The sequence below is a fragment of the Nicotiana sylvestris genome, chromosome 8 (genome assembly GCF_000393655.2).
Source record: "Nicotiana sylvestris chromosome 8, ASM39365v2, whole genome shotgun sequence".
NCBI lineage: Eukaryota > Viridiplantae > Streptophyta > Magnoliopsida > Solanales > Solanaceae > Nicotiana > Nicotiana sylvestris.
In genome coordinates, this window is record NC_091064.1 from 89158212 (window position 1) to 89230300 (window position 72089).

The 72089-nt window shown below is 40.3% G+C and overlaps 1 protein-coding gene across 2 annotated transcripts; it reads right to left on the minus strand.

Moving 5' to 3' along the window:
* Nucleotides 1-6222: 6222 nt before the first annotated feature.
* Nucleotides 6223-38385, minus strand: LOC104214991 (probable protein phosphatase 2C 60). Of its 2 annotated transcripts, XM_070155606.1 has the most exons (11): nucleotides 38263-38379; nucleotides 36041-36166; nucleotides 35036-35099; nucleotides 22444-22552; nucleotides 20735-20888; nucleotides 20151-20276; nucleotides 19765-19888; nucleotides 19227-19303; nucleotides 13479-13531; nucleotides 13295-13349; nucleotides 6223-6719 (listed from the first exon to the last, which is right to left on the minus strand). In XM_070155606.1, the coding sequence occupies exons 2-11, from the start codon at nucleotides 36155-36157 to the stop codon at nucleotides 6489-6491; spliced, it is 1110 nt and encodes a 369-aa protein (XP_070011707.1). In that variant the 5' UTR covers nucleotides 36158-36166; nucleotides 38263-38379; the 3' UTR covers nucleotides 6223-6488. The 2 variants fall into 2 exon arrangements, with proteins under 2 accessions (XP_070011707.1, XP_070011708.1); XM_070155607.1 differs by lacking the exon at nucleotides 35036-35099 and having other exon boundaries at nucleotides 38263-38385.
* Nucleotides 38386-72089: the final 33704 nt, after the last annotated feature.

Sequence of the window (72089 nt, forward strand, 5' to 3'; positions counted from 1 at the left end):
GTTCTGTTTTGAGACTTTAAAATAACTGGGCAAAATCCTTCTTCGCGTTCGCGATGAGTCAGGTCTGAAGACCTTCGCGTTCGCAACACTGGGCTCGCGTTCGCGATGCTTTAGCACCTCGAGCCCTCGCGTAGAACAAACTGGTGGTCCCTCCCCTGAACCCTATGCGTTCGCGAGTGGAAGGACGCGTTCGCGAAGGGTCTCCCCCCTGAGCTTCGCGTTCGCGTCTCAACCTCTGCGTTCACGAAGAAGAAACTGGGCACCTGGGATCTTTGCCTTACGTGTTCACGAGTGAGACCACGCGAACGCGAAGAACAAATCCCTGGGCACAACAGCAGAAAATCTGCAACACTTCTAAAGCCAAAAACCATTCTGAAACACCTCTGAAACACTCCCGAGCCCTCGGGGCTCCTAACCAAACACAAGCACTAACTCAACAATATCATATGAACTTATCTGTGCGATCAAATCGCCTAAATAACCTCAAAATCAAGAATGTTTCCTCAAACTTCATCAAGTTTCCAATTTAGAAATTTAAGTCCGAAACACATCAAACGATGTCCGATTTCAATCAAATTTTACAGGAAGAACTTAAAACATATATAAGACCTGTACCGTATACCGAAACAAAAATACGGGCCCGATACCATCGCTTTCTAATCAGATTTCATTTCTAATTTCCTTAAACATTTTCAGAAAATAATTTTACTTAAAAATTCATTTCTCGGGCTTGAGACCTCGGAATTCGATTCTGGACGCCCACGTCCCATATTTTTCTACGGACCCTCCGGGACCGTCAAATCATGGGTTCAGGTTCGTTTGCCCAAAATGTTGACCAAAGTCAAACTTATTCATTTTAACATCAAAACTTAGCATTTTTCACAACAATATTTAAGCTTTCCGGCTACGCGCTCGGACTGTGCACGCAAATCGAGGCAACTCTAAATGAGGTTTTCAAGGCCTTGGATACACAAAATTCAATTAAAAGCAAGTGATGACCCTTTGGGTCATCACAACTTATGAAGAGGACTTCAAAGATCAGATAAAGAATATGGGTCAAGTAGATGATGATGGAAAGGAAGTTGTGGAGGATTTGTTGAAGTATCCACCAAAATGTTGGAGTAGGGCATTCTTTAATACTGTTTGCAAGAACCAGTCTGTAGATAACAACTTGACTGAGTCATTCAATGCTTGGATCTTGCAAGCAAGGCAAAAGCCAACCATTAAGATGCTTGAGGATATTAGAATCAAGGTGATGAATATGATTACTGAACATTAAGCTGAGGTGATGTCTTGGGGAAATGAATACATTCCTAAAATCATGAAGTTGTACAACCAATTCACGAAGATTGCATTGAAGTGTCATGTTAATGGCAGTGCAGACCATGGATATGAGGTGACTGAAAGTAGTGACAAGCACATTGTGAATTTGAGATTAAAGAAATGTACCTGTAAGGCATGGGATCTTTGTGGCATTCCATGTCCTCATGCAATATGTGCATTATTGCACAAGAAAGTGGACCCTCTAAGTCAGATTCATTGGTACCTTACCAAAGAGATTTATCTCTAAATTTATTCACATAAGTTACAACCAGTAAGAGGAGAAAAGTTCTAGAAAATTGAACCTTCACAGTACATGGCTCCACCACCTTTGGTAAAGATGACTGGGAGATCAAAGGTTAAGAGAACAAGAGAAAAAAATGAGGAACTTAATAGGCAAGGACAATGGGCTCAATCAAGGAAAGGGAGGGTAATGACATGTAACAATTGTGGTGAACCTGGACACAATGCTAGAGGGTGTGCAAAGGTAATCAAAACCATAACTTTTTCTATCATTCTTTCTGTTTCAACAACTAACCAAAACTCTCTGTCTTACTAACAACATTCTTAAGGAAAGCAGTCCATTGGAGGAAAGAAGAAGGGAAAGCAAACAAAGAGGAAGAGAACTTTACTTGATGAAGCTAATGATGAACATCCCAGATCTCCCTCTGTTGCACCAGTGCCACAAGAAGCCAATGATAAGGAAATTCCTTTGTCCGCCCCTCAGCCAAGTCAGCCTACTCAAACAAGTCAATCTAGCAACATGGTGTTCATGCCAACCCCTTCAGTGAAGAGGAAAGAACCAAGCTACAGTGCTTTTCCAGACTTTGACCCTGAGCCTGAGCCTGAAATAGCTATAAGGCCAAGAAATATCTCTGAGGAAAAGACTAGGCTACAATTGAGGCAACTACAAAGTACAGCAATTGGAACAAGGACAATCAGATTTGTTGGTGATGCTAGTGGTGTGAGTGAGCCATCAAACCTACCATTCTCACCAAAGAAGCTGCAAATACTAGTAACCAGCTTAACAAACAAAAATTGGCCAAGTTGAAAGCAAAGAAGGGTAATGGGAAGAAGCAGACTTAAAGACCAGTTGTTCTGGTGTTCTAGAATGTAGATCAACTAAACTCTATTATGGTTGTATATTTTGGTTGTGATGTAATTACTATTAGCCAAGTAAACTTGTTAAACTTGTGTGGTTGTTTAGTTAGTGACATGTTCACTCGGATGTCATGTTATCACCTAATTGTGAAAGTTTTTGGGGTGATAATGTGACATCCCCTTGTTTATGGTTTAATGTAGTTTGAATGTTTAGGTTGAGAAACTTGATGTCATGTTGTCACTTGTTTATGTAGGTTTTAGGGGTGATAATGTGACATCCCCTTGTGATGAATGAAACTAGAGTTTATGAATTGTTTAAGTGTTAATTTATGAGTTATAGATGTTGTCAAGGTTTTATTAACAAGTTGTTTTGTGAAACTGTCCAGATTTTGGCATAACATGTGTAGTGAAAATGTCCAGATTTTGGACTAAAATGTTGTCAAACTGTCCAGATTTTGGCACAAAAAGGCCTTTGTGAAACTGTCCAAATTTTGGACCAAAATGGAGTTATGAAATTGTCCATACTTTTTGACATAACTGCTATGTTCATCAACCCATAACATCAACTAATAATACAGGAAATTCATCACAAAAGAACTGACAACTTCTAAGATTACATTAACTAATATAAGCTCTAATGTAAACGGTTACAAGCTCATAACTTGGAATTACATTAACTAATTCTTGACAACTAATATATTGGGATTACATTAACTAAGATTACAAGGTCTAATGTAAAAGGTTCAAAACAACATACATAACACCTTCTCATCCAATTTCAAACGACAATAAAATTGACAACAAAACATATTCATTAGCATCATCAACAAGATTCATCAACTTTCACTTCATCATCGACGCCGCAACAAATCCAACAAAAAGTGCCCATGAGATCATAAGCATCATCCTCGTCTTCAAAATCTTCTCTTCCAATTTCATTACTTTTGCAGCTTCAGCTTTGTGTAGAGCCTTCAGGGCAATTAATTCTTCTTTAAATTTATCTCTATCATTTTTAATAGCTTCCCAAGATGATGTTACATCTTTAGTTGTAACTAAATCACTGTTCAACGAGATTTCTACCTTTCCATTCAAACTAACCACAAGAACGATTCTGTCGAAAACAAAAAAATCAGAGAAGAAACTAAGATCGTTAATATTAGACTATAATTTAGAGCAAACAGTTACTAATTTAGATCTTTTGTTACACAATCACTAACATTAGGCTTCGGACATTTAAAAAATCGCCTTCCAGGGTTTAATGGAGTCGTTGAAGTAAAGTGGTTTGCAAAGATGCTACAACGACACCTAATTTGGGAAGAACAACTTCCTTGAGACATTGAAGATGAAGGAAAAGGATTGGGGTCGTCTGAGCCCTAATTCTTGGTGGGAGACGGATAGTAAATGGGTGTTGTGGGGTTTTAAATTGGTGGGCCCGCTGACATGGAAGCTGACTTGGATAAAATTCATGTGGTCAGCTGCCACAGTGTATAGACGTTAGGATTAGGGGTATTTATTCAAAGTTCATTAACGGTAGGGACGAGAATGGCCGAAAAGTATAACGGGCGGCACAAACAACCAATTGACAATAGTAGAGGGGCAATTTTAACCTTTTTCCCAAATATAAATGGTGATTTAAAAACTGATTTCGACTAAATTTTGTATCTATTGTTGTCTTTTGCCTCTCTTTTTCGCTTTTTTAGCTGGTCTTTTAATTTTTTTCAAGGGGTAGATGACTGACAATTTGCTCCGATTGTTGTTTTTCATCCTTTTGTAACGCATCATGCTTGTATTATATTATTTTGTGAATATAATGTTTAGATAGATTACTTGATTTTTTTTTTTTTTAATTGTATCATATTGTATAATAACTTATATGTTTAGTAAAAGCTGTTATAAAGTAGATTTTAAGCAACCTTTCTGAGTCTATCACAAATATCTATACTTCTGTGTTGATTATAAGGATTACTATGTAAAGTCGCGAGAAAAACCTTCTTTTCTACCTATGAAAATGAATAATTATATGATAGCGACACCGATTGCAGAACAAGATATTCCATAGTATAATATAACAAATTGGAGAAGATTTGCACAAGAATATAGATGCACATACAAGCTGTCAACTAATATAGTCATATCTAAAGAGAATTGTCCGTGACCAATCCGTTTCCATCAAAGCTAGTTCACTAATATTGAATTTTCGTTAATAATGTCCTCTATGTTTTATAATTTTAAATACCTGTGCATCACCTCAGCTTTAGCTTTCAGAATTGTGAATAACCGTATCTCACACTCAAATAACTTCAAAAATGAGCTTGGCTAAACAACATAAGATCCGAATTGCCACCAATATCAGACACCACAAAAACAACTAAATTAGTTCCTCTATGAGTGTGTAAGAGAGAGAGTGAGAGAGAGAGGCGCTCGTAGGAAAAATGGCGAAGCGAATATTTTCGCTTGGGGTAGCGAGGAGAGTTGTTGGTGAGAGAGCCACTGCAAGGCTACAACGCAAAACAGATATCTTCAGAGACTAATTGGATAAATACGCAGTCGTCAAGATTCGATGAAATATCAATTCATTTAGCCCACAGACTGGAAGAAAACAGCACACATTGAACAATGGGATCTTTACAGAAATAGCTTCCCAAATTTACTGTTTACTTTTCCTAGCCGCTATATATAAATTATACACTAATTTATATACGGTTATCCACATATTAAACAAGGATTATACATATTGTACATCCGTCGGTAAATCTGGGAGGCTATTTGTGTAAAGATATCTTTAAACGGTAAGTTAACCTAAATAGCCGCTCACCCAACTACTTAAACTTAAAATAGCCGATAGATATATATCATATAAATAATCCAGGTATATATGAATAATTATGTATACATCGGCCAAAAAATAATACTAATGAATATGAAAGGGGGGATCTTAACTCGCCAAAAATTTCATTTAAATACTTTAATCAGGCCATGACTTATCAGCCAGTGAATGTCTATGCAAATTGTGCCTATTAGACACGTTTACTGTGTCTCCCACCAGCAAAAATTGAGTTAGTATTGCCGAATGCATGCAGTTTCGCAGAAGAAATTGAACCAACCATTTATAGTGACTATTGTTTTTAGCCACTTTTTCTTTTTTAGCTCATCAAATCCAAACGCCATCCATACGTTATGTCCAGGCGCCCAAATTCAATAAAAGAATAGAAGAAACATGCACGAGAATAGTGGTCAGGGGACATCCATCAAAACTTTGGCACACTCGTCTTTCACAGAAGCAATAAACGCATCTACAAAGCTCAAAACCGCCATTGATGGCTTTATAGCCATACTTGCCATCTCCATTACCTTGTTACCATTCAACAAAATAGACCACTTGGAAATCTTCCCAGCTATAACAGTGGCGTTCATAGTTATTGATGTCAGTTACATTGACAGTGTCAGAGACCATTGAGGACCATTCCCAAGCATGTGTTCAAGAAGATGAAAATGGATTAATATCCACACGCTTTAGTTTGTTTGGAGCTGTCAAATATGTTTATCACATTTGTCAGCATCCAGTGGCCGATAAACGGACTCAGTTATAAAATTTTTGACAAGTTTATTCAGCCTTAAAAACTTATGTATCCAAACTAAAACCTCTAAGATGGCCCTTTTGTTTTGTTATTTATTTTTTAGTGGAGGGAGAGGGTGAGAGGAGGTAGTATATCTAAAATTGAAGCTCATAGTAAGAATGTAGGATAAGTTCTGCTGTAGAAGTGCTCCCTCGCCCCAACCAATGCAACCCCAGAGAGGACCTTGAGGAAAGGTCTCTTTGATACAATTTGTTTCCTTTGTTTCAGAGGCGGGAAAAGGAAACCCCTTTAAGTAACTTGAATAAACAGTTACATGAAAGGATCAAACCTGTGGTCAAGTTACCTATACAAGCCATCCCACTGGTTATAATACAATACCAGTAGCAAGGAAAACAAAATATATATGTGCAGTAGAGATCCACTCGGCACAAAATAATCATGTACAATTGCATACTCAGAAGTATCAGATCAAAACCGGAGAGCTCAGGACTACGAACTCGATTCGCACTCTGCTGGTTTTGTTTCAGTGTTAGCCTCGCCGGAAGCAGGGAGTGTCTCGCTAGAAGCTGGGAGTTTTTCAACTGCAGAAGCCCCAGACTGAAAAGGTTTCTTGAATTGCACCAAAATCATGGTCATGTTGTCACATCCTTCACCTCCAGCAGTAGAAGGTGCCAAACACCTATCGAGAACTCTTTCACAAACTGCAGAAAGCTTGTTTTCCTACAAATCAAACCTCCTCGGTCAGTCTGTATTTTAGTGTATACAGAAGAAGTCTTCACGTATAATTAAAGCCCCAGACTATGCCACGAGAAAGCCAGATCAAACAATCATATCCCCCCCCCCAAAACCCCCACCCCACCCCACCACCCGCCAAGTGCAAAATGGACAAAAGTCTCAAACGGAGAGAAACAGCACACTGATTGAAAAAATTATCATAGACGATGAGATGTCTGCTCATGTATCTGAAATGAAGATGCCACATGATCCAAATGGACTAGGGACTATTTAGCAGGTCTTGGTCTTTGCTGCATCCAGTAATCCAGAACAGACACTATAGTAATTTATAATAGCCCATTGAAGCAGACGAGTAACCAAATACCAGAAATGTCTACTAACAACGAAATTAATGTTCCTTATCCATTCCAAGAATATTGATGATTCAGTTTTGCTTATTACCAGGTAATCACTTGAAAGCAATTGCAACCACTGAGCTCCATCAGTTGGGCGATAAAATATACCAGAATGCATCTCAAAAAAGCAATTAATTCACTCCTACTGAAAATACCATTTCGAAGAAGTGCATGCATGTTTTATTTTGTTGTTTTTATTTGCCATAGGTCTCAAACAAATTATAGTACATCAACACACAAAAAGTTCTGCTACATGGACCTGTACATAAACATAAACATAAGAATAAGTATATAAGCACATTAAATCAGAAGCTTTTGTTCTTTGATCACTATAACAACAACAAAAAAAACCAGTGTAATCCCACAAAGTAAGGTCTGGGTGGGGAGGAAGAGGTAAAGTGTACGCAGACCTTACCCAACACGTAGTAATATCAACAAGATAAGGTGATAGGGAGAAGGGTGATAGAATAATCGAAGCGAAAGGATCAAGATAAGGTAAAAGAAACCTACGGATATGAAGGTATGAAAATAAAAGATTAATACTAATGCTACTGAACATGAAATTGAGACACTCCCGCCTAACTACTAACCTTCTATCTTAATTCCCATTTTACACTCTCCTGTCAACGGTCATGTCCTCAGTAAGCCGAAGGAGCGCCATGTCATGCCTAATCACTCTCCCCAATACTTCCTAGGCATACCTCTATCTCTCCTCAGCCCCACCATGGCCAACCTCTCGCTCCTCCTCACCGGGACATCTACAGGTCCCTTCATTAAGGGATTACTTGCAAATGACTTTTTCCCATTATACACATAGTTCGACTAGTCGCAGCCTTTTGCCACTTTTTATAGCAGAAACTTTATCATGTAAAATGCAAATAACTTTCTCTCTGTTAAAGTTGCTCATTTTGAACTCAGCTAGCATGCATGGAAAACAAAACTATTCCTTTTTCAGGCTTCACTGGTAACAATGCCATTCTTATGTACACAAAGAACCTTCCGGAAATAGGTACCTTCAGACAGTTTTCTTTTAGCAATTTGTTAGTCTTTGGCCATTGATACCTTACAATTTGTTAGAATAGTTATGTAACCCTAATCCCATATGTATTAGGAGTAGGACATGTTATGTATATATATAGGGCCCATTGTATCATGTTTAACATATGAGAATAATATCAATCATATTTTCTCCCGTGCATTCTCACATGGTTTCAGAGCTTTAGTGAGAAACCTATCGTTGTGCATCATTCCAGCGACTTCCGGGAAGAAAGACCTCGTCGCCGTGCAATTTTCCGGCGACTTAGAAGGCTGCCCGTAATCACATCAATTTCTATTGGTGTGTGCAAAAAACCAACACCACCACAAGACTCCTCAGGCTCCGGCGACCAAACCCCAGTAAACCCCACCGGAAAACTCACGTACACGCGCCCTCACGCGCCAGAAACTTCCCGACGAGATCTGACCCACGCGCCCCATGCGTCGGCGCGTTAGCACTGTTCCGGGCATTTTTTGAAAAACTTCCAGTAGGTCAGTCGGATCGCCTAGTAATTCCGAGTCTATCCATACCTTTTTCGTTTGATTCCGACCACTTTGAGTTTTTCCGGCGACTACACTGACTTTTTCCGGCAACTTTTCTGGCAAAACAGTGTTTCCTTCATCTGTTGCAGCGAGTTGTCAGTTGATTCTTTCTGTTATTTGGTGATAATCCAACGATGTCTTTGAGAGTCAATGCTTTCGGGTCTAAAAACCCGGGTTCTGGCAGTTCCGGTGTTATGATTACCTCAGAACCTTTAATGGAGGTTCAAACTACTTAGCTTGGGCTTCGTCTGTCGAGTTGTGGTGTAAAGGTCAAGGAGTTCAAGATCATTTAACAAAAAAGGCTAGCGAAGGTGATGAAAAGGCCAAAACACTTTAGGAGAAGGTCGATGCTCAGTTATGTAGTATCCTGTGGCGATCTATTGATTCCAAGTTGATGCCTTTGTTCCGTCCATTCTAGACATGTTATTTAGTTTGGGAAAAGACTCGTAATTTATACACTAATGACATATCTCGTTTCTATGATGTAATATCGCAAATGACAAACTTGAAGAAACAGGAATTGGACATGTCTACTTACTTGGGACAAGTACAGGCAGTCATGGAAGAATTTGAGACGTTGATGCCAGTTTCTGCTTATTGAAAAGCAACAAGAGCAACGACAGAAGATGTTTCTAGTTCTTACACTCGCTGGACTCCCTAATGACCTTGATTCAGTACGTGACCAGATTTTGGCTAGTCCGACTGTCCCCATAGTAGATGAATTATTCTCTCAATTACTTCGCCTTGCTGCAGCACCAAGTCACCCAGTGAGCTCATCACAGACACTTGACTCATCTGTCCTTGTATCCCAGTCAGTGGACAATCGGGCATCTCAAACTATGGAGAATAGACGAGGAGGAGGTCGTTTTGGAAGATCTAGGCCCAAGTGCTCTTATTGTCATAAACATGGACACACTCGTGACGTGTGTTATTCTTTACATGGTCGCCCACCAAAAATGCTTATGTTGCTCAGACCGAGACTACAGGTAATCAGGGATTTTCTTTATCTGAAGGGGAGTATAATGAGTTCCTTCAATATCGAGCAAGTAAGCAGACATCTCCACAAGTAGCCTTTGTTGCTCAGACTGATACTTCTGTTGCTGGTAATTCTTTTGCTTGTGTTTCCCAGTCTAGTACTCTCGGACAATGGGTTGTGGACTCAGCCGCTTCTGATCATATCTCTGGTAATAGATCACTTTTGTCAAATATTGCGTATTCACAGTCTCTTCCCATTGTTACTTTAGCCAATGAGTCTCAAACTAAAGCAAAAGGTGTTGGACAAGCGAATCCCCTACCCTCTGTCACTCTAGATTCCGTTCTTTGTCCTTGGCTGTCCTTTTACTCTTGCATCTGTTAGTCGTTTGACTCGTGCCCTCCATTGTGGTATATATTTTATTGATGATTCTTTTATTATGCAGGACCGCAGTACGGGACAGACGATTGGAACAGGACTTGAATCAGTAGGCCTTTACTACCTTAACTCACTCAATTCCTCCAAGGCATGTCTAGTTACAGATACTCCGGACCTAATTCACAGACGTTTAGGACACCCAAGTTTATCCAAGCTTCAGAAGATGGTGCCTAGTTTGTCTAGTTTATCTACATTAGAATGTGAGTCATGTCAGCTCGGGAAATATACCCGAGCCTCCTTTCCTCGTAGTATTGAGAGTCATGCAGAGTCTGTTTTTTCTTTAGTTCATTCTGATATATGGGGTCCTAGTAGAGTCAATTCAACCTTGGGATTTCGTTATTTTGTTAGTTTCATTGATGATCATTCAAGATGTACTTGGATTTTCTTAATGAAAGATCGTTCTGAGTTGTTTTCTATATTTCAGAATTTTTGTGCCGAAATTAAAAATTAGTTTGGTGTTTCCATTCGCACCTTTCGCAGTGATAATGCCTTAGAATATTTATCCTCTCAATTTCACCAGTTTATGACTTCTCAAGGAATTATTCATCAGACCTCTTGTCCTTATACCCCTCAGCAAAATGGGGTTGCAGAGAGAAAGAATATGCACATCATTGAGACTGCTCGCACACTTCTCATTGAATCTCATGTTCCGTTGCGTTTTTGGGGCGATGCAGTTCTCACAGCTTGTTATTTGGTTAATCGGATGCCTTCATCTCCCATCCAGAATCAGATTCCGTATGCAGTATTGTTTCCCTAGTCACCCTTATATTCTGTTCCCCCTCGTGTTTCTGGGAGCACTTGTTTCGTTCATAACTTAAGCCCTGGGAAAGATAAGTTAGCTCCTCGTGCTCTCAAGTGTGTCTTCCTTGGTTATTCTCGTGTTCAGAAGGGATATCGTTGTTACTCACCTGATCTTCGGAGGTACTTTATGTCCTCCGACATCACATTTTTTGAGTTAAACCTTTCTTTACCTCTTCTGACCATTCTGACCACCTTGATATATCTGAGGTTTTACTTATACCGACCTTTAAGGAGTCTACTATAGCTCCTCCTTCACCTTCCGCCACAGAAGTCTTACCCATTCCAACCGTTGGGGAGTTTAGTGTGGCTCCTCCTATACTCCCTGCCACAGGAACACCACTCTTGACATATCATCGTCGTCCGCACCCAGCATCAGGCCCAACTGATTCACGTCCTGCACCTGACCCTGCTTCTACTGCGGACTTGTCTCTTCCTAGTACACCGATTGCACTTCGGAAAGGTATACAGACCACCCTTAATCCTAATCCCCATTATGTCGGTTTAAGTTATCATCGTTTGTCATCACCCTATTATGCTTTTCTATCTTCTTTGTCCTCTGTTTCCATCCCTAAGTCTACAGGTGAAGCATTGTTTCATCCAGGATGGCGACAGGTTATGATTGATGAGATATCTGCTTTACATACGAGTGGTACTTGGGGGCTCGTCCCTCTTCCTTCAGGTAAATCTACTGTTGGTTGTCGTTGGGTGTATGCAGTCAAGGTTGGTCCGGATGGTAAGGTTGATCGTCTTAAGGCTCGTCTTGTTGCCAAGGGATATACTCAGATATTTGGGCTCGATTACAGTGATACCTTCTCTCCTGTGGCTAAGATAGCATCAGTCTGCCTTTTCCTATCCATGGCGACTGTTCCCCATTGGCCACTCTATCAACTGGGCATTAAGAATGCTTTTTTACACGGTGACCTTAAGGATAAGTTTATATGGAGCAACCACCTAGGTTTGTTGCTCAGGGGGAGTCTCGTGGCCTTGTATGTCGCTTGCGCCGGTTACTTTATGGTCTAAAGCAGTTTCCTCGAGCCTGGTTTGGTAAGTTCAGCACAAGTATCCAGGAATTTGGCATGACTCGGAGTGAAGCTGATCACTCTGTATTTTATCGGCATTCTGCTTCGAGTCTCTGTATTTATCTGGTGGTCTATGTTGACGACATTGTTATTACCGGCAATGACCAGGATGGTATTACTAAATTGAAGCAACATCTCTTTCAACACTTTCAGACTAAGGATCTGGGCAAACTAAAGTATTTTCTGGGTATTGAGGTCGCTCAGTCTAGCTCAGGTATTGTGATCTCACAACGGAAGTATGTCTTAGATATTCTTGAGGAGACAGGAATGACAGGTTGTAGACCTGTTGACACTCTGATGGATCCGAATTCTAAACTTCTGCCAGGACGGGGAGCCTCTTAGCGATCCTGCAAGATATAGGCGGTTGGTTGGTAAATTAAAATATCTTACAGTGACGAAACCTAACATTTCCTTTCCTGTGAGTGTTGTGAGTCAGTTTATGGATTCTCCGTGTGATAGTCATTGGGATGCAATTGTTCGCATTCTTCGGTATATAAAATCAGCTCCAGGCAAAGGTTTATTGTTTGAGGATCGAGGCCATGAGCAGATCGTTGGATACTCAGATGCTGATTGGGCAGGATCACCTTTTGATAGACGTTATACTTTTGGATATTGTGTCTTAGTCGGAGGAAATTTGGTATCTTGGAAGAGCAAGAAACAGAATGTGGTTGCTCGGTCTAGTGCAGAAGTAGAATATCGAGCAATGGCTATGGCGACATGTAAGCTAATTTGGATCAAACAGTTGCTCAAGGAGTTGAAATTTGGTGAGATTAGTCAGATGGGACTTGTGTGTGATAATCAAGCTGCTCTTCATATTGCGTCAAATCCAGTGTTCCATGAGAGAACTAAACACATTGAGATTGACTGTCACTTTGTCAGAGAAAAGATACTCTTAGGAGATTGCTACAAAATTTGTGAAGTCGAATGATCAGCTAGCAGATATTTTCACCAAGTCTCTCACTGGTCCTCGTATTAACTACATATGTAACAAGCTCAGTACATATGATTTATATGCACCAACTTGAGGGAGAGTGTTAGAATAGTTATGTAACCCTAATCCCATATATATTAGGAGTAGGACATGTTATGTATATATATAGGGCTCATTGTATCATGTTTAACATATGAGAATAATATCAATCATATTTTCTCCCGTGCATTCTCACAGAAATCATAAAGACAATGAACTTTATATGACTCAATTATTCCTCTGTTAATAGCTGACTTTCCACAGACAAGAGTTTCATCAAAAGTTAACACCAATGCAAATGATGCAGAAAATGTAGTCAGACTAACCGACTTCAGCTGCTCGTGTATAAAATCCACCAATTGCTGGCTGGACATACAGTCCCTGAGAGGAAACAACCACATGAAAATCAGATATGTGAAATATTTGTTACATATTATCTGAAAATAAGAACATCTAAAAATTCTGTCTTGAGACCTGCTTTCCAAATTAAAAAGAGTCTAGAATGCATACCATATACCATCACAGGCTAGCACAATAAAATTATCATCATCACACAGCTCAACCTAAACAGGGAACAAAGCAATATTAGAACATGTTATCTGAGGAGTATAGGAAAGAAAGGTGCCGAGTGGAATGGGTGGGGGTTGAAGGCAAGCAAGATTCAAGAAAGAAAGAAATCAATTAAGCGTCACTTCCAAAGTATTTGGGGTCGGCCATATGTATAAATCTATGTAGACTATAGACATTCTCCCTCTCTTATCTTAATCGCTCGTAATACCATTGGTTTCACAAAGCCAAAGTCTATTTGCTTTTTCGATTATCAATCTCGACCTCTGAACTTTTAGTATCGACTTCCTCCTTCTTTTAACAAATATAGAATTGCAATATTCCAAAGTTCCATAATATTTTCCAGTCTGCCATCGAGAGGTTTCACCCGTTATCACCAAAAAGTTTGTATCGTATTCAATGAATCCGAAGATACTTTTCAGGTCCTCCCTGATAGTAGCTTAATTTTATCATAGCAGAACATGATAGGATTAGTGGGAATTGAGGGGAATGGATACACTGTAGAAAGCGGTAAGGTCAACAAAACATATGGAGTCAATCTTTTTTCTCACCACTACCCAAAGAGTCTAACTGGATTGGCTTTTTACATGCATTGACCATATTAGTGCCTAATAGAAAGAAGAAGCATGTGATGAAAAGAAGGTACCAATATACAATATACAGAGTGGTGAGCTTTCCCAAAGATTAGGAAAAAGTTGGACAAATGCAAGGAGAATAAACACAGAAAGTCATTCAGCCAAATTTTTCGAATATGAAAAGAGAAAAGAGAGAATTTTTGCTGAATTACTTTATTTTGATGTACAAGAGGGATCCTTATATATAGAAAGTTTGAATTACGATAAAGTGCCGAGGGAGGTTCTCTGGAGATGTTTGGAGGCTAGAGGTGTTCCTGTTGCGTACATTAGGCTACATGTATGATGGAGCTAAAACTCGAGTGAGGATAGTGGGAGTAGGAACACTTCCCCAGTTATGATGGGGTTGCACCAGGGGTCGGCCCTCAGCCCATTTTTATTTGCCTTGGTGATTGACGCACTGACGCGCCACATTCAAGGGAATGTGCCGTGATGTATGTTATTTACATATGACATTGTACTGATTGACGAGATGCGAGGCGGTGTTAACGAGAGGTTAGAGGTTTGGAGGCAAACCCTGGAGTCTAAAGGTTTCAAGTTGAGTGGGACCAAGACAGAATACTTGGAGTGTAAGTTCAGTGGAGCGACTCAAGTAATGGACGAAAACGCGAGGCTTGATTCTCAAGTCATCCCTAAGAGAGAAAGTTTTAAATACCTTAGGCCAGTTATACAAGGGAATTGGGAGATCAACGAGGATGTTACTCACCGTATTGGGGCGGGGTGGATGAAATGGAGGCTAGTTTCCGATGTTTTGTGTGATAAGAATGTGCCACCAAAACTTAAAGGTAAGTTCTATAGAGCGGTAGTCATACCGACTATGTTGTATGGGGCGGAGTGTTAGCCAGTCAAGAACTCCCATGCCCAAAAGATGAAGGTGGCTGAAATGAGGATGTTGAGATGGATATGCGGGCATATCAGGTTAGATAGAATTAGAAATGAAGTTATTCGGGACAAGGTGGGTGTGACCCATGTGGAGGACAAGATGTAGGAGGCGAGACTTAGATGGTTTGGGCATGTGAAGAGGAGAGACATAGATGCTCCGGTGAGGAGGTGTGAGAGGTTGGCCCCGGAGGGTCTAAGAAAAGGTAGAGGCCGGCCGAAGAAGTATGGGGGAGAGGTGATTAGGCATGATATGGCGTTGCTCCAGCTTACCGAGGACATGACCATGGATAAGAAGGTATGAAAGTTGAGAATAAAGGTAAAGATTAGGTAGTCGAGCGTTGTACTTGTCTGTAACAACTTTAGTACATGACTTGGTGTCATTTGGGTATTCTTGTATTTCTTGACTTCTGTTATTACTTGTTGTTGCTTTCGTTTCAGCTTTATGATTGCAATACCTAGTGTTAATTTTGTATTTTTGCTTCGTTTATCTGATTGATGTGCTTGTTGTTGCGCTTCTTTTACCTTTCCTAAGCCGACGGTCTACCGAAAACAACCTCTCTGCCTTCTTGAAGGTAGGGGAAGCATGCATACACACTACCCTCTCCAGACCCCACTTGTGGGGTTACACTGGGTTTGTTGTTGTTGTTTTAATAGTAACGTAATCATTAAAGACAGAATACTTAGAGTGCAAGTTCAGTAGGGTGACTCAGGAAATGGACGGAGATACGAGGCTTGACGCACAAGTCATCCCTAGAAGAGGAAGTTTCAAGTACATTAGGGAATGTGGAGATTGACGAGGATGTCACACATCGTATTGGGGCGGGGTGGGTGAAATGGAGGCTCGCTTCCGATGATTGTGTATTAAGAATGTGCCACCAAAACTTAAAGGTAAGTTCTACAGAGCGGTGGTCAGACCGACTATGTTGTACGGGGTTGAGTGTTGGTCAGTCAAGAACTCCCATGTCCAAAAGATGAATGTAGTAGAAATGAGGAAGTTGAGATGGATGTGCGGAGATACCGTGTTGGGTAAAATTAGGAATAAAGATATTCAGGAAAATGTGGGCGTAACCCCTTTAGACTTGAGCATACGCCTTCTTCCTCTATGGATAGGGCGACGTGACACACAATGGATCGGTTAGAAAGGAGAACAAATTGATCGGACAAGATGTGGAAAGCGAGACTTAGATGGTTGGGGCATATAAAGAGGAGAGACATTGATACCCCAGTAAGGAGGAGTGAGAAATTAGCCTTGAAGGGTGTAAGGAGAGGTAGAGATAGGCCCAAAAAGGGAAGCACAAAAAAGCCTTGAAGGGTGTAAGGAGAGGTAGAGACATTGCTCCAACTCAGTGTTTTTGAGAGCGCGAAGCACAAAAAAGCGACAAGGGCTAGCCTCACTTCAAAAGCGAAGTGCAAAGCGAAGCGCACGCTTTATTAAAGTGAAGCGCAATTCTTAAAAAACATAATGTAAAATTATAAATAATTAAAAACTTCAATTTAAAAACTTAAAAGTAGGTACTAGGTACCACCAAATCATCCACAAACCATAGGACAAGCAAAATCAAAGCTACTAAATTATTAGAATCCACATCTTATTCGCCATATCGCCAAGCCAGGTCTTTCTTTTCGAACTTTGAGACATTTTAATATCCCTATTAAGATATAAGAAAAAACATAATCAATAAACTGAAAATACATATAATATATATAATAATTAATTATATAAACTGAAATACATTTAAAAAATCGCATAAACTGAAAATATAACATATATAATAATTAATTTTAATTACTGAAATATACACTAAAAAATCAAATAAACTGAAAAATATAAAATATATAAATTATAAATAATGACAGAAAGAAGTAAAAAAGAGAAGACAAAACTCAAAAGAAGAAAGAAGAAGGAAGAAAGAAGACAGAACTCCAGCGAGTCAGTGACGAAGCAAAAGAAGCAGAAAATAGAACAAGAAGAAGAAAGAAAGAAGAAGAAAATGAGAAAAAAGGAGAAGAAAATTTACCTGGACTGGTCGACTGGAGCTGCGGACTGGTGCTGGTCTGCTGCGATGAAGAAGAGAAAAGAAAGCAGAAACTTTCTGTCCCAAAACCTTAATTTTTTCGATGAAGAAGAGAAAATCGCAGCAATTGGCTTCCGTTATGTCGCGCAACAATTAGGGGTTTGTTTTGTATAAATTAAAAACAGACCTAATCTTTTTTTTTTTTTAAAAAGGCCCAGCTGCGATTTTTGAACAAAAGCGATCGATTCGTCACTTCACTCGCCTCGTCGCCTCGCCGATCTTTCCTCTGAAGCGTGCGCTTCAACTGTTCGCGTCACCTTAGGCACAGAAAAGCGATGCTCTGTCGCTTCGCGCTTTAAGCGACGAAGCGCGCTCTTTTCAAACACTGCTCCAACTATTCTCCACAAGATTAATAATATCTCTCTTTCTTCTCTCTAACTCGCTCGTTCTTACTGGCTCGAGGCCACTCTTAGCATTTATCAGTTACATACTTGTTCTTCATTTGTTGCTTGGTATTGGTCATAAATAGCCTTGTTAGATCATATCTCAACTGTTATCCCATTCCCGACTATCCCCGATAGCTCAAGCTCGAGCCGGATATCGACCCCGAGGCCCTTCATCGACCAGTCCGAAGCTCGGGCAGCAAGTCTCCCGGTTTGATTACTGCCCCGTCTTGGCTCCTCGTTAAACTTCATATTCTTAGCATCAACTGCTCTACAACTAGCATAAGAATAGATAACGTATTTTTAGAATCCCATTTACAAATTTAATTGTTGTTACCATTTTCACGGTAAACACATACCCTAAGATTTTTTACTCCAAGTCCACCCCACTTCTTTGGGGAAGCAACTGTCTGCCAATTCACTAGATGATACTTTCTAGTTCCATCCGCTGCATCCCAAAGAAAATTCCTTTGAAGTCGCTCCAGTTTTTCTGTGATGCTCACAGGAGCTTGCAACAGGGACAAGTAATAGGTGGGCATACTTGATAAAGCACTTTTAATGAGCACTTCCTTTCCGCCTTTTGACAAGTACCGTTACTGCTAGCCTGCTAATCTTTTTTCAACCCTTTTCACTGGATTCCAAACCGTAGTATCCTTATGCGAAGTGCCTAATGGGAAACGAAGGCAAGCAGTGGGAAGGGAGCCCACCTTACATCTGAGAACATAAGACAAAGCATGGATGTTAGCAACCTCACCCACCGGGAAAATCTCACACTTGCCGAGGTTGATTTTGAGACCTGATACTATCTGAAACCACTGCAGGACCCGCTTCAGTGACATTAAAAGAAGGGCAAAACACACCCGCATACAAGGACTATACCAAGAAGTAGATATATACACGATAGTCTTGATTATTCTAAACTAATATAATCATTAAGAATATTCTGTACAATATAATCAAGACAGATGCCTAGCCCTCCATGATAAATCTCCATAACCATTTGTTATCAGTAGGCTCAATTGAAGACCATTAAATCTCTTACCCACAATCCCCACCACCTTCTAGTTTCTCAAATAATATTTCCTTATCCCCTGTTGAGTCCCATAAGTTGGAGGGTCCAAGGAGAAGTAGGCTGCACAACATATTAACAAACTATCTAAACATTCTTAATGTTTGTTTTCTCCTTTTGAGCCTTACAACACCATTTATATTTACACTAATTACTTAACCAGGATATCAAGAACCGAAAGAAAACAATTGATATATAGAAGAATAAAGAAACTATATCTGATACTGGAATTTATAAACAAGAGGTTAGTATGTTAGAAACAGCCAGTGATTTTGTCACTTGTCATTTCAAACTTGCAAAAAATTGTGCAGAATGAATTACGGTTAAATCTTTCCGGTTGTGTCCATAAGTTAGGGATATTCGAACAGAAATGAGACAGAAACTTTACTTCATAAAACTGCACTTAAACATCCCAGAAAATGTACATTATGATTTTCAAGAGTATAATTAAAGGGATAACGGAAGGTAGCCTAGAGGCACATGTCAAGACAAAGCTGAAATTTAGTGGCTTGTTGCTTCTTGGCCCCAAAAAGAGTAAAATATGTTGCCAAACCAAACAAGAGAAATTGGATCTAGCTTTCTTGAAAAACAGCCATGTCTCAAAGTTATCATAAAACAAATTGCGTGATATATGAACTGAAGGAACATACAGTGTTTATATCTGGATTGGCAGTTACAATTTGCTTCTCAGCAGGCAAAAACTTGTTCTGCTTGAATTCCATGTCACCTGCAATTAAGTTCAAAGTTTGCTAATTATCTTATAAAACAGATGGTTCCTTCTTTGCCATCTATTCCAAGTAACCAAAACATTTCTAGTTTTGAAAATTGTATCAGTTATATTTCATCTTCCGTTACAGTCATCAATTAGTTATCAATAATTTTTTTTTTTATTACCGAGAAATGGATAATGTGCCAGCCCCTATACCCTTCTCCATTTATATACCATGATTTTGCTTACAGCAGGGTTCAAATCCGTGGCGTGCAGCTAATCCAACATCACGTTCTACAAGCTTATCACTAGACCAAAGCCCAAGGGGCTTACTTATAAAAATTCTTATTGCTTATTATTCAGTCCTAATAACAAACTAGCAATCTCTATATATTCCACTAGTGAAGTGTTAAATGCATTTGCATGACTACTAGCTTTTTAATAGATTATTAAAGGTCCACAGCAAACAGGAATAATACCTATAGCTCTTGCAAGGTTTAGACTACCATTCACACGTCCTGCATGAATAAAACCACCAGCTTTTAAAATTCTCTCTCTCTCAACCTCAAGATCAGGTTTATGATCCCTCGATAAATTGTATGCCTGCAAAGAAAAAGACGTATTGGATATCCATTCTTTAATTTCAGGCTAAGGTTTAAACAGAAAAATCTAACATAACATCCTCATGATAATATACGCATGCATATCGGGGGCCACGACACTATGGCCCAGCTATAGCAAGTCCAGAGACATAGCATGCCGGACCCCTAGTAAGAAAACAACTTTGGACACAAAAAAAAAAAAAAAAAAACACTGCCAAGGAGAAGAATCATTCTACCATATTATCTAAATGATGGCAAATTACCTGGCCCTTCCTTGAAATTACACAGCGAGAGTCACCAGCATTTGAAACAATGAGTTGGTTCTCTCTCATGATTGCAACACAAGCCGTACATCCAGAAGTAGGCCCAGAAAAATCAGAGTGAGGCCCCTGATATCAATATAACACACACTTAGACACAATCCAATTAAACAATGTCTACAACAACAGTAATGTGCAGGTGAGGCGAGGTGTCATACTAAAGGACAATATAAGTATGTATAATTTTGAAGGGAAAAATCTTTCTACAGCAGTTTTGCCCCATTTTAAAAAGCAGAAGTATTCAGTACAAGCATTCACTTATTAAACAGGATCAACTTTGATGCAAGGTTCCAACTTCTTAGTTTAACGTGAGTATTCATTGAGAAACTTCCTTTCCTTCTAAAAGCAAGAAGCACTGGTAAGAGTACAGAAGCCCGCGAAAGTTGGATTGGGAAGCTTTGTATATTCTCAATTAAATACCCCAATTTCCATTTCAAAATGGTTTTATCAACTGAAAAGACAAAAAAGAGACAACGGCATATTATTTTATCTCATTTTAACTCAATATTCTGAGGCACAGCAAGTACCTCCTCAAATGCCCAATCATCAACATGGTTGTTTCCATCACCATTTTTTGGAGACCAAATAAGACCCTCTATCATACCCGTGAACTTGTTCAATTTATCCCCTAGTGCAGCCAGCTCCCTCCATCCTCTCTGACCACGCATCATCTCGTCCATTCTGCAACAGGATCAGAACAAAACAAAGTCTCACAACGTACTTCAGAAGCACAAAAAGCAACTAGTGATTTCATAGTGCAACAGGCATCCATGCAAACCTAGCAAAAAATTAGGGCACAATTGAAGAAAAGATCTACATAGGCGATATCATTTAGTTGGGATTAAGTTTTAGTCATGTGAGTACGTTTTACTTTTACTAGTCCTTAGGAATGCGCGTTGCACGTCTATCCCATATAAATAGTACAAAATTGAAAAAATTATATCGTTTTGTACATAGATAGTAAAACACTTTGAATCATGATTGCATTATAAGAAAAGGAGTGCACTTAAAAATCATAACAATCCAAATACGTAAGCTAAGAAAAATAGGAGAAGATAAAATATAAGAACTGTAAATGTTAGCTACAATAAATTATTATACATATGGGAAGTTAAAGAGCTTAACTTTGTAAAGCGAAGAACTTGGATGCATGTACCTTAATAAATTCTTTGATAATCCCAAGTCAAATTTAATGTTACAAAACTAACTTCTGTTATTAATACTGAAGATATTATTAATATAACTTTTAAGGGCATAAAAGTTCAATAATATTATAGGATCATTTTGGTCTTTCACATTCAACTTTTGATCTTTCACATTCAACTTTTGATCTTCATGCTTATAATATAGTATGACATGAAGTGGGTGACAACAAGTGTCATTAAGGGTAAATGGAGATGACAAGATTAAATAGTTTCCAAAATATAGAAATGTCACAATTTGTTGAGACATACTAAAAATTAAAGTATGCCACATAAAATGGGATGGAACGAGTACTAACCAAATTCCGTAGTATGACACTATAATGCCACATCAGTCTTTTCAATTTTTTTTTGGAAATGTCAAGGATTTGTTACGATAATAATAAGCACCATCAGAGTACCCATACACAGGGACGGAGCTTAGTAGGTACGGGTTCGGCCGGACGTAGTAACTTTTGCTTATATATTGTATTTATATTAAATAATTATTACATATGTATAAATATTCAATTGTGAACCCAGTAACTAAGACGAGCTATGGGTTCTGTGGCAAATTCAGAACCCATAAACTTCAAATCCTGGCTCCGCCTCTGGTCATACAAGCTTTCAACTAGTGGGAAAAGAAATATAAGGAATAAAATGCGCGAAACAGGACTTAACATATCATCCATCAAATACAATACATTAAGTTATTAACATAGCCAGCAACAATTCAAGAAATTCAGTCCGAACAGAAGTGAATTATTCAATAATAGGGATTTCAGTTTTCAACCAGAATTTATGAAATGCATAGAGCAAACACAGTGTATATCGGTCAAAGTTGAAAATTACAACAAAGCAATGGAACACCACTAACATTAACTACTATTAGTGGCTACTGGGAAAGGGCTCGTGGAAAATACATATAGAATCAGAACTCTGTTTAAACAATTAAAACATTAAAAGAAGTAATAATTAAACACTAAGAGACAGCTATAAGAGTTCTCAGGATGTTGTATAGTCAATTATAGAGCTCAAAACCTCAAGCAATTAACCTGAAAAAGGCTTTCTGGACTGAAGTTCCTATGTCACCATGTAAATATGCTTCATACTTGAGCACTTGTTGATGTAGATACTTGGCACAGAATTTAGCAACAACTTTACCTGTAGTTTATCAATGGTTCAGTTATATTAACAGATCAGGAAGTAGCATAGTGGTTGTTTAAAACATTCTTCAAGATGCATGTTTATAGTGGCAACTTTATCTTTCCAGAGCAGGAAAAGTTTGATTAAAGTGTCTGCTGTTTAATAAGCATGAATTAGAATTTGGATTAGAATTGACACTTTCGGGGCTATTGAAGCTTTTTAGTAACCTCTATCCCAGGAATTAACTCAAGCATTCCAAATCAAATATATTGTTGTTACATTCCTAAACCACCATATAAAACAAAGGAATAGGGAGTGGGAGGCAGGCAACTTAGAGGGCAACAGAAAATAGGATTATAAGACTTCTGTTGTCCTAATCAACTTGGTATTGAGCAAAACACCATTATTTCAAGCAAGGATCTCAGATTGCTCAAAGTTGTCCTCAAAAAACATTTTATTACTTTCCATAAGTTGAATCATCATACGATCATGTCTCTACACAAGAATTTGGCTAAATAAGCAACATCATCTCCAAGGAAATTGGGAGCTGCAAAATCAACCAACAAAGAGCCATAATCACATATATCCACACCCAATCTTTGTGATGATCCAAAAGGTCATCACTTGTGTTGCAATGGAATTCTACATTTCGAGGCCTTAAAAACCTCCCTTAGCACCACCTTGATTTGCGTGCGCAGTCCGGACGCGTAGCCGGAAAGCTTAAATGTGAAAATCTGTGAAAAATGATAAGTTTTGACTGTAAAATAAATAAATTTGACTTCGGTCAACATTTTGGGTAAACAGACCCGGACCCGTGATTTGATGGTCCTGGAGGGTCCGTAGGAAAATATGGGACTTGGGCGTATGCCCGGAATCAGATTCCGAGGTCCCAAACCCGAGAAATGAATTTTTTAAAGAAAATTACTTTTTTAAATAGTTTAAAGAAATTTGAAATGAAATTTGCTTAGAACATGGTGGTATCGGGCCCGTATTATGGTTCCGGCGTCCGGTATAGGTCTAATATATGATTTAAGACATTTCTATGGAATTTGGTGAAAAACGGATGTCATATGACGTCATTCGGACTTAAATCGCAAAATTGATGTTTAAAGAAGTTTTGAGAAAATTTCATTGATCTCGAGATTTAATTTGATGTTCATGATGTTATTTTGATGATTTGATTACACGAATAAGTCCGTACAATGTTTCTGAGGTTTTGTGTGTGCTTGGTTTGAAGTTCCGAGGGCTCGGGTGAGTTTCGGGTAGGTTCCGGGGTGTCTTAGGCTTAAAAACTGAGCTGTTGCAGGCTCAGAGAGGTGGAGTACCTCTGAACAGGCCAATGCGGTCTGCACGATATGGACTGCTGCCGCGGAGAGGCCTGTGCGGCCGCACTAGTTTTGGTGCGGTCCGCGGTGAAGAACAATTCACTGGTCCGACTTCGGAAGCCTATATCTTTTGATCTACAAGGAATTTTGAGATGATTCAAAAACGAAAGTTGTAGCCTTTCGTGTCTAGTTTCCAGAAAGGTAAAGAAATCACAATTTGGACATCTGTAAAGAAAGTTATGGCCAAAATACTAAGACTTGTCACTGCAGAACACAGGAAACCTGTGCGGCCGCAGTTGATTTTGTGCGGTCCGCACAGGGCATCTGAGGGCAGTATATTTAGACGGGATTTTCAGTTATTTTTTATTTTTTTAAGACCCCAAAAACATAAGAGGCGATTTTTCAAACAACCTTTCTTCTCCAAATCAATTGTAAGTCGTTTTTAACTAGTTTTCTTCAATCATTAACATCTTTTAACATGATTTCAACTTCAAATCAATGATTTTCATGGGGGAAATTGGGTGTTTTGGGTAGAACCTAGGTTTTTCAAAAATTGGGGATTTGGACCTCGATTTGAGGTCCGATTTCAAAACAAATTACATATTTGAGCTCGTGGGGCAATGGGTATTCGGGTTTTGGTTTGAACCTCGGGTTTTGACCACGTGGGCTCGGGCGATTTTGACTTTTTGGGTAAAACTTTGGAAAACTCATTTTCATGCATTCAAATTGATTCATTTAGCGTTTATTGATGTACTTAAGTAACTTGTAGCTAGATACGAGCGAATTGGCGGAGGAATCGAGGGGTAAAGCTATAATTGAAACTTGAGTTGTGTTCGAGGCATCGAGGTAAGTGTTCGGTCTAACCTTAGCTTGAGGGATTAGGAGTTGAGTCCTATTTGTTAATTGCTTCTTGTTGAGTACGACGAATAGGCATGGTGACGGGTATCTATACGTTGGAGTCGAGCATGACCGTGAGTCTTAAATTGATAGTTGTTGTGTTCTTAAATGTTACTACGGATGCTTTAATTGATGATTCTCGATATTGAGCAAAGATTTAGTTTATTCTCGTGGATTTTATTTATGATTGAGTATTGGTATTAATTGAGCTGGGTAGAAGTTGAGTTAGGATTGGTTATAGCTGATTCTCCCTTGCTGGGATGCTTGTTTCGATATTGTTGCTCCCTTGCCGGGAAGTTATTATATTGCTTTTGTTCCCTTGCCGGGATTCCTTGTGATTTTGTGTTGGCTTGTAAATGGGAGCGGGTGGTACGCCTACCACGAGATTTAATGAAATGGGAGCGGGTGGTACGCCTACCACAAGATATGATGAAATGGGAGCGGATGGTACGCCTCCCACAAGATATGATGAAATGGGAGCGGGTGGTACGCCTACCACAAAATATGATGAAATGGGAGCGGGTGGTACGCCTACCACAAGATATAATGAAATGGGAGCGCGTGGTAAGCATACCACAAGATATGATGAAATGGGATCGGGTTGCACGCCTGCAACAAGATGTAAACTGAAAGTGAAATTTGCCTTTATTTTCCTTATCCTTGTTAGAAGTTAAATTTTGGTTTCCTTATAATTTTATTGAGATTCTGCCTTATCTGTTATTCCCCGAAGCATGTTTCCCCTCCCCAGTTTTAATTGTTTGTTTCCGTTTATCTTTCCGCTGTATATATATATATAACTGCACAGGTTTATTTGGAGTCTGGTCCTAGCCTCGTCACTACCTCGTCGGGGTTAGGCCAGACACTTACCAGCACATGAGGTCGGTTGTGCTGATGCTACACTCTTCACTTATGTGAAGCGACAGGAGCAGCGCTTGGTCAGCAGCGGTAGGGGAGCCAGCCTTCAGTCCACCGAGACACCGAGGTAGCCCTGCAGGCGTCCGCAGGCCCGGCGTCTCTTCTATCCATTTAGATGTTCTGTTTTCTTTTGTATCCGAGACAGACTATATTTCCTTTTTCAGACACTTGTATGTAGCATTCCTAGACAGTCCGTGAATGTTGTGACACCAGTTTCTGGGTAGAGATATATGTTGGATTTTTATTCGTATCGGTTTTGGTATAATATTTATCTAAGTCTTCCGCTTAAATTTCATCTTTCGTCATTATTTAAATGCTGATTACTTGCTAATTTAATTGGTTAAAAAGGCTAAAATGAAAGAGGTTGAATTTTCCGCATTTCGTGGCTTGCCTAGCTTCTATGAGTAGGCGCCATCACGACTCCCAAGGGTGGGAAATCCGGGACGTGCCAAGTTGGTATTAGAGCTCTAGGTTACATAGGTCTCACAATTCACAGACAAGCTCAGTAGAGTCTGAGGGATCGGTACGGAGACGTCTGTATTTATCCCCCAGAGGCTACTGGGTTAGGAAAAACTTCACATTCGTTCTTTTTTGTCGTGCGGTTTGTTTCTCAATGCTAATTGAATTTCTACTCTGTTCTTTCGCAGATGGCGAAAACACGCGCTTCCTCATCCACCACTCAGCAGTCCGAGCCCCCAGCAGCAGCTTCCACGAGGGTCACAGGGCGAGACCGTGCTAGAGGCCGAGGTAGGGGCGGAGCTCAGCCGCGAGCAGCAGCACCAGTGACGAAACCTCAGGTTGATTTTGATGAGGAGGTTTCGGCCCCAGCAGTTCCGGTGGGCCCAGCTCAGGTCCCAGAGGGGTTTATTGCTACCCCAGTTCTTCAGGATGCTCTGGTCCGATTAGTGGGCCTCATGGAGAGTGTCACCCGGGCAGGCTTGCTTCCTATAGCACCAGCCGTCTCTCAGGCTGGAGAAGGGGCCCAGACTCCTGCTACTCGCACTCCGGGGCAGGTAGCTCCCCAGATTCAGACTCCAGCGGTTCAGCCAGTTGGAGCAATTTAGCCGGGTGTGGTAGCTCAGACCGGCGATGGAGCGGCTATGTCTACCGATGCTTTGTGGAGGCTGGATGGGTTCACCAAGCTCTTCACTTCTACTTTCAGCGGTGCATCTACTGAGGATCCCCAGGATTACCTAGACAACTGCCACGAGGTTCTCAGGAACATGGGTATTGTTGAGACCAATGGGGTCGATTTTGCTACGTTTCGCTTGTCTGGATCCACCAAGACTTGGTGGAGGGATTATTGTTTAGCTAGACCAGCCGGATCGTCAGCCTTGACTTGGGAGCAGTTCACACAGCTATTTCTGGAGAAGTTTCTCCCCATTACTCAGAGAGAGGCCTATCGGAGGCAGTTTGAGCGCCCCCAGCAGGGTTCCATGACTGTTACCCAGTATGAGACCAGGTTCATCGACTTAGCTCGCCATGCTCTTGTCATACTACCAACTGAGAGAGAGAGGGTGAGGAGGTTTATTGATGGTCTTATTCAGCCGATTCGTCTTCAGATGGCTAGGGAGACTGGGAGTGAGATATCTTTCCAGGAGGCGGCCAATGTGACCAGGAGAGTGGAGATGGTCCTGCCATAGGGAGGTGGTCATGGGTCGGATAAGAGGCCCCGTCATACAGGCAGATTCAGTGGTAACTCGTCTGGAGGTAGAGACCATCCCCTAGGTCTTTCTAGTCAGCACTCCGGGTTTCTCACGGTGCGTCAGGTAGCCGTGGTCCTCAGATACAGTATTCTGATCAGCAGTCCTACAGTGCGCCACCAACACCTATCAGTGCACTACCGCTTCAAAGTTTCCAAGGTCGTCAGCCCCAGCAGCCGAGGGCTTGTTTTACTTGTGGCGACACGAGGCACATTGCTAGGTATTGCCCTCGAGCTTCGAGCAGTTCTCCGCATCAGGGTTCCCGCGCTATGGTTCAGGCACCAGGTGTCCCACAGGCCACCCAGAGGTGGGGGTAGAGGTGCTAGAGGTGGAGGTAGAGATGCTAGAGGTGAAGCTCAGGCCGCTAGAGGTGGAGGCTAGCCAGCTGCAGGCCGTCCCAGAGATGTAGTTCAGGGTGGTGGGGCCCAGCCCCGATGTTATGCTCTCCCAGCCAAGCCCGAGGCTGAGGCTTTAGATGCAGTTATTACAGGTATGGTTCTGGTTTGTGATAGAGATGCTTCAGTGTTGTTTGATCCGGGGTCTACATACTCGTATGTGTCATCTTATTTTGCACCGTATTTGATTATGCCTAGTGATTCATTGAGCGTTCCTGTTTATGTGTCTACACCGGTGGGTGATTCTATTGTGGTCGATCGAGTCCATCGTTCTTGTGTTGTGGTGATTGGGGGTCTTGAGACTCGTGTAGATTTGTTGCTTTTAGATATGGTCGATTTCGATGTTATATTGGGGATGGACTGGTTATCACCTTACCACGCTATCTTGGATTGCCATGCCAAGACTGTGACCTTAGCTTTACCGGGTATGCCGCATTTAGAGTGGAGAGGGACTCCTGGTCATTCTACCCGCAGTGTTATCTCGTATGTGAAGGCTCGGCGTATGATCGAGAAGGGGTGTTTGGCCTATTTGGCATATGTTCGCGATTCCAGTGTTAGAGGTTTCATCAATTGATTCTGTGCCCGTTGTTCGTGAGTTCCCTGAGGTATTCCCTTCAGAACTGCCGGGTATGCCACCCAACAGGGATATTGACTTTTGCATTGATTTGGATCCGGGCACTCAGCCCATTTCTATCCGCCATATCGTAGGGCCCCACCTGAGTTGAAAGAGTTGAAGGAACAGTTGCAAGACTTGCTTGAGAAGGGTTTCATTAGACCCAGTGTTTCGCCTTGGAGTGCGTCGGTGTTGTTTGTTAAGAAGAAGGATGGGTCGATGAGAATGTGTATTGATTACCGACAGTTGAACAAAGTTACAATCAAGAATAAGTATCCATTGCCGAGGATTGATGATTTGTTTGATCAGCTTCAGGGTGCCAAGGTATTTTCAAAGATTGACTTGAGATCTGGCTACCAACAGTTGAGGATTAGGGCATCCGATGTCCCTAAGACAGCTTTCCGCACTCGGTACGGGCATTATGAATTCTTGGTTATGTCATTCGGGTTGACAAATGCCCCGACAACTTTTATGGATTTGATGAACCGAGTGTTCAAGCCTTATTTGGATTCGTTCGTGATAGTCTTCATTGATGATATTTTGATATATTCCCGCAGCCGGGAGGAGCACGAGCAGCATCTCAGAGTGGTTCTTCAGACTCTGAGGGATAGTCAGCTATATGCTAAGTTCTCGAAGTGTGAGTTCTGGCTGAGTTCAGTTGCATTCCTGGGTCATGTTGTATCAGCAGAGGGTATTCAGGTGGATCCGAAGAAGATTGAGGCGGTCAAGAACTGGCCTAGACCAGCATCAGCTACAGAGATTCGGAGTTTCTTGGGATTGGCAGGCTACTACCGTCGGTTCGTGGAGGGGTTTTCATCCATTGCAGCCCCGATGACCAGTTTGACCCAGAAGGGTGCCCAGTTCAGATGGTCGGACGAGTGTGAGGCGAGCTTTCAGAAGCTCAAGACAGCTCTGACTACGGCACTGGTGTTGGTTTTGCCCACAGGTTCAGGACCTTATACAATTTATTGTGATGCATCACGTATTGAACTTGGGGTAGTGTTGAAGCAGGAGGGCAGGGTCATTGCCTATGCTTCACAGCAGTTGAAGATTCATGAGAAGAACTATCCGGTTCATGATTTGGAGTTGGCAGCCATTGTTCACGCATTGAAGATTTGGAGGCATTATCTGTATGGCGTGGCATGTGAGGTGTTCACGAATCACAAGAGTCTTCAGTATTTGTTCAAGCAAAAGGAGTTGAATTTGAGGCAGAGGAGGTGGTTGGAGTTGTTGAAGGATTATGATATCACTATCTTATATCACCCAGGAAAGGCCAATGTGGTGGCCGATGCCTTGAGTAGGAAGTTAGCCAGTATGGGCAGTCTTGCTTATATTCCGGTCGGTGAGAGGCAGCTTGCTTTGGATGTTCAGGCCTTGGCCAATTGGTTCGTGAGGTTGGATATTTCTGAGCCTAGTCGGGTATTAGCTTGCACGGTCGCTCGTTCTTCTTTATTGGAGCGTATCCGTGATCGGCAGTATGATGATCCCCATTTGTGTGTCCTTAGAGACACGGTGCAGCGCGAAGGTGCCAAGCAAGTTACCTTAGATGATGATGGAGTTTTGAGATTGCAGGGTCGAGTGTGTGTGCCAAATGTGGATGGGCTTCGGGAGTTGATTTTAGAGGAGGCCCATAGCTCCCGGTACTCTATTCATCCGGGCGCCGCGAAGATGTATCAGGATTTGCGGCAACATTATTGGTGGAACAAAATGAAGAAGGATATTGTTGCATATGTGGCTCGGTGTTTAAATTGTCAGCAGGTTAAGTATGAGCATCAGAGGCCTGGTGGTTTATTTCAGAGGATTGAGCTTCCCGAGTGGAAGTGGGAGCGGATCACTATGGACTTTGTCGTTGGACTCCCGCAGACTCGGAGGAAGTTCGATGCAGTATGGGCCATTGTTGATAGGCTGACCAAGTCAGCACATTTCATTCCTATGGCAGTCTCCTATTCATCCGAGAGGTTAGCTGAGATCTATATCCGGGAGATTGTTCGTCTTCATGGTGTGTCGGTGTCATATCATTTCGGACCAAGGTACGCAGTTTACCTTGCGTTTCTAGAGAGCAGTTCAGCGAGAGTTTGGCAATCAGGTTGAGTTGAGTACAGCATTTCATCCTCAGACGGACGGGCAGTCCGAGCGGACTATTCAGATTTTGGAGGATATGCTCCGAGCTTGTGTCATTGACTTTGGGGGTTCATGGGATCGGTTCTTGCCTTTAGCAGAGTTTGCCTACAACAACAGCTACCAGTCGAGTATCCAGATGGCTCCTTATGAGGCATTATATGGTAGGCGGTGTCGATCTCCGGTTGGATGGTTTGAGCCGGGAGAGGCTCGGTTGTTGGGTACGGATCTGGTTCAGGAGGCCTTGGACAAGGTCAGGATTATTCAGGATAGGCTTCGTACATCTCAGTCCAGGCAAAAGAGTTATGCAGACCGCAAGGTTCGAGATGTGGCTTTTATGGTCGGTGAGCGGGTATTGCTCCAAGTGTCGCCTACGAAGGGCGTGATGAGATTTGGGAAGAAGGGCAAGCTTAGCCCTAGGTTCATTGGCCCGTTTGAGATTCTTGATCGAGTGGGATAGGTGGCTTATAGACTTGCTTTGCCGCCGAGCTTATCAGTCGTGCATCCAGTGTTTCATGTGTCCATGTTTCGGAAGTATCACGGCGATCCATCTCACGTGTTAGATTTCAGCACTGACCAGTTGGACAAGGACTTATCTTATGGGGAGGAGCCGGTGGCTATTCTAGACCGGCAAGTTCGTCAGTTGAGATCGAAGAGTTTTCCTTCTGTTCGTGTTCGGTGGAGAGGTCAGCCTCCTGAGGCATCGATCTGGGAGTCCGAGTCCGATATGCAGAGCCGTTATCCCCATCTTTTCCCTGACTCAGGTACTTCCTTCTTCTGTCCGTTCGAGGACGAACGGTTGTTTTAGAGGTGGAGAATGTGATGACCCAAAAGGTCATCACTTGTGTTGCAATGAAATTCTACGTTCCGAGGCCTTACAAACCTCCCTTAGCACCACCTCGATTTGTGTGCGCAGTCCGGGAGCATAGCCGGAAAGCTTAAATGTGAAAATATGTGAAAAATGATAAGTTTTGACTGTAAAATAAATAAATTTGATTTCGGTCAACGTTTTAGGTAAACGGACCCGGACCCGTGATTTGACGGTCCTGGAAGGTCCGTAGGAAAATATGGGACTTGGGCGTATGCCTGGATTCGAATTCCGAGGTCCCAAACCCGAGAAACGAATTTTTTAAAGAAAATTGTTTTCTGAAATTGTTTAAAGAAATTTGAAATGAAATTTGCTTAGAACATGGTGGTATCGGGCCCGTATTTTGGTTCCGGTGCCCGGTACAGGTCTTATATATGATTTAAGACATTTCTGTGGAATTTGGTGAAAAACGGATGTCATATGACGTCATTCGGACTTAAATAGCAAAATTGATGTGTAAAGAAGTTTTGAGAAAATTTCATTAATCTCGAGATTTAATTTGATGTTCATGATGTTATTTTGATGATTTGATTACACGAATAAGTCCGTACAATGTTTCTGAGGTTTTGTGTGCGCTTGGTTTGGAGTTCTGAGGGCTCGGGTGAGTTTCGGGTAGGTTCCGGGGTGTCTTAGGCTTAAAAACTGAGCTGTTGCAGGCTCAGAGAGGTGAAGTACCTCTGAACAGGCCAATGCGGTCCGCATGATATAGACTGCTGCCGCGGAGAGGCCTGTGCGGCCGCACTAGTTTTGGTGCGGTCCGCGGTGAAGAGCAATTCACTGGTCCGACTTCGGAAGCCTATATCTTTTGATCTACAAGGGATTTTGAGATGATTTAAAACGAAAGTTGTAGCCCTTCGTGTCTAGTTTCCAGAAAGGTAAAGAAATCACAATTTGGACATCTGTAGAGAAAGTTATGGCCAAAATACTAAGACTTGTCACTGCAAAACACAGGAAACCTGTGCGGCCGCAGTTGATTTTGTGCGGTCCGCACAGGGCATCTGAGGGGGCAGTATATTTAGACGGGATTTTCAGTTATTTTTCATTTTCTTATGACCCCAAAAACATAAGAGGCGGTTTTTTAAACAACCTTTCTCTCCAAATCAATTGTAAGTAGTTTTTAACTAGTTTTCTTCAATCATTAACATCTTTTAACATGATTTCAACTTCAAATCAATGATTTTCATGGGAGAAATTGGGTGTTTTGGGTAGAACCTAGGTTTTTCAAAAATTGGGGATTTGGACCTCGATTTGAGGTCCGATTTCAAAACAAATTACATATTTGAGCTCGTGGGGGAATGGGTAATCGGGTTTTGGTTCGAACCTCGGGTTTTGACCATGTGGGCCCGGGGGCGATTTTGACTTTTTGGGTAAAACTTTGGAAAACTCATTTTCATGCATTCAAATTGATTCATTTAGCATTTATTGATGTAATTAAGTAACTTGTGGCTAGATACGAGCGAATTGACGGAGGAATCAAGGGGTAAAGCTATAATTGAAACTTGAGTTGTGTTCGAGGCATCAAGATAAGTGTTCGGTCTAACCTTAGCTTGAGGGATTAGGAGTTGAGTCCTATTTGTTAATTGCTTCTTGTTGAGTATGACGAATAGGCATAGTGACGGGTATCTATACATTGGAGTCGAGCATGACCGTAAGTCTTAAATTGATAGTTGTTGTGTTCTTAAATATTACTACGGATGCTTTAATTGATGATTCTCGATATTGAGCAAAGATTTAGTTTATTCTCGTGGATTTTATTTATGATTGAGTATTGGTATTAATTGAGCTGAGTAGAAGTTGAGTTAGGATTGGTTATAGCTGATTCTTCCTTGCCGGGATGATTGTTTCGATATTGTTGCTCCCTTGCCGGAAAGTCATTATATTGCTTTTGTTCCCTTGTCGGGATTCCTTGTGATTTTGTGTTGGCTTGTAAATGGGAGCGGGTGGTACGCCTACCACGAGATTTAATGAAATGGGAGCGGGTGGTACGTCTACCACAAGATATGATGAAATGGGAGCGGATGGTACGCCTACCACAAGATATGATGAAATGGGAGCGGGTGGTACGCCTACCACAAGATATGATTAAATGGGAGCGGGTGGTACGCCTACCACAAGATATGATGAAATGGGAGCGCGTGGTACGCATATCACAAGATATGATGAAATGGGAGCGGGTGGTACGCCTACCACAAGATATGAGAAATGGGATCGGGTTGCACGCCTGCAACAAGATGTAAAATGAAAGTGAAATTTGCCTTTATTTTTCTTATCCTTGTTAGAAGTTAAATTTTGGTTTCCTTATAATTTTATTGAGATTCTGCCTTATCTGTTATTCCCCGAAGCATGTTTCCCCTCCCCAGTTTTAATTGTTTGTTTCCGTTTATCTTTCCGCTGTATATATATACATAACTACACAGGTTTATTTGGAGTCTGGTCCTAGCCTCGTCACTACCTCGCCGGGGTTAGGCCAGACACTTACCAGCACATGGGGTTGGTTGTGTTGATGCTACACTCTACACTTATGTGCAGATACAGGAGCAGCGCTTGGTCAGCAGCGGTAGGGGAGCCAGCCTTCAGTCCACCGAGACACCGAGGTAGCCCTGCAGGCGTCCGCAGGCCCGGCGTCTCTTCTATCCATTTAGATGTTCTGTTTTCTTTTGTATCCAAGACAGACTATATTTCCTTTTTCAGACACTTGTATGTAGCATTCCTAGACAGTCCGTGAATGTTGTGACACCAGTTTCTGGGTAGAGATATATGTTGGATTTTTATTCGTATCAGTTTTGGTATAATATTTATCTAAGTCTTCCGCTTAAATTTCATCTTTCGTCATTATTTAAATGTTGATTACATGCTAATTTAATTGGTTAAAAAGGCTAAAATGAAAGAGGTTGAATTTTCCGCATTTCGTGGCTTGCCTAGCTTCTATGAGTAGGCGCCATCACGACTCCCGAGGGTGGGAAATCCGGGTCGTGACAATCTTCCATAATGCAAGTTTGCTAAAATTGATAATGCATTTATACCAAGTTCAGACCATGGCCTTACTACCTGAATGAACATAAAAGATTTCTTTTACAAAATGGCACTGCATCACACTTGATGTTTGATGCAACAGAACCATGATTTCATAGCTACTGTTAAGTTCTATATGCCTCAGTTCCTTCTCAAAAAAGAAAACGAAAAGAGAGAACAGGTCCCCCCTTTAGAGTAAGGGAGAGGTTAAATACAATGAACGCAATGTGAAATACAAGCCTGTGTTCCAGGTAAAAATTCCTTAACTGACCAGACCATGTTTTAACTTATTATATGCCTCTGTTATAAAACGGAAGAGAAGATGCAGGGCATGGGATGCTGCTCCTCTAGCACTTATGATGACTGTAGGGAGAGAGTAAAAGGAGAGATTTTGATGGAGTAGAGAAGGACTTACACTTGAGGAATAGCCTCTTATCCCTTATTTTCTTTTGGTGCACCCACGAGATTCCTAAATGTATAGGAGATTGGGTGTCTTACGTAGAAACCATAATTTTTTGTAGGTCTTTCTACTTTCCGGTGTACTTCTTTATACAGGCATATGTTTCATTTCTTTTAATGAAATTTATTACTTTGTCCGGGGAAAAAACAATGTATAGCATCTCAATATTAACCCATGCAACGACAAGATATATACCTCCGTGACCATCATAGACACCAAAAAAGGATGTTGAAGCATCTAAGTCAGGTATTGCTGCATGCTAAACAAAGGAGCAGAACGAAAGGTCAGCTCAAGATGAAGTTAACTCCTACATACTTTTGGATTATCCATAAATAAAACACTATGATAAGACAAACACTGAGAACATGTTTCAGAGTAACTATGACAATAAAAGCATTTATTAAATACTTAAGGCCATAATAACATGAACCTTTATGATGCATTTAAACTGATAAAAAAGCAAACATTGTAATCTCAGTTGATAACAGTTCCAATTCTTAATTATTTTGTGATTTTAGGATACTAAAGACAATTTTACCTTGAGTAGAATTAATTAAATAACTTTAGCTTATTTCCTTTCACTGAAAGATTCCGTCAGCTTCCTTTGACTTACTTAATACTTTTCTTTTATTTTGCAGAAGGAGTCTAAACCGATAAGTGAGATGGGCTGCAGATAGATCATTAAGAGGAAGGACGAGCATAAAGAACATTGTGTAGTCCCACTACCAAAGCTTACCACTTTGGAAATGTTATTAGTCTTACAATGAATCTGTAGGCAAAGCAAAGGAAGTTGGTCAAGACTCTTAAGACGGCCATGGTAAAAAATACCAGTTTAACTTCATGCCACACATGTGACGAGACCCTCAGAATGATAAAATAGCTAGAGAAACCAAAATCAAACAAAGTTTAAACAAGTTACTTTGCTCCTGAGTAAGAAAGCGAACAATCAACTATAAACATAACCTCATCCTCTAGGAACCGCTTGAGACAGCCCAAAATCCTCAGTTTTACCAATTACCAGGTGGAAAGCTGTGAAATTATAGACCCGTGTTTTTCCTCTTTGACATTTATTGTCTTGTATCTTGCATCATAAATATCCCAAATGTATGGAATAAAAACAAACAACTTATTTCCATTCCACAAATTATATCACAAAACATACTGACTAAAGTAAGTAGCAGGGATACAGGGGATACTCACAGCATCTTCCATTGTTGCACGCCATCCTTGCATTGATGATAAACCATATCTTACCCTAGCATTCTCACCATCTTCTGAGAATTTCTCTGTTTTGGGGGAACTGAGGTATATACCCATTACTTTTAGCTGAAACACAAAAAGAGAACCACTAACATATCATTTAAACAACCACGGACAAGTGGGAAGCAGTGAACTTTTATCGCCAAAACCACTTAGAAGGGGTAAATCAGAATCTTCTGGCCATGTATCTGATTAAAGGAGGCATATCTTAATGATGACGTACACAAACAAGAAACAATGTAGAGAAAAGATACAACTGAAGAATCAAGAAAGCAAAAGATGAAAAATGAAAGGAACTCAACCTGTAAAGAAAACTGCGCTAAGAATGCTAGGTACTAGTAAACTCCCATAAGTTATCTGGCCCCCACCCCACATGCAGGCCTTTTTATACCATGATTGCAGTATACAAACATCTAATTTACCAAGTGCACAGAAGCCTATCATCTTCAGAACAGCTGTTAACTTATTCCTCTCTTTCCACATAGACCAGAAAATCCAATGTAGAGAACTTTCTAGTGTTGTCATTGCTTCCTTGAGATCCAAGTACCATACTGTCCATAACAGGCAGCAGGTAACTTTTTTAAGAGAAAATGTCATTACCCAGTGAATGCCGACTTAAGAAGGAATGTCTTCCAAATATCTTGAGCGAAATCAGAATGGAGCATGAGATTCAACTTATTCCAGAGGCGAACTTACCCTTAAGGGTAGGGGTGCATCAACCCCCATAAACCTCGGCAAAAACCCTGTATATATATCTGCATATATATTGAGAAACCCATGTACAATTTACTTGTGCCCCCTCAATCAAGGAAGCTGGATTGGTGCACCAGTTGAGCAGTCTGCACAAGTTCTTTCCTTGCTTATTGTGACCTGGGTTCGAGGCCCAACTTCAGGAGCTTTGCTCTTTCACTATTTTTTTTTTCTTTTCAACAATAGATTAGTAGTAATAGTCTACTACATTTAATATTCTTTACCTATTCTGGATTCAACTTTAGTTTAATAATTTTTCATAGTAGTCAACTTAGTTTATTTTTTTCTTTTACAAATCCCCCCTTCAAAAGTCAAAAGCCCTAACCCGTCTTCGCTCTCCACGACTAGAAAAATACAAACCCTTCCTTTACCAGTCGCGACTGCAACGCTAGAAAGTGTATTCTCGTTCATGAAGCACATCAAAGATGAATTGCATAATAGTATTAGTGATGCATTTTAAAATAATTGTTTAGTTTATTACTTTGAGAAGGAAGTACTTGCAAATGTAACCAATGATGCTATTATTGACCGTTTTCATAATACGAAAGAACGTTGAATTCATGTATGTATGAATGACGTACTTTGTTCGGAGGCAGAGCTAGAACATTAGGTACAAGTTCAGGCGAACCCAGTAACTTTTGCTTAGACTTTGTATTGGCATTAGAGAATTCATTAAATATGTATAAATATTTAATTGCGAATTCAGCAACTAAGACGAGCTATGAGTTTGATGACAAGTTCAGAACCCATAAACTTCAAATCGTGACTCCGCCTTTGCTTTTTGTTATATCGATACAAAATTAATGATTTTGGATAATATCGATGTTTATACTTTGCTGATAAGTTGATAAGTTATCATAATCATTAAGTTTTCAAAGAGTTTAAGGCCAAACTTAGTAATTGGCATGCCTATGTTAAAGATAGTGGTGCACCAGCATAACACATACAGCATCTGGTAGCAACTAAACTCTATGATCCAGCAAACTTAATACGGCAAGAACTGAAAACTTGATTAAAGATATTCAAGAACTTTTAGTAATAGAGAGAAAAAGCAGATGCTGATGCAATTGACATGCTAAATGAAATAAATAGGCTATATTCCTCCGTACTTGAACAAATATACAAACTTAAATCACTTTCATTTCAGCTCTACTTTCAGATTCAATTCAAACACACTTGAAAAGAAAGAAAGTAAATTGAGATCATAAAATTTTGAAAAAATAGAAATTCAAAATCCAATATTAATTCCAAAATTGAAATGAGTACGATTGGATCACTACAAAAGATTGCTAAATGACCTTGATAAACATTTCATCTTCTTCAGAATACATAATATTCAGAAATTGACTAACTAAATATTGAAAATTCGTATTCTAAACGAATGTAATTCACTGGGTGAAAGAGAAACTTACAAGTAGATTTGGCCGGAGAAAGAGGCGTCGAGTGAAGATTTTGTGATTCCGGTGAAGAGAAATGAGGTGGAAGGTAAGAGCAGGACAAAGGGCGTGTGGATTCTGACGGCTCTTCTCCTTGTCTTCTCATCTAATTAAATACTAAATACTGTAATGCAACTTGCACAGAAAATTATCTACTATTACAAGGTTTATCTTTTTCACCTCTTCGGTTTTTGACTGCAAAAACTCAGTAGTATTGTATTCAATCTCAATTTGTCCCTTTGGAACATCGGATATAAAAAGTTCAATCTCAAATTTTTTTATGCTTTGTGTGTTGTAGTTATTACTTTTTTATCATTAGTGAATGGAGATGAAAAGTTATCATCCTAAGCATATTCGCCCTTAAATTTACGTGACTATTTATACGTTCTGCAAATATAAAATTTGGCACAAAATTAAAGACACGCATTCAATTATTTATTCTATTTTTTATTGGTTCGATTTGATCCTTTTAGTTTTGGTCCTTTTTAAATGTGTGATTCACTTCGGCCAAAATAAGTTTGGTTTGGTTCTATTATTTTTATTGGGTTCTGTAGTTATCCAATCGGTGGAGGGAACAATTATTAAATAGGACTAGTTTATTAGTTCGCGCGGTTATTAAAAACAATTAATATATAATTGAATATTCATGTCATAATTTATAGTACTATAGAAGAAAATCGGTCTATATTAAATAATTGATTCTCCATTTTTGTTAATATGTAGCAAACATATATATTAAATATTAGACAAGTTATTTAATATATGTGAACTTTGAATAATAAAAGAGAGAATAAAGCAAAAGAAACGGTAGAAAAAGGGGAAAAGAGACAGATCAAATCCGCCATTGTTTGGATCATAATTCTAAGCTTACCGTGAATATTTCAAAAAAGTTATCATTCCCATTCAAAAGATGTAAGAGATTGCTTTTTCAAACTATTATAATTATAAAGGTTAAGAGAATTATGTGAAATAAATATACTTAATAATTCATTTTTTATATAATTAACTAAGTCAAATGTAATTACCTTTAATTTAAACAGATTTAAGCAAAATAAAATATCAGACAATAAAAGAGAGGAGGAAAAATACATGATTAGTGATGAAAAATGAAAAACCTCAGCAAAAATCACTTATATCTCCCAACTTTGCTCTAAAATCAAACTCCCCTTTCAACTTTGAATAATAAATATTCTCCCCCTCATACATTATTTGACTTTTCAAAGTACATATTATACCCTTACATTATCAACTTTGTCTTTTCTTTTTCACTTCTTTAAAACCATAACTTGTTTTCCTTTTTAAAAATAAATAAATATCATTTTTGAGACGAAAAATAAAAGAAAAGTAAGAAGTAGTAATTAAATAAACATAGTGAGAACTTTATAAACATATTTTATGCAGGTAATATAAAAAACAATTAACAAAACTGAAGGTAAATTTTATTAACAAATTCCTTAAAGATTATCTACTTATATAGGTAAAATACTCCTATTAAAAATAAAATACGATATATAATATAAAAGATATTATTACATTGATGGAGGATTAAAAATACCAAGAGAAAAATAGGCATTGCATTGGAAAAAAAAATAGGAGAATGTCTATTGTTCAAAGTTGAGGAGGGAGAAGGGGAAACATTTAATTTTTAAAGTGAAGTTCGGGGTGCAAATAATTTTCGCCTCAAATAAATTAATCGAAAAAAAAAAAATTAGCCAATGTAGAAAGACAAAAAAGCGAGAATGCAAGATAGTAAGTTAGTTGTGTGTACAATAACATAAGAGAAAGCATATCAACAACGGTTGTGGTGGAGTGATAAGTACTCCTTCATCTTTAACTAGAGATTTCGTGTTCGAGCCCCTGGGTATGGAGTCGTCTTTGTTAGGGAGCGCTTTACCCCCCAATGTGAGACTTTTCGGTGTGAATATGGATCTAGTCGAGCCCCAATGTGGGTACCGTACACTAGGTGGAAAACCAAAAAAAAACATAAAAGAAAGCATCGAATATTAATTATGTTCTTCCACATTTACAAAAACAAAAGTACACATAATCTCACACACCCACACACACACACACACAAATATATATATATATATATATATATGTGTGTGTGTGTGTATGTGTGTGCGCGCTCGCGTGTGTACAGTGAAATTAGGTGTCCCCGATTTAGTAGGCTCGAGACGTCGCACCGAGGGCAGAAGTTCGATAAAGACCAAGCTCGGGCTCGAAGGCAGAATAAGAGGCACGAAAACCTAAGTGTTCAAGGAGCATCGGAGCCAAGTATGACCAACTCCGAGATAGTGTCGTTATGAGTTTGTTATAGAAGGATAAGATTCTTGCCACGTCCCAAGATCATGGCGTAAATTCCGAAATTGATTTGTACGAATTAGTACAAATCTATACTAGGCGGTTATACTGCTATCCCAATAAGTTTCTTTACTGTAAATGGAAACGTACCTTATTTAGGGTTCCCCTCCTATATAAAGAGAATCTCATTCATTTGTAAACATCATCCAAGCATCGACAAAGAATATACTATCTTACTTTTTCGATCATTGTTCATCAGAATTATCTTTTAGCTTTATTATTCTTGCTTTATTGTTCTTGACCAATTCGAGGTCACTTTGGCTCGATCGAGACTGACTTATCTACTGGTTTAGTCTTACTTATTTCCTTCATCTATACTTCATATTTCTTGATTATTAACTGGTATTGAACTAAATCACGTGTCTTTAAAACCACAAATAAAATTTAATTGTTACTCGTATTTTCAAGGTAAACAGTTTGGCGCACACCGTGGGGCTAAATATAATAGTGTTTGTTTCAATACTGATTTTGATAATGCACGTTATTTTCACATTTGTTCTTGTCAAAGATTCTTTGATTTTAGGATAAAACATGTCAAACTCACAAAATGCACCCGTACACGGTGATAACGGCCTTGGGTTCCATGGAGAAAATGACAGCATAGTTGCTCTAGGGGTCGATGTACCACCGATAAACCCTGGAGAAGTGTCAAATGCAGAACCAGTAGACATTAGTTCACATATTGCTTTGAATGCGGATCTAGGCGCAAACCCCGGAGCAAGTGTACGCATGAAAGTCAGATCTGGTGGCCAAAGAACACATGGTGTAGGAGATGGAGGAATTAACCTCCAAGTAATATTCGAGATGCTACAAGCTCAACATATTGCCATTGCTCAACTTCAAAGTCACAATAAAACTCCAAGTGTAGACGAACCAAAAAATACTCGACGTATTGAGCATGTGCCAGAAAGATCAAACGAGAACAGCTCGGGGACTAACCCCACAATTATGAGGATGCTCAAGGAACTCACCAAGAGGATCGAGTCCGAAGAAAAGAGGACTGAGGATAATGATAAAAAGTGGAGACTTAAAACTCCCGTGTTGATCAAATACCAGGGGCACCCCGGTCTTGAAAGGTTTGGACGCCAAAAAGTTCATACAAAAGTTGTTCCCTCCGAGTGCGGCTCTGATGCTCATCTCCAAGAAGTTTCGCATGCCCGATATACCCAAATATAATGGGACAACTAACCCCAATGAGCATGTTACCTCATATATCTGCGGAATTAAAGGAAACGACCTGAATGATGATGAGATAGAGTCAGTATTGTTGAAAGAATTTGGGAAAACTTTGTCAAAAGGAGCTATGATTTGGTACCACAACCTGCCTCTGAACTCTATTGATTCATTTTCTATGTTAATGGACGCCTTGGTGAAAGCACATGCCGGGGCCATAAAGGTGGCTACAAGAAAATCAGACGTTTTAAAGATAAAACAAAGGAACGACGAAATGTTAAGGGAGTTCGTATCCAGGTTCCAGATGGAGCGAATGGAATTACCACCAGTCTCAGATGACTGGGCAGTACAAACTTTTATGCAGGGTTTGAATGAGAGGAGTTCAATCGCGTCTCGAAAATTAAAGCAGAATCTGATCGAGTACACAGTTGTGACATGGTCGGACGTGCATAACCGTTACCAATCGAAGATTAGGGTCGAGGACGACCAGTTGGGAGCCCCTCAGGCTCAGTTCATCCTAACAGGTTGGCAGCTAAGCCCCCAAGGGATACAGAGAGGGAATCAAGATCCAACAAGGAGCGATATTAGACAAATGTCGACCGGAGAAACAACAGCTCGGGTCGTAACACTCCTCAGAATGATCGGAGAAACGATCGAGGTCAATGCTCTCGGGGACTCATGAGTAAGAATGGGTTCGATAAACATACCGACCTTGTGGAGTCACCTTGATTGTCGGAGTATAATTTCAGTGTAGATGTATCTGGGATTGTGTTAGCTATTAAAAGAATCAAAGATACCGGGTGGCCTAGTCCTATACAAAGCAACCCATCTCAAAGGAATCCAAAATTGATCTGTAAGTATCATGGCACACATGGCCATAGAAATGAAGACTGCAAGCAGCTGAGGGAGGAGGTAGCTCGGTTATTCAACGAGGGTCACCTTCGAGAATTTCTCAGCAATCGAGCTAAGAATCACTTCAGGGAGAGAGATGCAAGTAGAAAAAATGAGCAGGAAGAACCACAACATGTAATCCACATGATCGTTGGCAGTGTTGATGTCCCACAAAGACCTGTATTCAAATGCACCAAGGTGTCGATCACCAGAGAAAAATGGACTCGGAGCTATGTGCCCGAGGATGCCCTATCATTCTATGACGAGGAAGCAGAAGGCATATCTCAGCTATAACCCTGGTATTTTCTATTTTTTAAATAAAATTCAAGTTAAACGTGTTCTAGTGGATCCAGGTAGCTCAGCAAACACAATCAGATCGAGGGTCGTAGAGCAGCTCGGCCAGCAAGACCAAATTGTACCAGCATCCCGAGTCCTAAATAGTAACAACATAGAAAACAAAACAACAAAGGGGGAGATCATCCTACTAGTGAATGTGGCTGGAACCATTCAAGATAAGAAATTCCATGTCATCGAAGGCGACATAAGGTATAATATACTTCTCGAGAGGCCATAGATTCATAACATGAGGGCAGTTGCTTTGACCCTTCACCAGATGATGAAATTCCCTATAGAGGATGGTGTGAAAATAGTCTATGGAGAACAAAGTGCTACAAAGGAAATGTTTGCAGTCGATGAAGTGACACCAATACTGATGACTTCGACCTCGGAAAAATCGGGGGCCAAGGATAAGCAAGCGGCCAAATAGCAATCACCGATCCCAGTCCCGATCGAGCCGGAGGAACAGGTAATCGAAGAGGAATATGAGGATTTCCTTACTCTTCGAACCTTCATTGTTCCTGAAGAGTCAGACGCAACCAAATCAATGGTCGAGGAACAGGAACAGGTCATATTGATCAAGCACATGCCCGAGAAAAAGGTATACCTAGGAACGGGGTTAACCCCCGAACTTAGGAAAAAATTAATTCAATTTCTTATCGATAATATGGATTGTTTTGCTTGGTCCCATCTAGATATGACAGGAATCCCGCTAGAAATAACAACACACCGACTAAGCATCGACCCTAGGTTCAAACCGGTAAAACAAAAGAGAAGGCCCCAATCCGAGGTGAAGCATGCATTCATAAAGGATGAGGTAACTAAACTTCTTAAAATAGGGTCTATTCGGGAAGTAAAATACCCCGAGTGGTTAGCCAACGTGGTCGTAGTTCCTAAAAAGGGAAACAAACTTAGAATGTGTGTAGATTATAAAGATTTAAATAGGGCATGCCCTAAAGACTCTTTTCCATTGCCTAATATCGATCGCATGATCTATGCCATGTCCGACCACGAGATTCTAACCTTTCTCGATGCCTACTCCAGGTATAATCAAATTCAGATGAACCCGGAGGACCAAGAGAAGACCTCGTTTATCACTAAGTTTGGAACGTACTGTTACAATGTAATGCCCTTCGGTCTAAAAAATGCTGGAGCCACATATCAACTCCTAGTTAACAAGATGTTCGAGGAACAGATAGGTAAAACGATGGAAGTTTACATTGACAATTTGTTAGTTAAGTCCATGTGCGCAGAGGACCATTTAACTCATTTGCAGGAAATGTCGCCCCCTCCCCTTTTTCTCCCTCCCCTTTTTACAGGGAAGAAAAGGTCCGGGTTTTGACATTTATGGGGGTAATAACTCATTTCCTTTTTGGGAATTGTGTATTTTAAAGAGTCGCCACCTAAGGGATTGTGGTGCGTTAGGGCACCTGGAGTGATTAACTCTTGGATTGGTTTGCATTACCAGAGATTTAGGGTAAGGGCTCGAAATAACCTCGAGGGGAAGGTGTTAGGCACCCCTCTTGGTCCACAACTGTGGGTCCCGGCCGAACTTATATTTATGAATTAGTCCTTTAACAGATAAGAAGTTAAAACAAATAAATAAAGCATGTTGGGTATTGTATGACTCAAGTAATGAGACAAAGAATTTGAACAAGTTATGTGCATAAAAATAAAGTTTTAAGCAAAGGGGATTTGGGAAGAAGGGTCCTAGGTTAGTTAGCCTACAGGATCACCCCACTCAATGCCCAGTAAATACTCCTCAATGAGGGGCTACACATGACATTAGCGCGTAGTCATCATATCCCGTTCTACCCAAGTCCCTCCTCGTGGTCATAGCCTAAAGTGTTCTAATAACCTCGACAATGTCCTACGCGTGCACTACCCATCCCCTCCATTGTGGTCCTGGAGGTATTTTAGGACCTCTAAAGTTGGGCAGTTCTAGACAACCCCTAAGGTGCTTAAAAGGAGAAAAATCTAGGCGACATGTAAGAACAATTTAGGACTGCATATAAAAGCAAGTTAGAGGCTCACTGTTGCCTCCTCAAGCATATCACATAAGTGCACGTCTTCAAACAACATTCAAACAAATCCTAGAACATGATATCTAAGTGACCAGAGGTTATAAAGTACCGAATTAAGCCAATTTGTGAGGATCCTATTTAACTTGCCTATTAATTAAACCTATTAAATCTGAATAACTTTAAGCTGCAGAAACAGTTTCAGAGTTGCAGAATTTAAAATCGCCTTGTAGGCTTGCCTAAACGCAGAACAGTGATGTCCTAAAACATGATAGCTACGTTGATATAGTAAAGCAGTGAACAGTTTTAAAACAGACTCTTGATTTCCTATGGGCATGCTGTCTAGTGATAGTGAAGGTAGTATTTGAAAGATTTCGTTTAAGGAAAACAAACCATTGATTAGGCCAGTTTCGAAGTAAACTAACATGAATTGAACTGACTTATTTAAACTAAACTGATTTTAGATTTATAGGCAGAATTTCTGATGTTATTCCCTATAAGCATGATATCTAGTTGTTAAGAGCTGATGTTAGAAACTTGTAGGCATGAAAACAAATGTAATTACCCGTTATAACAGAAGTTAAACTGGATCACATTATATAGACATGGTATCTACTTGTGAAGTTGATTTTAAAACCTATAGACATGATTTCTATTATCGGAACCACTTGAAACTTATAGGCATGATTTCTAACATGGTAAAGCAAATATAAAATCCTATAGGCATGGTTTCTACCCATATTACCCCACAAATATGTAACTACCCCCCTCCTTTTCACTAAGCACCCTAATATTCGTTTACAAATTATTACAAACCAGATGAATGAATTACATAAATGGATAAAGGAAAAAGAAGAAGTTACACTATAAGGAGCCTGAAGCAGGCCCAAGTGATTTTCCAAACCTCCAATAGCCTCAAATGTCAATTTCATAGACAATGTCATTGTCTAGGTGTGTCAGAGTTCCCTAAGGATCTCAAGGATCCCGGACAATGCTCACACCTAGACTTTGTAACCAAATTGAGTAAGTGCAGTGTGAAAGGGCTAGCCTCAGTGTGCCAGAGTTCAGAGGGGTCTCAAAAGGATCCCAAGGCAGTACACACACTGGAGGGGGCAGAACCTAGGGACTTAGGAGTAGAGTGAGAGTGCTTGACATAGTTTGAAAGGGTTTCAGTAGGAAAACAATAAAAAAAGGACTTAGTTGAAATAATTTTTGTAAGCAAGAGAGCTGTTTGGTAAACAGCTTTTGAAAATAGCGGTGTAATTAGACAAACAACAAGTCAGTCAAACAAGTTCAGCAATACTCAAATAACAGTCTTTTACACAGGGGAATGGGAATTGGGGACACATAGAGCACATAGTATCAGGAGCATAACAGTTCTTGTGGGGTTTAAGGGATTAAGGGATAGCTATTGGTACCAATACAGTAGGAGTTTTAGAAACAATCATAGAATTAGCCATTTAAAGTGACAGATCTGCTTGCATATAAAAACTGGATAACAAGTAGACAAACATTCAAAGCAGGGTAGAGTCATGTTGAGACAAACTACTAGGGGATGGGGTAGAACATGTTCTGAAAGGCCCTAAGAAGGTTAGACTAGCATGCTAGATGAAGCAGTAATGTAAACATGTCAATTGCATGTTGAACAACAGAACCATAGATAGAAACAAATTAGAAACATGATAAACTGAAGTAGTAAAAGAAACACATTAGTTTTGGGACTTGAATTGAAATCAGAACATACCAGTAGAGAGATAGTAAACACAAAGTGAGGAATAGGAAAGCATAATAGTTAGCCTTGGCTTGCAGCCGGCTAACTCAAGATAATAGCAAGTAACCAAAGAGAGAGAGCAGAACAGTTTTGAGTGTGAGAGAAAGTTTTGGAACCAATGTGTTCGTGTGTTGTGCTAATGAAAGAGCAGGGTATTTATATTTTGAGAATAGGTAGAAAATAAGGAAAGAATCAAAGTTCAACAATAATTATGGAACCATGTACTAATTAGAATCAAATCAATGCAAGTATCCCCTTAATTAAGGGGTAATTAGCCAACGGTAAAGAGCAGGACATGTTTGAGGAAAGAAAATCAAGTAAGGCATTAGGTACAAAATAGATAATTAGGGGTAAATACACAAGGAATCAATTAAGGAAACAGTTGGTGAAGAATCAGTAAAATACTCGGTTAACCAAATAAGGTAAGAAAACAAAATAAGGTTGCAAAAATATGAAAATAATCGAGAATTAGTATATAGCAAATCAGTGAGTCAAGGACTCGAAATAATACTGATTTAAGGATAATAACATAGGTTCCCATGAATGAGCAAATAAGCCAAATTTAAATAGGAGGAATCGAAAGTTTAAAGAAAAGTTTTCAAATCAAGCCAAGAAATAGGGAATTCAGAATTAGTCAAAAAGAAAATCACGAGTCAATGTTTATCATATAAAGTAAGACATGGATAACTGTAAGCACGTGATTTTTGACCCTCCCCGAGAATTTTCACATTTTTAGCATGAATATGTGAAATTGGGTCCAATATAGCTATTTTAACTATTTTTACTTTATTTCGTTGCAAAAGAAAATTTCAAAAATATATATATAAATTTTAGTTTATGTATCTCTCATAAACTTGAAAAATACAAAAATTGCACTTTATTTTTGTACCTTATATAATTTCGAAAAAATACAAAAATAATAATTCTATTAAAGTTTTATAGGCATTTTTAACTTTGAAAAAATACAAAAATATTACCTCATATTTTATCTTAATATTTTAAAACGAAAATTACAAAAAAAAAATAATTTCAATAAAATAGTTTTATTAATATTTTGTAGCTATTTTAAACCTTGAAAAATATTTAAAAAGATATAGTTTTGTTTAAATACTAGTCTTATTTTTGGTAGTTATTTTGCTTACATAGGACTAGTTAAGCAACGTGTTCCTATTTCTCGGGTCCGGGCAAAAGAATAATATTCGGGTTTAAACTACCCGGTTTTAGGCCTAATTTTCGGACCTAGCCCATAATAAACAGTGTCCAGGACACGTGGGGAACCCCACCACGCGTGGGGGACATATGCCTCGAACCCCACCACGCGTGGGGCTCATTTTCATGGGCAAACCATGTCAAATACACGGACTACACATTTGACAAAGGGGGGATTTTTGAAAATTGAAGGGAACGACTACTGTTCATCGTCTTCTTCTTCAACAACAAGAAGAAGAAGCCCTAGCGTGAAAAACCCAGGACGACCTCCCCCAGCGACCAAACAACCAGTCCGACCTCCACCCCGTCTCCTCCCAACTCCTACCAGCAGACCCCTCCACTGTTCGAGCTTCTTCTTCCTAAAGAAGAAGAAGCAGAAAACTTAAAACCATCGTCCAAAACCACCGGTAAACCCCCCCACGTACCAGCTCCGTCGAGTTGCTGCTCGCTGCATCGCCACCCCCCACGACCAGCTTCCTCCATCGACACCATCACTGGCCCTCCTCCATCGTCAACCAACCATCGATGAAAGCCACCCCATCTTCTTCCTCCTTCTTGAAAACCAGAAAACCCGACTTCCCCCGCGTCAAAACACAGCCAAACAGACCCCCGTCCAGCTCCAGTCCGTCGACCCACCAGCTCCTCACCACAACCCAACACCACGACCAACAGTTTTCCCCCGTCGTCAAGTCCGCCATTTTCAGTCCGCCATTTTCAGTCCAAGGTCATCAACCTCCAAGCAGTCGTAACTGCGTTTCGCGAGCAGTTGTGGGTCGCTGCGCCCCCGCCTTGCCGAGTTTTCTGTTTTCCGTCGAGGTCCGGTACGTCGAGGTGCTGTCCGAGGTTCCGTCGTTGTTCTTCGTTCAGAGAGGTCCGGTTTGAGTTCCGTCGGAATCGTGTTTGTCGTTCTAGGATTGTCGAGGTTCGAAGGTTGGTGTTCTTCGTCCTTTGTTTCGTTTCATTCATTTTTTTGCATATTATGGTTCAAGGCAATAAATGAGAATATTCGATATATATGAATGTCAACAATGCAATTTTTGTTGTTGTGTTAAAATTGTTTATGTTATGTTTAGTCACTGCATGTTTAAAGTAAATGTGAGCATATGAACGAGGTTATCCTATTTTTCATTTTTACCATGGATATTGTTACCTGTTAGAATCGTTTTTTTGTTTAATCTCGGATGGCTTCACTAGTAGGAAATCGTAGTTGTTTTAAATTTGCCCTTAAATAGTAAAAATGAGACGAGCCTCGCAAAAAAAATAAATATAAAAAACGGGACAAGCTTCGCCAAAAATAAAAAATGTACAAATTGCGGGGCCCTCACAAAATATATGTATTAAATACTTAGAATTCGGGACATGCCGTTTAGCAAATTTTACGGCCTTCCCCAAAACAACCATACCTTAGTTGCTTTAGGCGCGTCTTAAATAATCTATTTTTCTTAATTCGGGTGCACATTTATGTGACCCAAATCCAAATCTCAACCGAGTCGAGATATATCAATAACCACGGGTGCATTGATGTAACGTGGTTCGAGGTATATTTTCACGACGTTGCAATTCTCGTAAAAATAATAATAATAGCGGTCAAGAGTTTAAAACTTGCACATAGGTTTAACATGTATAAAATCAGATAATCAAGCCAAATATAACAGTTGAGCGACCGTGCTAGAACCACGGAACTCGGGAATGCCTAACACCTTCTCCCGGGTTAACAGAATTCCTTATCCGGATTTTTGGTACGCAGACCATAATATAGAGTCATTCTTTTCCTCGATTCGGGATTAAAATTGGTGACTTGGGACACCCTAAATCTCCCAAGTGGCGACTCTGAAATAATTAAACCAATCCCGTTTCGATTGTCCTTTAATTGGAAAAACTCCTTTGCGCCCCCCGGGTGCGGAAAAAGGAGGTGTGACAGCTCTGGCGACTCTGCTGGGGATTTGGAAAAACCCAGAACCACTGGTTCAGGGTTAAGAATTCAAGCTTAGAATAATTGTTATTATTTGGCTTTATTTATTATCTGATTATTACATGTTTTGAGCCTAATGTGCTAAATGCTGCTTTTACCGCTTTGATATTATTTGAACTGTATATATGAATAAGACGTCTGTGCCTTACGGGCTCGGCTTTCCAGTCCGAGCTAAAACGGGCTGTATAGAGGGAGCGGTCTTCTTGATTGTTATGGCAATCGGCGTCTGGAATCTGTCAAAGATTCGAGATGTGGGAGTGACTTGGTTCGTTAGTCCGAATCGCCCCATTGGATTTGGTCTGACATCGTCGGTATAATTGATTGAATCACCTATATTCATGAACACATGTTTTATTTGGAATAGGTCAAATGAGGGAGAGGGTTACCAACGCGTCAATACGAGGCCGAGACGAAGTCTCGGCGTCCCTTTCCTTGGAAGCAAGGGTGTCCTTTGGAATATTCCCCGGACCCGTGTTTCCTCGGCGACGAGCACTTTCACTCTACATTTTATAGATCTTTGAAGGGTGCCTCCGCCCCTTCACTGTCGTGGTAATATGTCGTGGCTTGTCAGTTTCATTCTTCCCGGTCTCCTTCCTCCCTTGGAGCTGCATTCGAGCCTGACCGCTCGATGATACTCGGTGGTGATTTTTATTGAATAGCACGGTTGTCGTTCTTTTGAGCCGGTGGCCATTTTTGACTCCGTAGTCGCGTGCGCCCTGCGATTCCTGCGCCGTGCTATGGTTCTTTTGAAGGGGTCTTGGTCGAATAGGTCTGAGTCACCTGGCATTCTTGTTTTCGCTTAATGTGATCATGATGTTTGGTAAAGCAATGCTGAACTCGTACTCAGCTGAGCGGGGTTCCCCTTCCGGCTGTGCCTTGTCGAATCGATTCCACTGGAGATTTCTCGGGGATGTTGCGCTCGAGCTATTTCTCTATCATTGCGAGGTAGGTTGCATCTCGTGTCGTTCTTCCCATTCGCGGTGCATGGATGGTACCTCCATATGTTTGGCATTAGCTTCTGTGTCGGTAGTTTGTTTCGACATACCGAACCCGATGAGGTTCCTGGACGGTTGTCTACGGCCCTGCTCCGTGGCTGGTGTCGTGTGCTAGTATCCGACCAGATCTCGGCTGGGTATTTGATCAGGATTCATTTAAAATGTCTTGGAGTCGTCGGGCGTGTTTCGTTTAACCTTCGGGCGGAGGCCTGGGTTGTTCAGTCGCCCGAAACCGGGAGCGATCTCATTCGTCCTATCAGGGAATGAGACGCGACTTCCTGTAGTGCTTCACTCGCTCTTTGTCTAGCCCCAGGTGTGTCGAGCCCTTTTTTTATTGCTTCCATGACATCGGTGTGTGCTCCCACGGAGGGGTCTGCTGATATGGTAAGCGAGTTTGTGAGGCTAGGTGCCAGGCTGCGGCGCTGCATCAAGATTTCTTTTGAGAGTGTTTCCTCGAACTTCCTCAACGAGATGGACTCGCACTCATCATTTTGGAGGTCGTTGCCTTTGAATGAGTACATGTAAGCGGTGGTACGCTCGCAGGAATCCAAGGTCCTATCGCACCTGGGGAGTTTCGGCATTCCGGATTTCCGTGAATCGAGTTCTGGGATCGCTTCCTCGGGAGACGGTTACTGTAAGAACTTCCACAAACCTGACTCGATCCTTTCTAAGAGATTCTCAAGCATCCTTACTGCGGTGGGGTCGGTTACCAATCCATTATTTCTTGATCTCTCGGGTACTCGCTCGTCGTAGGAAGATGTTTTCGGCGCTACTGTGCTGGGAGTCTCCGGGTGACTTTGCAGCTCAGCGATAGCCAACTGTTGTGCCTGCAATATTTCAAAAATAACATGAAGGCTAACTTCCTATTCTTCCCGGGCCGGGGTTTTTTGAGCTTCCTGTTGATCGATATATTGTATGCTACCATCAGTGCGCGAGGCTTTGTTGACCTGTTGCGCGCCTTGCAAGCCCCCGTCCGCTTGAATTGATCCAGATGCATTATCGGGGTATTGCGGTGTCGCGCCAGCCACTGAACAACCACACCGTTTCAGTCGTGATTTTTGGGGTAGTCGTTCTCTCGACTTTGCTTACCGAGCCGGACATTTTAACCTGAAATCAAAGGATCTTGGACAAGGAAAAGTGTGAAAGATAACGTTTATTTGTGCGATGAAACCAACAAGAAAATAATCACTATTATTTTTAGCCCCATGGTGGGTGCCAAACTATTTACCGTGAAAATGGTAATGCCAATTAAATTTGTAAATGGGACTCTAAAAATACGTGATCTATTCTCGAGCTAGTTGTTGGAGTAGATGATGCTAAGAACGTGATGTTTAACGACAAAGTGCGAGCTAAAACAAGGCAGTAATCAAACCGAAGGGGCCTGTTGCCCGGATGCAGGACCAGCCAGAGAGGACCTCGGGGTCGAGGTTCGAGTCGGACTCGAGCTATCGGGGGCAGCCAGGAATGGGATAACAATTAAGGATACGCTTAAGCAAGGCTCTTTCCGGCCAATACTGAGCTATATACTGAAGAACAAGTAAGAGGACAATATATATTAAAGCGGCCTTGGACCAGTGAGGACAAACAAGCTAGAAAGAAAAGAGAGAGAGAGAGAGAGATTATTGCACTTATGGAGAAATAAAGCAACATCAGTCCCTTACAAGGTAGGGTGAGTCCCCTTTATATAGGAGGGGGGACTCGGCTACAAGTATGTGGAGATTAATTACAAAGTATGGGGATGGGATGGCTTGACGTGATGCCTCAACATAGGCTCTGGATAGGCCGGCCCTGTCAGACTTAGCCGTGTGCCTTGGGAGCTTCCCCATCTGTCCTGGCTTCGGTCTCTGTTTCCTCTGAGTCGGGATTCGACGAGCCCCGAGGTTGGGAACTTGGTCATGACCTCCCGTCCTCGGGGTCCCGAGGCATGCTTTCGAAATGACTCGACAACGAGAACTCAAATCTTCTGATTTGCTGCGTACAGGTTTTAAAGCACGCATTGCACTCTTTTTCCCTTAGATCGGATTTTGTCTCAAATGGGTTTTACCGGCAAGGTTTTTAACGAGGCAACAACTATGTGCTACCTAAGGAGAACTCAACAGTATCCATGACTTCTTTTCAATCAACCTTGAATACTGGGGGCCACCCTCGGAGGATATATTTTCGAGGAAAATACTTCACGCCAAAGAGGGCGTCGATAGAAAAACTTTGTAATGGGCCAAACGGTTAGATGAATCGTGTCCATATAGGATAACCGAGATCGACAACGAAACATGTACTCATGTATCAATTATTCAAAGAAGCATCCCTTTTATATCAAAATACTTTGTGTCTTAAAGAAGTCTACTATTATACGAGATTTACACTTTTAATTCTATGAGAAACGACCCAAGGGACAGAACGCAAATACACCCCGAATACTCGGGGACCGTCATCAATAGCCGACATATTCGAGTCATCAAAACTCGAATTCTTAAGACCTCAAAGAGGCATCCCCTCGATATAAAGGCCAAGGCCATCATACTCGGGGACTAACCTTTCGAACTTGTTCGAAAGGTTATCGGGAAACAGGTCCAAGAGACATACCCGAAGGCTACGGCCAAAATAATGCGGCTCGAAGATGTCCGACTTCCGCCATAAATTAAAGGCCTTCAAACACTTTGAAAAAATCGATTAAATCAGGCTACCCTCGGCAAAAACAAATGATAAAGGGCTTCGATAAAATCAACCCTTGAATAATCTAAAGGCGTCGATAACATTAGCCTTCAAAAAAACCTCAAGAGGTATTCGATTGTGTTTTCACAAACAAATTACAAATAAGGTTCCGATCTGCCGAACCTTCGAAAAACCCAATGGGTACAAAAACACATGCTAAGGCATAAATAAACTTTCACTAAGTCTTTTAGCCAAAAAGAGGGAAACATTATAGCCATCTTAGAGGCCGAATTGGCCCAATTTAAAGAGCCTATGGTCCGACCTAAAAGAGCCTAAGTGCCAATACAAAAAGAGCCTAAGGGCCGAAACATGCAGAGTTCGAGACCTTGCTCTCACTCAACTCGGACTCAAGAATCTCATCATCCCGGACTCACATCAAATCGACTTGATCATTGCTTGTGGGTTAACCAAAAAACCTTAAGAGGTATTCTGTTCAAAAATCACCCACTGATCACCAAAAAACCTAAGGGTTTATTCTGAGTCTAGACCAAAAGCTCACTTGATCGTTGAAATTGCAGCATCAAAGCTTTTCACAAATAAAAGCAAAGCAGAAATCAACACAAATCGAAGGTAAAGTGAAAATAAAGGGAACTTCTTATATTCATGGAAAGTATTTACAAATGCCCGCAAAGGGCCTTATACAAAACAAAAAAAAAAAGCAAAAGAACCTAATCTACTTTTGAGGCCAGTTGATAAATTTCCCCACCCTCCGAAAATTTAACAAACAAATCACATAGTGCTGCAATATAAACTAAACAGTTTGAAATAGTAGGATAATATTGCCCAGAAAATGCATTTGTAGCAATTTGAAAATATTCTAAAAAATCTATAAGAATTTTAACATTCGTCAAATCTTGAGTAGTAAGCATTTCATCATCATCCTCACCACCTACCCGAGCATTAAACGTTGCATTAATTGAGTTTCTATATTCATATGCAACTACTAAACTTTCGTACATACAATTCCATCTAGTCGGGCAAGCTTTAGGAACCTTTCTTTCTCTAAGGCCATATTCATCACATTTTTTAAAATATTCTCTAAGTCTACTTCTACGGTTTGAATAAAAAAGCCAATTAAGAGCCATTCTAACCTTTTCAATTTCTAAATTTAAAATTCGCATACCATCACCGACAATTAAATGAAAAATATGACAAATACATCTAACATGGAATATATTCCTAAATGCAGGATTTAGTGTTGTTGTAAGTATGCCTATAGCACTAGTGTTACTAGCAGCATTATCCATAGAAATTATCATTATTTTATCTCTAAAGCAAAAATATCTACAAATATCTGCAACAGTGTTAGCTATAAACTTACCTGTGTGACATGAATTAATTATTCTATACGCAATAATGCATTTTTGCATTGTCCACTCCTCATCTATCCAATGACTTGTAACAGTTAGATAATCACAATCATTACCACTTCTACCAATATCAGTAGTAATAGAAATCCGATTAGTTATATGAGTAAATAAATACTGCAAATATTGTTCATATTCATGTTTATATTTATAAATATCGCTCTTAACTGTTGCGCGAGGCCAACCTTTATAAGTAGGATTAAAAACTCTTCTAATATAATGCACCCAATTAGGATTAGAAGGAAAAGAATAGGGTAAGCACATAACGGTAACCATCTTTGCTAATTCTTCACGATCTCTATTTGGATCGTAATATAAAATACCTCCGGTCACAGTGTTAATTCCTGGTTGAACTAGATTTGAACCTGTACTAGGGTTAACATCAGAATCTACATGTGTTCCCTCTAGCTGCGCTTTCATTTGTAAATATCTAACTTTATCTCTAGGGTGTGTTTTTATGTGCCTAGTCAAACTACCCGTGCCGCTACGGTCTCCAGTATATTTATGCACCAGTAATTTCCCACATGTTTTACACTTAGCCTTATTTTGTTCTCTTACTTGAGTAAAAAAATTCCAAACTAATGATGTTTCTAGGCGTTTAGGAGGTTGTCTATTAAAACTAGGGGTTTCTACAGGTGGGTCGGGCGGTACATCAGTTGGGTTATTAACAGGACTAGTAGATGTATCATCTAAATCCGGTTGGGTTTCATCTTCATCCTCATTTTCCTCTTCATTTTCAAAGATAGTTTGATTAGGATAAAGAGCATTCATAGTTTCATCATCTAAATTTTGACCTGGTGCAACATTATGGCAAAATTGACTATCGGAAAATTGAAAACAGGGGTTATCACTATCAAGAATAATAGGAGCAGCAGAACGTCTACCAGGTCTGGGTCGGGGAGCCGAGGGAAGGGTAGTAGGTTGGCCACTACTTTCACCAGTTTTAGCTTTACCCTTACCGCCAAAAATATTTTTCAAAGAAAATGCCATATTAATTATAATTATACTAAATAAAACTATAATATTAAAACTTAAGAGTTGGAACGCGTTTACCGAATTGCCGAACAACTTCTTGAAAATTGAAAATCGTTGAAGGCTTGAATACTTCAATTCACCAACTTCACAATTTTTCACGAAATTTCAACAATAAAATAAGCAATTATAGTAGAGAGATTGAGAGAGATTGATGAATTGGTGAGTAAAAATTGAAAGAATGAGGGGGTATTTATAGTTGAGAATTGGGAAAAAGTGTAATTATATAAAGTTTGGGGGCCAAATGGCTATTTTTGAAAGTTCCAAACGGTCAAAATTGCAGCCCAACGACTACCTTTTTAATTTTTGACCGTTGCTATTTTTTGCCGTTAGGCCCGGTAAGACCGGCCCAGGACCGCCAGCCGGTCCCGGGCTTAGCGGTCCCGGGCTCGTGGGCTTTTTTATCATACCCGGCCCGCCACGGGTTTTTTGCACCATTAAGGCACGACCCGCCAGGCCCGACCCGCCAGGCCCGTTTAGCCCGTTAGGACCTCGGGCCGGTCCCAGCCCGGTCCACCATACAGCATTACTCGGGAGCCACATTTTGGGATGCTGTATCTTTGGGAGAAGCGTCCTCGAGAGCCGCGTCTTCGGGAACCTCCTCCTCGGGGACTCCATTATCATCCCCCCTGCCCTTAGAACCACTAATAGCATCTTCATCATCATAAGAGATGAGAAACCTGGCATCGGTTTCCAACGCCTGTAGACATATAATTTTTGACCCTCCCCAAGATTTTACATATTTTAGCGTTTAAATATTTAGTTTAGGTTTAATATCACTATTTTAAATAGTTTTGACCCTTTTACTTTATTTTATCACAAAAAATAAAAATTACAAAAATATTTTTTCATCTTTAGTTTAAAGTCAATTAGTATATTTATATTTATAGTATCATAACATTTGAAAATACAAAAATTAGTTTCACTTTTAATATTTAGTTTATTTTAACTAAGAGTGATTTTTACACTTTATAGATACATTATACTATTTGGTCTTCTTAGCCTAAATTCAAACCCAAAAGACATGGTCTAACCCAATTTCCTTTATCCAAGCCCATTTACCCATTCCCCTTTTATATCCTAATTAAAAATAACCCTTAGATCCTAACCTAGAGGGAGGATACCCTAAGACCTAAAGGAGACCCCTCCCAGCCATTTTCTTTATGATCTGAAACCCTAAGACCCCTTTTTCTTCTTCCTTAAGACTTAACCCTAGAGAATCTCCCTTGAAAAACCAGCCGTCACCCTCACAACAACCAACGACCTTCTTCTTCTTCACCCACATGAAGCCAACGACAGAATCCTAGAGACCCAGAACCTAACCCTAATAACCTTAAACCCAAACATAACCATCAATTTCAGCTTGCACCTCCATAGTCGTCGCCCATCTCCCTCTCATCTCTAACCTACACTAGCTGTTCATCTTCTTCATACCTAGAACACAAGAGAACCAACAATCACGCACACACACTGGGAGAAAGAAACGGATGCGAAAAACCACTACCGTTGTTCTTCTTTGTCATCCGCCGAAGTTCATCGCCGGCGATGGCTGGCGTCGATTCTTTCTTCTCCCCATTCTTCGTTTCTCATTGGTCGCTGTAAATTTAGCATGTTAGCATTCAACCAGTGGTAAAATACTGTTGAAGCAACTGTTTCAGTTTCCATCCAGGTTCGCAACACTACGAGATTTCTGGCAAGGTTCCATTGGAGAAGTCCGTCAAATTTCTTCGGTCCAATTTTGTCTTAAGTTTATTTCTTTCCTCTATTTGAGTTCATCGCTTCCGATTAGTTGTTGTAATCTCTTTGGAGATGCTCGATGATAATGTTTGATCGGTGTCATTTTGGTTCGAGTTTTCCAGTGCCTAGTCTAGTTTCCGTACGCGGTTTGTTACATTTTGAGCTCAAAGCAGTGATACAGTTGATTTCCAGATATACTGAAGTCTATTTCTTTCTTTCCTATAGTATTGTTTTTCCTTGATATCATGCTTTTATTATGTTATTAATCTCTTTGCTCTGTTTTTGTCAATCGTATGGGTTAATGTTTTATTCCTCTGTTTTGGAGTGTGGCTTATTAGTATTTTGTTTGCATCAGTTTTGTTTTTCTATTTGCTATTTGCTGTTTGTATATGGTTTGGTGTAATCTTCTTGGATACATTTTCTCAACTTAAAATGAGTTTGGTTTCCCTGATTTGTTGCTTCCATTAAGATATAAATGTTTGATGCGGTTTGATTAAAATCTTGGTGACTATAAGTATTTGGCCGTATGATTGGAGCTTTGATAATATCTGTTAATTTCCTTTACTTTGCTTTTGTTAATTCGATAATTAATAAGAGCATGCTTAGCCATGAGTTGATTTTTGAAGAGAAACTGAAATTGGATTTGGGTCTTGGTTAAGTATGAGAAAGGTTTTGAATTTAAGAAAGTTCTGCCATTCTTGTTCTATTCCTCTTTTAATTGTTCGAGTCGCTAGGAGCATGCTAGGCCAGTTAATATTATACAGCTTCCCTCTTTAACTAGTCCATAAATAATATTTACAAATATTGTAGTTTGCTATATGCGCGATTAACAATTCATCGTGGTCGTGGGTACGGTTCCCGTGGCATGGTCACGATACTTAAATCCCATTCAGGTGTGTATTTCATGTGACCCGATCACAACTTCTAACAATATTAATAAAATAAATATGTTATAAATCGCGGGTGCATTTCATGTGATGTGGTTTGCAATGTGTACGACAATCGTGATTCGTTATGGAAGATAATTCCATAAGGGTTAAAAGCGTTTAAAAGGAATAAAATACACATAGGTCTTAAATATTTAATAAATCAAATAGCTAGGCCAATTATTAATAGTTAAGTGACCGTGCTAAAACCGCGGAACCCGAGAATGCCTAACACCTTCTCCCGGGTTAACAAAATTCCTTACCCGGATTTTTATGTTCGCAAACCATAAATAAGAGTCAACTTCCTCGATTCGGGATTTTAAACTGGTGACTTGGGACACCATATATTATCCCAAGTGGCAACTCTGAATTTGAATATAAATAATCTCGTTTTGATCAAAGTCACTTTAATTGGAAAAACTCCGTATTCCCCGAGAAAAAGGAGGTGTGACAGCTCTGGCAACTTTGCTGGGGAGAAGAACCCAGAACTTCTAGTTCAGGGTTCAAAATTCGAGCTTAGAATAACTGTTATACTTGGCTTTTGTTTATTATCCGATTTTCACGTATTTGAGCCTAATATGCTAAATGTCGCTTTTTACCGCTTTGATATTGCTTGAACTGTATATAAAAACTGACCCTCTTCTCTGTGAGTCTTCTAAATCTTCTGGGAAGCATGCACTTCGCATGGCTTCTTTTCTGTTAGAGTCATGTCCCAATTTTAGAACGAGGTTCGGACAAGTCGCAAAGCCGGTGAAGCTTTTGTATTCCCGATACGCTGCCCTCTCGGCTTGAGTAGTACGTTCGGGTAAGCCAGGTGTCGCGCCCCCCTTTTTCCCCTTTTTTGTTAGGAGAGGAGTTTCCGGGTTCCGACATTTATGGGGTGTAATGACTCATTTCCCTTTTTGGGAATTGGATATTTTGAAGAGTTGCCACCTAATGATTTAAGGAGCATTAGGACACCTATAGAGTTTATTTTACAAATAGGTTTGATTATCAGAGATTGGGTAAGGGCTTGAAATTATCCTAAGGGGAAGGTGTTAGGCACCCCTTAGGATCCACTAGTGTGGTTCCCGACCAGATGATTTTTGTGAATTTGTGCAATTTAGCAAGTAAACAAATAAAGGCTCAAGCAAGAGGGAATTTAAGTTAAACACACAAGCGTTTGAAAACAATTATTGAAAGGCAAGGTTTTGAAAGAGTTATAAGCTAAACATGCTTGTAAAAAAAAAGAATAAAGGGGGTCCTAAGTTTGTTTGTAATATGGATCACCTCAATGCAATACTCGATGTGACACTCCTCAAAAGATGGCATACACGTGATATTAGCGCACCTGTCATCATATCCATATCTACCTTTCCCACCCGTTAAGGCATTAAAGCGCGGATCGGTCTCGACCTCTATTGCATGCTATTACCCATCACATTCCTATCAGTCCCGCAGGAATTTAGGACTACTATTCCTATAAAAGGGAGGGTTTTAGGTTGACTCTTGGGTTTAAAGGTAAAAAAACTAGGCGACATACAAAAACACGTAGGACTACATTTAGAGGGAAACATGTAAGCAGTTAAAAAGCTCATATAAACCTCCGCAAACAATTTATATAAATAGCATGACTTAAAACATAGTTAAGGTCTGAATCGTAAAATCCTAAGGCAGAGTTTGAGTCAGAACCAGGTTCATTATATAACTCAGAAAAGAAGTTCGAATCAGGCCTGTCTGCTGGTTGTAGTAGTTGGCAATTAAACAAAAGCAATTCCAGTTTTATTTAAGTGATTACCTAAGGCTTGCCTAGGCGGAGTAGTGATGTCCTATGAGCATGATATCTATTACTGATTGGGAGTGTAGTAAAACCGTAGACAATTTTAAATGAGTGATTTGGATCCTATAGGCTTGCTTTCTAACCATATTATTTTAAAAGAGTAAGTTATTTAAACTGATTCAGACAGGCACGAGTCAAACTGATTCTTTAACTAAACTGATTTTAGATCTTATAAGCATGATCTCTATTATAGCTAATTTTAATTCCTACAGACATGGTATCTAAGTATTAAAGGCTGATTTAGTCCTATAGGCATGGTATCTAATTGAACATGAAGTGGAGTAGGTAGGATTTATTTGATCATAGCGAAGTTCCTATAGGCATGATTTCTATTAAAAGGCAACTTAGATCCTATAGACATGGTTTCTAATCATGTAAAAACATGCAGAGTTTTGTTAAATCAAAGCAGATCCTATAGGCATGTTCTCTAACAGATCATATCGAAAATACACCTATATGCATGTTATCTACCCTTCTAATAGCTAAAGCATATAGAATCACCCCATCCTTTTCACTAGCCAGCCCCAATATTGTTTACAAATTATTATAGCCCAAATGATTGAATTACAAAAGAAGAAATAAGAAAAGTACAACCAAAGGAAAGCCTGATCTTGATTTCCCCTCTGAGTTATGTAATGAACCACTTCAGTGCCAGAATTTCAAAGCCTTTCTTATACCTGGGTGTGTCAAAGTTAAATAGCAGAAAACATACCTCAGCCGATATATAAATTACTTCACTGACCGAGAGCCAACCAAACGTTCATTCGATCTTGTTTGCAGTCAAGGATCTCAAGTGGGCATGCCAAGCTTCTGTACCATCCGGGAACTCATAACCTTCTACCCGCTTTTCATGTTTTTGAATGCACTCGAGGCCAGTCATACCACAATTCAAGTATCTGGGACGGTGGCAAAAGTGTTCCTCCATCTATAATTATAACAGCATATTGCACCCTTCAAAGAACTTTCCCCCTTCTCGACAAAGGGTCAGAGCTCGGTAAATTTCTGCCAAAATCATCGGCACTATGGTCCCATTTGCCTTTTTCATCATAAAGTCAGTTATCCCCACGAGCCCCAACTCTATGTTCCCGTCTTTTCTGGGGCAAATCAAAATACCCAGGAATGCCATTATTAAAGCTAATCCTCTCCGAGCTTCCCATTTGCTTTGGTTTCCCGCGTGAGTAAGACCGGTATCTGGCGTCTCGAAGCCACAGGGATTCCCGTAATGTCGATACAAAAAGTAGAAGGTACAGAATCCTTTGGCCAAATTTTCGTCTCGGATGTCCCGACTGATGCTTAACAAGTCCAAAAATTTGTGAGGGGTAACTGTTCTCGGTGCTACCGGGTATTGATTTCTAATATTCCCCTCAAAACTGACGTAGCCTGCTATCTCTTCCAGTGTAAGAGTTAACTCGAAATCAGCAAAGTGGAATACATTATGTGCTGGATCCCAAAATGGTATCAAGGCCTCAATTATGTCCTTTCTCGGCTTAACCTTCAAGAGCCCGACAAGACCACCCAACGCTTTTGTCACAACTTTTCTGCTATTGTCCCCCAAATCATGCCACCACATATGTAGCTCCAACGGGATCTCTTCACGGACTGAGAAGGTTCATTTTGAATTGTGCTCATCCTGCACATTTATTAAGGTGATTTTAATTAAAAGAAAATTATGACTCATTTTGACTCAAGAAAAAATGACCATTTTTTTTCAAAATTTTCACAAAAATATCTGTCTTTACCAATACGACCTTTTAGCACTCCGAAAACGAAGATTTTAAGGATGTGTTCACTAACTGGCAAAAACCTTGAAAAATGACCAAAGGTGGCTTTTCTTGCAAAAACGGCCTTCCGGTGCCCTTTTGGGGACATTCGGCTATTTTAGACAAGAATGGCATCACTTTACTTATTTGCAATAAAATTAAATTTTTTGTTCTTTTGGGCTATTTTTGCAAAAGGAAAGTTGGACCCGATGGGGGTTGCCTACGTATTACACCCAGGTTTGCATAACCAGACAAAAATGAGTGCAATATGGAGGGGGCCAGCCCTTATGTGTCCAAGTTCTGAGGGAGCTCAAAAGGTCCCAAGGCAAGGCTCACACAAGAGGGGCAGGACCTAGGTCTAAGAATATAGTGGAAGTGGAGAACATAGTTGAAATAGATTTTGTTTAAAACTGGACTGGGCAGAAGTGTTTGAAATCAGTTGGGGCAATGAACAAAACTCAAACACACAGAATCAGTAGTCACACAAAGGGGACAAGGGGTTTTGGGGATACATTGTATGAAGCATGTGACCCCAGTAGGGGTCAGGTTTGGTCATGCACAGCAATAGGATGCTGACATGCCCACAAACCAGCCAGAGAACACAAACATATAGAGGGGATATGGGGGTTTGGGATTCATAAGTCAGCAAACACATAACAAGTGACTGACAGAATACACACAGGGAAGTATTAGTTTAAAATGGAAAGGGAACATACTACAGCATGCTAGTAATATAACTTAACTACAGAAACATAAGTAGGAGTAGACAAGAATGAAAGAAATTGGAACAATCTAAGAAAACATGTTGTTGTTGGGGCTTTAAAAAATATCTAGGACATACCAGTAAAGAAGCAAAGTGCAGAAAGGAAAAGTAAGCAAGATTCCACAGTCTAGCCTTGGCTTTTAGCCGGCTAGGCAAAGCAGTAACACAAGTAGTAGTAGAGAAAGAGAGAGTTTTGAGTGTAGGTGTGTGTTATGAACTCAAATTGTTCGTGTGTCTGAAAGAAAAGAGGGTGCAGGGTATTTATAGTTTTGAAAACGAGTGAAAAATAAGGTAATAAGTAAGTCTGAACACAAACATGGAAATAATTACAATCAAAATCAATTAATACAAGTGATTCTCTTTAATTAAGAAATCACTGCTTAACAGGTACTAACAGGTTTAATTAAGGCAAGAAATCAGTTTGGGACAGATTGATTATTGCCATATAAGGAGGCAGTAAAAGCATGAAGTAAATAATCAAGTCTAAGTACAAAATATGCTTAGTTTTGGGAGAAGATTCAGTAAGATCAGACATCACAGTAAAGGAAAACAATCAATTAATTTTAAACAAATGAGTAAAAAAAATTAGGGTTTATAAGGGAACCCTTTGCAATCAGTCGTAAAATTGAGGGAGTGAGAATCAATCAAGAAAGGGTCATGATTCTGCACCTCAACATATAAATAGCAAGGAATGAACAGGCATGCAGGGTCAAACATGTTGACAAAAAAAAGCAACACAAACATACAGTAGCAGTAAGGGTAAGCTAGGATTCAGTAGTAAGAAAATATTTGAAGCACAATAGTCAAGTAGTCACATAGAATCAATAGTGAGGAAGAACATGGTAACAGGTAAGAAAAATCAGAAACAAGTAAAGGTCTCACAGTAGTAATAAGTGAGAAAAAAACCCCTTTTAAGAAATTAGGGCTTCTACAGTAGCCAAGTTTAAGAGATGATAAGAACTTAGAATCAGATAAGTCAAACAAGGAAAAGAGAGTCAGAACAAAGAACTTAATCAAACAAGCACACATTTAAACAAACAGTTTTAGAACTCGGATGAGACCAAAAGGAACTAGGGGTTTAAACATGCTGAATCAAGTAGAAGGAAAGCATAACAAGTGTTTGAACATAGTAAAATCATAAAACAACACAAAAAATCAGAGAAGAGATCTTTAAAAGAAGTTAAGAGAAATCCTAATCATTGAAAAATGAAGAGTCATTTTGAAAGAAAATCGAAAACCTTCACGAAAACACTTAAGAAGTTCGTAGTAAGCACAAATCTAAGATAGATCTGAAAGAAATTCAAAAGACCTTGAAGCTAGGGTTTCAGAGAACCCGAAAAAGGTGAGAAAGACTTTGAAAGTTACTGATCTAACCAGAAAAAGTCAAGGATCTAACTTGAACGGCCAAGGGTGACCGGAGAGAGGCTAGGGATGGCCGGAGAAGAGCCATGAATGGGAGTTGAGTAAGAACTGGACCAGATTTCTTCGAGGTCTGGCCATGAAATCACACAAATGGGCTACTAGAAGATGTAAGGGGCCGGTATACATCTCAATCGGCCATGTGAGGCCATGGATTAGGTGGGGATTGAGGTGGATTAGGGTGAAATTAGATGGCGGCGGCTAAGGTTCATATGAGGTTGCATAGAGAATTGAGAGGGAAGCGATTCAGAGCAGCGAGTGGTGGGAAATGAGTTAGGGTAAGGGGTCATTTGGGGTTAAAAATGGAAAGGGTGAATGCTGGTCGTTGATCTGAATGATCAACGACTTGGATTAAAGAGGGTAGGTAGGGGATTTGGGTTGGGCTGGTTAAATTGGGTTAGGGGTCGAGTTTGAATTGGAATTGGGCTGGGGAAATTGGGTTTAATTTGGGGTTAAAATTAGGCTAAAATTGAAATGCAATTGGGCTATTATTTAAATAGCCAATTTCCCCCTTTTAAATTGTAAAAAATAGTAAATAAATTTTTAAGAATATATTGAAAGAACTAAAATGATTCACAACATGTAAATAACAATTTAAAAATATAGGGCTTAATTTTATGAATATAAAGCACAATTAAATCTTAAAAGGGCTAATATTGCAATTATATGCAATTAGCTTTTAAAAATGCTAAATAAAATGGTAAAAATATGTGAAAATTACCTTAGCTATATTTTGGAATAAATATAAAGATTCAATAAATTAATCATAAAAAATAATAATTTTAAACATAATTATTGGGATTTTATGGATGAAAAAAAGGAAATAAATCTATTTAAAAAATCTTTAAAAATTATGGAAAATTAATAAAGCATTTGGACATGCTTATGTATGCATTTATATGTTATTTTGAAGGTATTTTGCATATTGAAAATATATAGGGGAAAATTGGGTTCCAACAGCTGCCCCTCTTTACCCGGGAAGAATGAAAGAGTTTCCGGGTAAAGAAATGATGGCCAATTTTGACCGAGTGAAATAGTTTGAAGAGGTTTAGGTCACACCCTGGCTTTTGAGCTGCCTACATATCCCTGGTATTACAGGAATCAGGCCGTATGTTGTTCAAGATCCGTCAGCGGAATATGTCGATGGAGATTTTTTCAAGAACGGACGCAATACCCAAGGTGGGGTGAGTTGACGACTTGTGGGAATGGTTAGGTTTGATAAGGCTGTGGGAACTAGAGTGGGTCGCTCTTGCCAGGATGGCCGTTGCTCGCCGTCTTACTTGCAAATAGAAACAATACAAGCGTATACTGTGCATAAATTTAAACATGATGCAAATTCCTGTCGGACCATGAATGTTGTATTTGAACGATTAGGATGACGTCCTTAGACCATGACGTCCTGGGCCATGAAGCGTATGATAAAGGATTCGCAGGCCATGAAATGATGCTCTCGGGCTATGAGGATGGTGCCTCCGAACCATGATGCCTTTGAATAATGATATGCAAAAGATTGAAAGGGATCCTCAGGCCATGACATGGTGTTCTCGGGCTATGAAGATGGTGCCTCTGAACGATGACGCCTTCGGATGAGTTGGCGATATTTCAGCCCATGAAGGATGTAGTAGTATCATGCAGACAAGATAGAGCTTAGTCTTGCGAATTGAAGGGCAAAACTTAGCCCGTAAGAAAAGCGAAATAAATAGTGCTTGGGATAGTGCTTGGTTCCGAAGAAAGTAGGAAGTAGAGCTTAGCCTCGGAAGGCAAAATGATAGCCTTATGCAAAGTTGCGAATGTAGATGGAGGTAGAGCTTAACCTCGGAAGGTAGAATGGTAGCCTTACGCATGATGCAGATGGAGACAACATTTAGTCTCGAAAGACAGAAAGGTAGCCTTATGCAACGTTTCAAATACAGAGAGAGGTAGAGCTTAACCTCGGAAGGCAGAATGGTAGCATTATGCAATGCAGATGCAGATGGAGACAACGTTTAGTCTCGAAAGGCAGAATGGTAACCTTATGCAACATTTCAAATGCAGAGAGAGGTAGAGCTTAACCTCGGGAGGCAGAATGGTAGCCTTATGCAAGAATGCAGATGGAGACAATGTTTAGTCTCGGAAGGCAGAATGGTAGCCTTATGCAAGTTGGAAGGCAGAATAGTAGCCTTATGCAATACAAATGCAGATGGAGATAGCGTTTAGTTTCAGAAGGAAGAATGGTGGCCTTATGCAAGTTGGAAGGCAGAATAGTAGCCTTATGCAATGCAAATAACGAATGATAGTAGAGTTTTCTTAGCTGATAGCAGACTGCGATGTCATGATTACTGAGAGCATTGTGACAGACGGAACATCACCGGCGTGTGCGAATAGCAAATGTTGGTAAGTGCGACGGTTCTGAGAGTTGTATTCCTGAATACTGTTTGTCCTATGAGTGTATAGTATGTTTGATGATTTTGCAATCCTAGTGCCTGCATCCAAAGAAAAATCGTGAGTTTTGTAAGGGGGGCAGGTTAGTTCATACCCCCGCTTGCTTTGCTTGATTGCTTGGCTTTGATCTGGTGATATCGTATGCATCATTGGGGTAACGTTGCTAAACAAAGCAGTTCCAATAATAAACATGCATGATTTTTTTTGTAAAAGTATGCCATAAATGTATAATTAAAAATGATTTTTAGATGAACCGATGACTGTGATGTGGTTCGAGACATTGCAACCTCTCTTGCTACGGAATTTTGAGGGTCCTCCTCAAAATTCTGCCCTAGTTTAATGGGTTGATGCTTCTGACTGTTGCTTGCAATGATCGGCTGAAATTACTTCGAAATTTTGAGGGTCCTCCTCAAAATTTTGCCACAGTTTCCAATTGTGGGGGGAAATGAAAATTTTATTGAATTGTGACCGAACCCATAGGGCTGCCTACGTATCCCCTCTTAAACGGGAATCAGGTCAGGCGTAGTTCAATTTACATCATATAAGGGAAGCATAAAGATTACACATAGTAACGCTTGACTGCATCTGAATTGAACGGCTTCGGCCAGACTTCTCCGTCCATTTCTACAAGTATGAGGTCTCCTCCTGTCAGAACCCGGTGAACCATGTATGGACCCCGCAGTTAGGAGAGAACTTCCCCTTAGCTTCATCTTGATGCGAAAAAATTTTCTTTAACACCAGCTGCCCCGGTGTGAATTGTCTCAGCTTGACTCTTTTGTTGAAGGCTCTGGACATTCTGTTCTGATAGAGTTGACCATGGCAGACCACATTCATTTTTTTCCGTCTATAAGGGCTAGTTGCTCATAACGACCTTTTACCCACTCTATGTCATCGAGCTCAACTTCTTGTGTGATCTTTAGGGAAGGAATTTCCACCTCAACGGGAATGACAGCCTCTGTACCGTAAACCAGCAGATACGGGGTTGCCCGGTTGATGTGTGGACTGTGGTGCGATACCCCAGTAGAGCAAATGATTACTTCTCGTGCCACTATTTATGTTTCTCTATCATTTTCCTCAATATCTTCTTGATATTCTTGTTGCCGGCTTCTATAGCTCCATTCATCTGAGGCCTGTAGGCTGTGGATTTCTTGTGTTTGATCTTGAAAGTTTCACACATAGCTTTCATCAAGTCGCTGTTGAAGTTGGAGCCATTATCAGTAATGATTGACTTTGGAATTTTGAATCGACAAACAATGCGGTTGCGGACAAAGTCTGCCATGACTTTCTTAGTCACTGATCTGTAAGATGCTGCTTCGACCCATTTGGTGAAATAGTCGATTCTTACTAGGATAAACCTATGTCCGTTGGAAGCGGCATACTCGATTGGTCCAATAACGTCCATTCCTCAGGCGGCGAACGACCATGGTGAGCTTGTTGCATTTAGCTCATTTGAAGGTACCTTTATCATGTCTGCATGTATCTGACAGCGGTGGTATTTCCGGACTTACTGGATGCAATCCATTTCCATGGTCATCCAAAAGTAACCAGCATGTAGTATCTTCTTTGCTAAGACAAAACCGTTCATATGTGGACCGCAAGTCCCAACATGAATTTCCTCTAGTAACTTGGATGCTTCCTTTGATTCGACACACCTTAGTAATCCCAAATCGGGAGTCCTCCTATACAGGATTCCTCCGCTGTGAAAGAAGTTGTTAGACAATCTCCGAAGTGTGCGTTTCTGAGTAGGATTTGCAAGCTCTGGGTACTCTCCTTTTGCCAAATATTCCTTGATATCATGAAACCAAGGTTTTCCGTCTGCCTCTTCTTCAACATGGGCACAGTAAGCTGGCTGATCATGGATCTTTACTGGAATGGGATCAATGAAATTCTTGTCTGAATGTTGTATCATAGATGACAGGGTGGCCAATACATCGTCGAACTCATTCTTGACTTTGGGAACATATTGGAACTCCGTCTTCGTGAAGCTCTTTCTCAATTCCTATACATAATGCAGATACGGGAGTATCTTGGAGTTCTTAGTTGCCCATTCTTCTCGTACCTGATGTATAAGCAAGTCTGAATCTCCAATTACTAGTAGCTCTTGAACATTCATGTCAATGGCCATTTTGAGCCCTAGGATGCAAGCTTCATACTCAGCCATGTTGTTGGTGCACAGGAACCTGACTTTAGCGGACACTGGATAATGCTGACCGATTTCTAATACTAGGACTGCTCCTATGCCAACTCCTTTGAAATTTGCTGCTCCATCGAAAAACATTCTCTAATCGTCAGAGGGTTCTACAATGTCTTCTCCTATGAATGATACCTCTTCATCAAGAAAGTACATTTTCAGGGGTTCGTATTCTCCATCCACGGGATTCTCAGCAAGGTGTTCTGCCAGTGCTTGTCCCTTGACCGCTTTCTGAGTTATATAAACAATGTCGAACTCACTCAATAGGATTTGCCACTTGGCTAGCTTGCTAGTGGGCATGGGCTTCTGAAAGATGTACTTCAAAAGATCCATCCTTGATATGAGATATGTAGTATAGGCACAGAAGTAGTGCCTCAACTTCTGAGCTACCCAAGTCAAAGCACAACAAGTGCACTCTAATACAGAATACCGGGCCTCATATGGGGTGAACTTCTTACTAAGGTAATAAATGGCCTATTCCTTCCTCCCCATTTCATCATGTTGCCCCAGAACGCAACCGAAAGCTCTATCTAATACTGCAAGGTAGAGTAATAATGGTCTACCTAGCTCGGGCAGGACCAAGACTGGTGGTGTTGACAGGTACTCCTTGATTCTGTCAAAGGCCCTTTGGCAGTCATCAGTCCATTTGGTAGCGGCGTCCTTCTTCAACATCTTAAAGATTGGCTCACAAATAATCGTAGACTGTGCTATGAATCGACTGATGTAATTGAGCCTTCCCAAGAAGCTCATCACATCTTTCTTATTCTTTGGCGGTGGAAATTTTTGAATAACTTTGACTTTTGATGGATCCAGTTCTATTCCTCGGTGACTCACAATAAACCTAAGCAATTTTCTAGAAGGAACCCCAAATGCGCACTTCGCGAGATTCAGTTTCAGGTTGTACCTTCGCAATCTATTGAAGAACTTTCTCAAATCTTCCATGTGATAAGTGGCTTCTTGGACTTGATGATGACATCATCTACATATACCTCAATCTCCTTTTGTATCATATCATGGAAAATGGTAGTCATGGCCCTCATGTAGGTGACCTCTATATTCTTCAGGCCGAACGACATCATCTTGTAACAGTACATTCCCTACGGTGCAATCTACAAATGACTGCAGCCATTTTCTCAGCATCTTCTTCATCCATCCAGATCTAATGATAACCAGCGAAGAAATCTACAATTGACTGTAGCTCATGCTTGGCGCAATTGTCAATCAGGATGTGCATATTTGGCAAAGGGAAGTCGTCCTTTGGACTGGCCCGGTTGAGATCCCGGTAGTCGACACAGACTCTGACCTTCCCATCCTTCTTTGGCACTGGCAGATGTTGGCTAATCATGTCGGGTATTCTACTACCCTGAGAACCTTAGCTTTGACTTGCTTTATGACTTCTTCCTTGATTTTCAAACTCATATCAGGTTTGAACTTTCTAAGCTTTTGCTTTACCGGCGGACATGTCGGATCGGTCGGCAATTTGTGAGCCACAATAGACGTACTCAGACCAGTCATGTCATCATACGACCAGGCGAATATGTCCTCATATTCCTTTAGAAATTCTGTATATTATTTCTTTTCTGATGGCGATAGGTGAACGCTGATTCGTGTTTCCTTGACATTTTCTGCATCTCCCAGGTTAACAATTTCGGTTTTGTCCAGGTTGGACTTAGGTCTGTTCTCAAAGTTCTCAACTTCTCTAACAATCTCGTCAGGTATGTCATCTTCCTCTGATTTAATGTCCGTTTGTTGCATTGTCTCATTGCATGTCACAGTCATTGGTTCATCAAGATAAGTAATAGTAATGTTGTATAAGTAAAGTAATGAGAGAAAATGATAATGAGTGTTGATTCATAAGAAAAGTCAAAATGCTTTGATAAATTGCATAACTATTTTGAACATTGAAGATCTTATTGCGGGAATTGAAAATGCGAAAATAAAATCATTTAATAAATAAAAACAGTGCATGATGCTTGTTTTAGCCTTGCTATCCCGAGGCTCGTCGGGCTCTGGTTGTCCTGATGGTCCAATTATTGAGGCGTGCCACTATGCTCACAGCCTATATGGAAGGGCCTTCCTCCCCCTCCTCCTCGAGAACAACACAAAAGTCCATGTCATTGTCTTCTAGGAGCAAGTTCTTCACCGTTGCAAGTGCTTCTTCTTCGTCTGACCCGTAAACAATGTCAGCCTATTGGAAAGTCTGCTCCAGATGTGGTATTGGCTGCTCTAGTAGATAATAAGGACAACGCCATGGTGGCAACCAGTTGTTGAATTCTTCCCAAGTGTAATCATATTCCAAACCGAAGGTAGTGCCATGTTTTTTGAGTTTTATAGGCTTAGCGATTCCTTAGAGGTTCTTGCCGATCCCCTTGCCAGGTTCGTACCCACTCCAATTCAGTATACTCTCGATTTTGTTATCCCACAATTTGTCCTTGTCAACAACATTTACCCGTTCAATGTGATGGCAAGTCTCTCCACCTAGCTTCCTTCTTCCCTCGATTGCCGGAATGGTCTGTCGACTGTATATAGGGTTGCTACCGTCGCCGTGAATGATCAGCTCTTGGTGATTCCATTCGAATTTTACTGCCTGATGCAGTGTTGATGCTACGTCCCCAGTAGCATGAATCCATGGCCATCCCAGCAGTAGGTTGTAAGATACTGGCACGTCTATCACCTGGAAATCGACATCAAACCATGTTGGTCCCATTTGCAAGCATAGGACAATCTCACCAATGGTGGACCTCTGGGAGCCATCGAAGGCTTTCACATTGATGACTCCATCTTTTATCTCGTGTAGTCCTTTACCCAACTTCTTGAGTGCTACCAGTGGACAAATGTTGAGACTGGAACCTCCATCGATCAGGATTCTGGTGATAAAATAGTCTTCGCATTGCATGGTGATGTGCAGTGCCTTGTTGTGCCCC

Excerpts from the sequence above, each read along its gene's own strand:
- LOC104214991 (XM_070155606.1), bottom strand. The coding sequence starts at position 36,157 with ATGGGTATATACCTCAGTTCCCCCAAAACAGAGAAATTCTCAGAAGAT. Across the intron at positions 22,553-35,035 it reads TGTCTATGATGGTCACGGAG|GTAAAGTTGTTGCTAAATTC; the intron begins GTATATATCTTG and ends GATAAACTACAG. Across the intron at positions 13,532-19,226 it reads CCAATCCAGATATAAACACT|GTTGAGCTGTGTGATGATGA; the intron begins GTATGTTCCTTC and ends TTCCCTGTTTAG.